Source organism: Hirundo rustica, chromosome 1 (assembly GCF_015227805.2).
Source record: "Hirundo rustica isolate bHirRus1 chromosome 1, bHirRus1.pri.v3, whole genome shotgun sequence".
NCBI lineage: Eukaryota > Metazoa > Chordata > Aves > Passeriformes > Hirundinidae > Hirundo > Hirundo rustica.
Genome location: NC_053450.1, coordinates 41,997,824 through 42,069,912, shown reverse-complemented (window position 1 = coordinate 42,069,912; position 72,089 = coordinate 41,997,824). Strand labels below are relative to the sequence as shown.

The window sequence follows — 72,089 nt, the reverse complement described above, 5'->3', positions numbered from 1 at the left end:
CAGGAAATATTTGGAGAGGGGACATTTATGGTAAAGATTTAAAGTCACACTTTGTTGTTGGGTAAGACTAGTGGCAGTGAAGTCAGTAGCCTGGTTTTATTCTCATGAGATTGAGATAATTTTACAGGATTCAGAGTTGATTACGACACTGAGCTAGGTATTGGGTTTCCCTGGCCAGGTTTTGGTGGTGGGGCGATGCCAGAAGCTTCCCCCATGTCCAACAGTGCCAATGGCAGCTGGCTTCAAGATGGACTTGCCACTGGCCAAGGGCAAACACAGCAGCAATAGTTGTAGTTGGGATAGCTCTGCTATCCTCTGGGATAGCAGGTTTAAGGAGGGGAAAAAGCCTCCAAACTTACAGCACGAGAGGAATGAGAACATGTGAGATAAACAGCCCTACAGACACAAGGAGAAGTAGGAAGAGGTCCTCCAAATCTGGAGCAGAGCTTCCCCTGCAGCCCATGGTGAAGAATGTTATGAGGGCAGCTGTCCCCTAGTGGCTCATGGAAGTCCATGAGGTAGCAGAGGTCCACTGGCAGTCCATGGAGGACCCCACGCTGGAGCAGGTGAATGCCTGAAGGAAGATATGACCCCATGGGAAGCCTACACTAGAACAGAGTACCTGTGGACCCATGGCCAGAACCCATGCTGGAGCAGGTTTGATGGCAGGACTTGTGATCTCCCAGGGGACCGACACTGGAGCAGTTTTTCCTGAAGGACTGCACCTTATGGAAAGGGCCCACTTTGGACTAGGTAGTGAGGAACTGCCTGAGGGAAGGACTCACATTAGAAAAGTCCATGAAGGATTGTCTCCTGTAGGAGGGATCCCTTGCTGAAGCAAGGGAAGAGTGTGAGCAGTCTTCCCCTGAGGAAAGAAGAAGCAGCAGAAATTAACTGTGTGAGTAATTGACCTCCACCTCCATTTTCCATCCCGCTGCACCCCTAGAAGAGAGGAGGTAGAGAAGATCAGTTGTGAAGTTCCCCTACCTGGGAAGAAGGTAGGGGTGGGAGAATGTGTTTTAAGATTTGGTTTTACTTCTCATTACCCAACTCTAATTTGATTTGCAATAAATCCATCTAATTTCTATGAGTCACGTCTGCTTTATCCATGATGGTAATTGGTGAGTGATCCCTCCTTGCCCTTATCTTGACCCATGCGCGTTTCATTCTATTTTCTCTTCCCTGTCCAGCTGAGATGGGGGGTGATAGAGCAGCTTTTGTGGGCACCTGGTGTTCAGCCAGGGTCAATCCACCACAGCTGGACTGAGATATACTGCAAAAAATCAGAATGGATTTACAGAAAGTACTACAGTTCAAGCATTGAAAGCACTGAACTAAGCTGATAGTTCAGTAGCTGTAAGAACCCCATCGTTCTCTCTGAAAGGAAAAAATAACACAGTTTTTGGTAACTGTGGTGGAACTGTAGACATTTTTAGACATTTCTGAAAGAGGCCGCTACAAAAAGGTCCCTCCAGATTGATTATCATTTCAGTTTAAACCTGTTCTGCTGTTATCTGGTCATTAGGTATAGGAATACCAATTCAATCTGAGAACAAACAAAATCCTTATTTCAAAATTTTCATAACATATATTTGAATCAGATTTATTGTAGCTACATTTTCTTAAAAGTTTATAGGTATTTATGTGATTCCAAGATAAAACTGAATATTCAACTGAAATTACATTAGTTTAAAAATTCTACCTGTTGAACCTCTTGCATAATTTATAAATGTTATAATCAAGGGAGAGCTCTTTTTAGAAAGTCTGACCTAACTAGAGTGAATAGCTGTAATTTCTTTTTAAATTAGTAATGTGTCAAACTCACCAATGGCTCACCTTTGTGCAAGAGGAAATTAAGGTGGACAATTCTATTTGCAAAAGCCTATTAGATTGTCCAGGCTCCAAAAGGCTACTCTTAATCATGGCTGTAAATAAATTCATCAAAAATAATGAAAAAGAAAGCCTAGCCAGGTCAAATAAGAAGTCTGGCTGTCTTTCAGTTAAGTTTTCCCAAGGACATAATAGAAATATATCCCATTTATGAAGTCTCAGTGAGAAGCAGCAGCAGAATATCAAGTGTTCATGACTGGAGGAAAATACCTCCTATGAGATGAGTAATGTTTCTGGCAGAAAACTATGTATTTGCTGAATTAGCTTCAATAAAGAATCATTTACATAAAATGATATAGATTTCAGGAGGTGTTTAACATTTCTGTGTTTGCTGGATCCATCTGACCAAAAAAAGGGGATGTGTAATGAAACTGTGTGTTGAAGTTGGTACTTCTGGAATCAAGGTAATATTAACAAAGTTTAACTCAAATATTTCAGTTTGTACATAGAACTTTGATGGAACTACAGTCTTGCTATGAACCATCAAGGGTAGAGTATTCCATATTTTTAACTGAAATGGCATAAAACTTATATCAGCATTAAAAAAAAAAAAAATAATAATAATAAAAAAAACCCACTCCAAACCAAACCAAAACAAAAAACCGAAAAAAAACCCAAACCCAAAACTTTGCTTTTCTAATGCCTACAGAGAGCTATATTTCACTATCTTTCCTACTCCCTAGGTACTGCTGTTGTCAGTGATAGGCATTTCTGAAGTGTAAAACGAACACAGGAACACTTTGTTCCTCTGTTTCACTCCCTGAGTAATTCCCAGATGACTCCAGTGCACCCTAAGGGGGACACATTGGATTGGTTTCAGAACTGGAGAACAGCCACATGACAATGTTTGAAACTGAAAACACTTCATTTCTATTGCTGTAATTCTGCCAGAGTATCTCTAATGTTGTGCTATATGTTTCCTAGAGATGTTTTTCAATTTTTTTTTTGAGGAAACTTTTGAAGTTACTTTGAACCTTGGCTTCATTTGTTAGAAAGTTCCTGCTAAAACACAACTGTTTGTAGGTAGAGATATCTGCAGAAACTGCGAGGAGGCAAACAACAAAGAAATCATAATTCCTATGCAAGTCTGATAGTACAGAAGGAATCAGAAATGCGTGGGTGTGCAAAAATCAACCCAAACCTCCTCAAATGGACCCTTTCTGCTCTCATCCATTTTCTCACATTTACAAAACATTAGTCAAACCTTCAGCCACAATTGAAGAATTGATCAGTAATATACAGGTGATAAGCAGATGGCTGAGAATACTCCACTTAAGGTTTTTTTCCTGATTTGAAACAGAGTTACTCAATAATCTTCTATTAATCACCACTTGTAAAATTTCACAACTATATCTGTGTTGCAGAAGGGCTCTGGATAAACTTTATATGGTTGGTCCTGGCTCCTAAACTGGTAGCTGACAGAAGTGTTGCATCCAAACTGTTGGACAGGATAGTTTTGGGTTACCCCCTGGACTTCTGGTTTCATGCCCTGGTTCAGGATAGGAGACTTGTCAGAGGACACTTGCTGCTGAATGCTTGTGTTTTCATCCAAAAGAAAACAGGACAATGGAGACAGACAAAAGATAAAGTGAATGGACCTCAGAGGAGGGATAATACCCTCCTGGGTCTCATCCCAAAATTTAATCAGGATTCATCTGGTGGTTATTTCCAAGACTGGAGGCTGGGGAATATTTTCAAGTTAAAAGGTTACCTACTGCATCAGTTTTTTCTGTCCTTTCTAAGGTGCCAGATAATTATCCTCTTTACAAAGGCACTACTATAGTAATGTGTGCCTGAGATGCAATGAAGGTACCCAGCACCAATGTCTATCCTTGTTTTTCCAGAGCAGAAACAGTTCATAAATCAAAGGCAATTGCCAGACATGTTCTAAGCAGTCTCATCTCTACAGAGACTTTTTATGGAATACTCATGAAGCAAAAATTCCTCAGCAGTGAGACTTTCATTCTAGTCTTTCTTCTGCTTTGAACTCTGAATCCTCCTTTCAGTATCGATGGTATTCCAGAATTTCAGAAACTGTTCAGCAATAGATTACCTTTGATGATGAAATACTACATATAATCCCTCTACTAAAAAGACAAAGTAAATCCAGTTCTGTAGACCTGAAGAAATTAGTTCTATGTTTCAGCAAAGTACTTGCATATTTTACACTGTTTCTGCAACCAAATGTTCCAAAATAATGCACAGACGGACATTCTCATAAGTTTAGCATTATTATTAGTGTCAGCCAAATTAACAGATTAAAATTTCTTCATGAAATGAAAGTAGAGGGTGTTGCTTTACACAATTTCCCTAAATATCAATAAAAATGGAGGCTGCATGAATGGCAAAGAAAAAAGAACAGACATAAATGGTCATCTAAATTCCAAATGCCTTGCCTATTAAGGGAAACATCCTGTAATTTTTATAATGATTTGGATTGGTTTTAAACTTCAGATAGTAACATGAAATAATTCAGTATGACATTGATGACTACTCTGATAAATTTCAATCAATTTAAACTTCTAAATTTAAAAGAAAGTCATCACAATCAAAAATAGGAATTCTGTGCTTTCTAGGGGGATTATCTTGCATTTACAAGGCCATCTGCTTAATACATGTTTCTGTATGTATGTAACTATGTATGTATATAATACTACTAATGAAACTTTAGTAGTACAGAGCTCCATGAAAATTCTAAGGAATGGTAATAATGACATCAAGCTACACAAGGGGCATATGTGTTCATATTTTTTTTCTAATTGTGATGAGTTTGATATATCCATCAACATAAACATCACCCTCTGCGATGAAATACAAAGAATTAAAACAAAACAAAACAAAACAAAAAAAACACTATAATTGTTGCATTTTCCTTTGCAGGTTGTTATGGTTTTATACCTCATGATGCTTCCTTGATGCAAAATACGAGTATAAGGTTTTGAGTCATTTTACTATTTAAGTAGTAGACATTCAAAATTCTGGTGGTTTGGGAAGCATAAAGACTCATTCATATTTAATTTCCCCTGTGCAGCATCTTTAGCTTCCTATTTTTCAAACAGTATATCCAGGGAAGTGGCAAAGGCAGTAGCTAAAAACTGCCATAGGAAAGAAAGAACTGGAAAAATCTTTCCAAACATGTCTGTTGCTTTCTTAAGGTCTTAGAGTTACAATGCAGGATTACTAATGAGTGGATAAATTACCAGCTTTTCAGCAAAATGTTATTTGTACAATTCCTTTTTCATCTTTATCCTTGTTGATTCTCCTGTGGAAGTAGTTAGCTTAAATCATAAAGTAATATCATCTGAGAAGACTTAATTTCTTCCTGCCAAGCAGTTTTAAACACCATACAGATATTATGATTCGAACAACCCAGAATGTAGGGTGCCAAGAAAGACTAAATAGCTTTATAGGTCAGCTTCCTCCTGACTTGTGGCTAAAGACTGTTCAAGCTCAGTTTCCTGGAGTCTTCCTTTGTGTTCTTGCACAACAGCAGCCACAAAAGAAACATTCATTTCCCTGTTAAAGTGCTGAAAAGATTTAAATGTCATTACATCAGTCATTACTACAAATGGAGTTTTTTATTGAGGATAGCCTGTCTCTCAGATGGCACACAGTACATAGAAATCATGCATTATATGCCTATACTTATCTTCATATACTTGTACTGAAAACCATTTGTAAGATTCAGATCATAAGACTGGCTAGTCTGTGAAGCAAAAGGCAGACTTTGACATTATGGCCCCTTAGTGCACAGCAGTACAACATTCCTGAGCAAGGTTACTAGTTTTTTCATGTATATTGGCTTGGGTTTTGCAGTTATGTTCTGATGTTTGATGATGTAAGGAAAAAAAAAAAAAAAAAAGAAGTATATTATAGAATCATAGAATGATTTGGATTGGAAGAGACCTTAAAGATCATCTAGTTCCAGCTTCCTGTCATACACAGGTTAAAAATAAACAATAAAGTGAATGTATACTTGTAATCACTGACCATTATCTAGAGACTTTTCCCTGCATCTTGTTTATCTGTGTGACTTGTTTAATTTATTCCCTAATGCCTGAAGAATTGAATCCTCTTTGTCTCTTGGGGTAGTTTTTCTTAAAAACTAGTCATAAATCACCTTCAGTGACACTGTAGTCTGATACTCAAATATTAATCCTTTGTTTTTTAAAGAGTGAATTCACAGATATTTTAAGTATAATAATTTTAGAGTAGGTTGATAAGACAAAAAGTCTTCATGAATAAATTTATTGCAAATTAAAAGATAAATGTAACTGACTGTCTCTTAACTACAAGTGTTTGTTTTCAAAGAAGAAAAGGTGTCTAGTTAAATTTATTTTTAGCTGCCTCCTTTTGAAAAGAAGAAAGGAAGACTAGAGGGCAGAAATGAAAAAAAGTCTTGGAAAAATATTTTATTTGGCAAATTAAACATTGGATTGGTATGGAGCAGATTGTAGAACAGAAAATGTTGGAATCAAGATGATCAAAGAATTGTCATATACATCAAGTAGTTGCATCACAGAGTATGACATTAGAAAAATTAGATTCATTGAGTCCCAAGGACAGATGGCACGAACAGATGAATACTGTACTTCCCTTTAAATGGAAATAGAAGAAAAATGCATATGACAAGACTGTATTTGAATAATGCCACTGACTTTAATAAAGTTACTCAGGTTAATAATTTAGGCCCTGGAGAACTATTAATGCCATATCAGAAAAAAAGTTAAGTATCTCAAAAAATAACTCAGGTACTTAGAGACTGAAGGCTGGCTAAGGAGATACCAGTAGCTGCTGAACATTTTGAAACAATAGAAACAGAAGAAAAAAATCAATAAAACCTCAAATGAAAAGTTAAGAAAGAAATGAGGAGGTTATAATCTGCTGCAATAACTCTGACATGGAGTTTTACACTTGTTCTGATCTTTTTCCCTAAGCTATTCCAAAGAAGGATTTTCCATCCGGGCAGAGAACAGCAGTGAACAGCTGGTCTACAAATTGCTTTCTAAAAAAATTCACTTTTTCTTTTCCTATACCTTTTCTGAGTGGCCTGCAGCTAGAAAGCTGCTCCTCTTATTTCAGTCCAACTTCTTACCAGAAGCCTGAGACATTGCCAGTCCTCTCAGTAGAGTTGTGGTAAACAGAGTTGGGCACCCCTTGAAGCTGCCCTGTTTCCTTCTGTTGGACAGTTTGGAACAGTTTGGAGGTCTGAACATGACCTCAGAGAACGGCTCTAGGAAAGTGTTTGGGAAAGATCATGGTTTTGCAAGAAGAGATCTGTCTTCCTTCTGGACAGGAATTTGCATTTTATCTCAATATTGTTCTTGATACCTGTATACATAGAGGAACTTACTGGATCTTTTCATAAAGATTACTGATAGAATTTGCTTTTACTTGCTTTTCTGAATTTGTGTTTTGTGGGTTTTTAGGCATCAAGACCTCTGAGGAGAAGATGGCCGAGACGGAAAGGTAAGAGAGGCATGAATCACTGTATGACCTGGGAGTCTACAGCTCATGCTTAAACAAACCGTGCAGTCAGGAGCAGAGGGACAGCTTTCAGCAGTGACTCAGATCTTCCCAGGGGCCAGAGGATACTGCAGTTCGCTCCAACTCAAAAAATTGCTGAGATGCCTTGAAGCAGCAACTCACCTTTGAACACACAGTGAGGAGAACAGCTGTGTACAAATCTTGGTTGTTTTTTTTTTTTTTTTTTTTTTTTCTGAGCCAGTTTTCTTTGAGAATTTCCAGGCTTTATTCAACACTATTAGGCGCCTTTTTTTTTTTTTTTTTTTTTTTTTTTTTTTTTTTTTTTTTTTTTTTGAACACTCTTTGAGAACGTTTTTGGAGGCATCACAGAGAGAAATAATTCTAGCTACAGCTGCTACAAAACTGTGGGGTTTTCAGGGTCCTGCTCCAAAAAGCTCAGGTGAGCTTTTGTCCAGTGAGAGAAAGGACTCTGTAGTTTGAAAACAGGTTAGAACTCTGGACCTCAGCAAAATGAATCTTGTGCAAAACTGCTCATGCCTTCAATGAAAGAGACAGCCAGAACTTTTTGAGTTTTCCCATCCTACAGAAAGTGTGAGATGTAAGGCAAGAGCTCGCAGCATTGGGGTTCTCTAAGTTGTTTGGCACTCCAAGTTTCATATGCTGCTGTACAGGTATCATTCAACCGTAATATCACTTACAGTTTTGAAGAACAAAATTAAATCCTTACGTTGTGCATGCAGTAGGCAATTTAAAGCTTTCTTTCAGTGTGCTTTTGTGTTCACAGGAATAGGAATACTGGTGATATAGCAAGTAAGAATATTCCTTTTCCAGAGGAATTCTTTTCAGGCTCTCTGGGCCTGTGTTATCATGTCAGCAGGAATGCCAAGGAGAACTGAAATCTCTGTTTTATGCAATAAATATTTTCATATTTATTCCTAGAATATTTCTGTATCAAATTTAATTTTAAGACTCTGACATTTTTTATACTTAAACAATTTGTCAAGCTTGTTACCTTAGGATTTTTAATCTTATTCCATGCACATTCAAATAATTTCATACCATTTCTGTAGCGGGATACTGATGAGTACAGTCATTTTGTCCTAGATTTTTATGATGCATTTCTTAAAGTGTAGTAATTACACATCATAGGAACTTTGAGAAATTTTCCTCATAACAATTGCATTCTGGATTCAAAGTTATGTTCTTTTATGTTAAAAATAAAATATAACCCTTTTTAGAAAATGTTAATCACAAGAGACAATAGTGAATTCCAAACTATCTTTATTTAAAATAATTTTTAAATAGGATGTTTTCTGTGATGCAGATATCACTACAGGTTATTCTTGACAAAATTTACTCTTCTAAACTTGCTGTAAGCACTGAAGGACACCTGAAGTAGCCAGAAATATCTTTCCAAACACTGCTTCTTTTCCTTCTTCCCATCTTATAGCTTGGTAGTCCTTTCTGTGGAAAACTGCAATTTTTCAGAGAAACCCAGGCTTTTCTATGCTTCTGACAGTTTCCCCTGTTATTTTTATCTACTAGATCTCTGTAATTTTTAATGGAGCTGAGCCATATAGATTTACTTATTATTCTAGTGATTTCTGCATTAGTAGGTCAATAAAAATTTCTGGTTCAAAAACACAGAAATATTCTAAATTGTACTTAATTTTTTTTCCCAGAAAGTTAAACTTCTATTTTCTGTGCATCCTATGTTGCCTGTGGTGGAATTAGGATTCTTTTTTATGCTCAGTGGAAACTATCTTTTTATGGGAATGCAAGTGGACAAACACCTCTTCATGAAATAAAAAATGTGGCCAAAAGTCTCTAAGAACCACAAAATATGATTTGGACAGAAATAAACACTGCTGTGCAACTACTTTTCCTTTTTTCCTTAAATAAAACAAGGAAACTAGTTTTGAAAATTTCCTATAAGAAATTGAACAGTGCATAATAGGGGCAGTGTTTCAGCTGCCATTCACCAATGCCATTGATTAGTTCACTCCCAACATTTCTACACAGGCACCTTAGTCTACTCATGTGCTCCAAAACACCAGAATTCCCCTGCTGCATGTCTTGTGAGGAGTTCTGAGTTATGCCACAGTCTGTGAAAGTCTTTGCAGATATTTCTTTCACTTAATGTTTTTCTGTTTATTTTATTAAATATTTTAGTGGGATCAAGCTCATCTACTTGTAAAAAGCATCTACTTAGATTTACCAGCAGTTTATACTGAGAGAGAAGAGAGATGGCAAATGTGTTCGTAACACAGAAATATCATGAGACACCTGTACAGGGACAAAATCCAATGTAACATCTGGACACAGATTTTTCTTGTACCGTGTCACTCCTCAATGGCATGAGGATGTATGGGTGAAGATGTAGCCGGTATTATCACGTTAGTAGACCAAAACAAATTTTGTCTTTGAGTATTTATTGCACCTCTTCTCTTTTGTTGGTAAAGAACACTCTGTGTCACATTTCTAGGTTTAAATATAGAAGTGAAATATTGACTCTTGCTGATTTAACTCTGCTGATAAAATAATCCACAAAAGTGGATAATCCACAGTTAATGTTTCCACACCAACAGACAGCTTTTTATCCCCTGTAAAATGCCAAAGCACAATTATATAAAAGAAGGAAACAAAACACTTCCATACTTAGTAGTCTGTTTCTTCCTCCTCCCCCTGCCCCTGCAAACCTGCAGACAGAAAATATGGGCAATCAGTTAAACATGAAACCTCCTCTGGTGTCACTATTTGCACTTTCTCACAGTAAGTGGTAAATGTAAAAAGGCTGCTATTCTCTTTTACAAGTTTCAGATTGCTTAGTCGTATCAAAAAGTAGAAGAAAGGAAATACTTGGAATGGAAAATGTTTTCTCGCTGCTGTTGCATAACATAAACTTTCTTTTGCAAATGGAAAATAAATTTAATGTGAACATGAAACTCCCTCATGTAGCAAGTTGCTAATTCTCAGCCTAGAAGTATTTTCTGATTGCTAGGCCTTAATTAAATACTTAAGTATGTATCTTTCTGGGCCATATTCATGGGATCTGGGATCCAAAGACTAAAGGGCTGTCTCTTTATACCACTATAACTGTAGCATGTTTCTGCTATTTTATTCTTACAAAAACATTCCTGTGTAATATTTTTAATCTTACTGACCTTTGATTCTTATTTTAAAATTAATTTTAGTAGCTTAATGCAAGTGTCATAGCAATGCAGGTATTTACATAGCTGTAGTGGTTCATATATTGCTATGTCCACTGGTGGTATCTGTGCCTGGTCTCTGAAACATTTTTTGTGGTTGTTTTGCTGTTTTTATTTGCTGATTTGCTTTTTCTTCTTTTTTCAATTAGTACTGTGGCTAGCTCTGTAGACACTGACTGTCCTCACAATTTTCAGTCTCTCTGTGGAAATGTGTTGGTTTCTTCTAAATCAAACCTTGCAGGATCCCTGTGGGAGATGCTCAGGGAAGGTAGTGGAGCTAGGAACGGGTTTTATATGACAGAATAAATTCTATTAGATCAAAAGTATATGTTCAGAAGAACTGAGACATAGCTTAGCTTTTCTTACTTGTTTTCCTAATGAATGTTGGGAATTGGATTTGGGAAACATTCACGGGTATGCTATATAGGAGACAGTGGCCTGGAAAGAAGCATAGGTACGTAATTTCTTTGCATAAGCAAATCTTAGTACTTTGCAGGAGAAATTTTCTGCATTTGTGCCCATTTGTCATGGAAAAACCAGAGGGCTGTGGTTAAAAATGCTAATTTTGATTAAAGAAGGCAGATCTTCCTGGATTTCTAATCACAGTGGAAAAGCTGCTTTTCAAAGTCTAAGCAAAAGCACCTGGAGCTGAGACCCTTAGGGGTGTCTCGGAAGATGCTGAGCCCTGCCTGCAGACTGCAGTCCACACATCCCTTCCCAAGAGAAAGGCAGTTTTTATGAGTATCCCTTTCAATGTTTAGTTATATGTTGTTCCTCTCACAGAGCAGAAAAGATCATGAAACAAGCTTCTGTCTGCACCAGACAGTAAATAACAATTCTGAAACTGATGCTTAACATGCCTGCCATTCCTGATAAGCTTTGTGCTAGCTATGGTAGCTAATGGTGCCAACACTTATGTCCTTCTCAGTTACACACAGCTACTCAGGCTGGAGCTTGTGGGTGAGTAGATTGTACATTTCCTTGGATGTAGGTTTGAGTTTAAGCCAGGAAAAAAGACTTAAGAAAACATGGTCTTCCGCTGACTGAATGGAAAGACAAAATACTTGAGAAGCTCTTGCTTATCAAGACCTGTTGTTATCTTCTGAACAAAGTAAGAAAAAATGGCAAAAAATCCAGTGAAGTTTTCAATATTTTCTTTGGTTTTGTTTCTCAAAATAGCAAACAATTAATGTTTTAAAATATATTTCAATCAAAGGTGCATGTAACAAAATGCATGACTATAATTTGGCAAATGATATTTCTCAAGCATAACAAAGTAGCGGAAAAATTAATCCTAAATTTGTTTTGAGTTAATGGTTTTACAAAACAAATAAGCGATTTAGCAATGAAACAAGATTATCCAAATATGCACTTCAAGAAAATAATTTTTATTGTCAGACTTATTTCCTCAAATTAAAACCTTTCTTAATTTCTGTAGCATTTCAACTGCTCTGGTAGACACAGAATTTTAATATGTCACAGTTAAGGTGATGAATTCTGGTCTTCATTCACATCATACATGAGCATATGCATTGTCTGAGATCTGATAGAGAATAAATTTGATTTTCTCAATTGCATTGCAGACAAGTGCTAATGAAATTAAAGTCTCTATGCAGATTAACTTTGTACAGTAGGAAAAGCCTTTCCTTTGTTTTAAACTGTGTCAATACGATTTGTGTTATGAAAGATGGAAAACAACTATTCATCACTGAATTTCTCTATGCCACAGAATGTTACTCTATATTTCCCCCACTTCTGTCTCTTCTCAGCTGAAACATGCTGCTTTGTTTCGTTGTTAGTATTATGAGAAGTATATAATAATCTCTGTTGCTAATCCTGAAAATTTACAATTCTTTATGGCAGTGAGGAAATCAGAAAAGCAGATACTGTTTGAAATATTTCTATGAATCGATTTATTCAGGTTGTTCTCAGGAAGAAATTATAGAATCATAGAATGGTTTCGGTTGGGACAGACCTTACAGATCATCTGCTTCAACTTTCTGCCATGGGCAGGAACACCTTCCACTAGATCAGGCTGCCTAAACCCCATCAAACTTGGCCTTGAACACTCAGAGGGACAGGGCACTCACAGCTCCTCTGGACAACCTGTTCCAAGGTCTCACAACCCTCACAGTAAATAATGTATTCCTAATAGCCAATCTAAACCTTCCCTTTTTTAGTTTGAAGCCATTTACAATAATTAGAGTTTTATCGAGTAAAACTAAATCCTTCCTTTGAGTCAGACTTCAAAGTGACTCCAGACTCAGAGGTGTAATTTAATAACATGTGGGTGTATTCAACTTAATTGTGCTCCTATATTGGACTGCTATTGTGTGGACAACTGGAACTTTGACAAAGAGCACAAGAATAAGTCTTTATTAATTTAGAAAGCATATGATATTCTTGTCCAATTGCCAAAATATTTTATAAAGAATTCCTTTGCCTGTTACTGCTGGATGAACTGAGAAGTTGAAGTTATTCAACTCTTCAAAATAAATTAATTTTGCTGCTCTTTATTGATGGCCATTGTAAAAAAAGTTTTTAATTAACTTGTGCTTCTATTGTTCCTCTTTCCTTTTCCATTTCAGAAACAGCTAGGCTGTCATCTGCATAAGACTTCTGATAAAAAAAAAAGTGGTTTTTTTTCTTTGGCTTAATAAGCAGAGCAGAGCTAACTTGACCCTGATAACAAATTTGGTTTGAATAAAGCCTATTTATTTGCAAACAGAAACTACTTCTGATAAATTCTTTCCAAGGGAGCAACAGAGAAGCCACTCCCTGTCATACCTGATGTACCAGCTTTCCTTCTGAATGCTGGTGATAGACTCTTAACTGGAGGTGGCCAGAAGTAGTAGCTTCTCTTCTCTACCCAAGACTAATTTATCCAGATGCGAATTCTTCCTATGCCTATATATTCTTTTAATCCACTTATAGCTTTTCTTCAATTTTTACAGAGTTCCTCTAGTGTTTTAAAATGTTTCTAGTGTTTACTGCCTTCTAATAAACCAGCGTGTGTTCCTCCGAACAGTGTAAACTGTTTCACACAAATCTTATAAAGGATGAACTACATTTTGTATTTAAACTTTTAAAATATTGTCCTTGGAAATATTAGTATTGCCAAAAGTCACTTAATTGGTTTACAAAATTCCAGGATCTCAACCATTTTCTCTATAATTGAACAGTAAAATGGAGGAGGGTTCAGCATCCTAAACACATTTTTCCTGATACTAGAAGGTATGTATGATAATAATTTTTGTTTCATATGTAGTGATTCCTGGTTCAAATATAATATGCATAAATCCTATTTTGCAAGCTAGAAGGTAAACAGATAAGTGCGTATATAAACACAATGGTATTTTATTCAGATTTTCTAATGTAAACCCGAGGCAAATTTATCACTTTTAGAAGGGGAACAGCAGCAGAAGGGAGGCATTTCTTAAAAAACACCCTGAAGGACTTTGGCCTTCAGTATAACGCTCTTTGTGTGAATCCAGACCCTTTGCTACAATGTCAGTGTACTTGTCAAATCTCAAATGACTACAATTTCCCTAAATGCTGATCCCTTCTCCATACAGGAAGTGAGAAAATTCCTTACGAGTGCAATTGATATGTCTTAGACATACTCATGAGATACTCATAGGTACTCAAGATACTCATCTTCACAAAAGGGACAAATATGTGTTCCTCATGAATTCCATGTTCTGTAGTACATGGCTCTTAATAGAGAAAGGATTCCATAGAGACAGCTCCTTGAAGACAATACCCATGAATAGTTCTTATAAATGCTCTGATGTAAATGTCTGATACACTTTTAACTTGCTGTTTGCCTCACTGATTTCTCATTAGTCTTTCTTAAAAGCTGAGTCGTGTTAATTCATTTTGTGATTATACTAGCATTGCTTTTTTTTTTTTTTTTTTTTTTTTTAAAGTTATTTTTTGGAATTAGTGAAAAACCCCAGATGATTGTTTTATTTAAATATTATTTAATTAAGGCTGGTATGATGTATAAAAAGTACCTAAGTGACATGTTGGTGAGAACTCTGCTGGTAACTGCATAAGCACCTAACTGAGTTTGAATCTTCTATGGCTTTTGGAGATATGCCAGGCTTGCAGAGTTTCAAAATAGTAGAGGAGTTCTCAAGCTTTTATCAAAAGCAAAACACTTTATTTCTATAGCAATTTCAGTACTATAAATTTAATGCCTCTTTTTATTTGCCAAAGTGTCTCCACCATGATTAGTAGGCTAGCACAGCATTATGAAATGCACACAATAAAGATGACATTGTACTTTACCTTCTTCCATTTATTGGAACAGCAGGGTGCTGATTTTAAAGTTTGAAGAAAAAAGATATTCTCAACCATATGGGCAGGATCATTTTTATGTTTAATATAAATGACTGTCTAAGGCTGAACCAGAAGTGTGGCTCTTGTTACATACACCATCTTCAGGAGAAGCTGTCTCTAAAGCACAAACCAGTCTTCACCTCCCCCATTTTGCATAAATATACTGTTCTGGCTGACCACAATGACTGTGTGGGATTAAGGTGTTCTGAGGTGTCTGCCCTTTTGCTGCTCTCCAGCTGGCTTTGGAAATAGCATTGGACTTTGTCCAAGCTGATGAAAATAAAGCTGTCTTCTCACTACTATGAGTTTAAGTCTAGAGCCAAGAATAAGGTCTATTGATGTTTAGCTTCAACTTCACAACCTTTAGAAGGGTCTGAGGCAGAAATCTGACATTTATGAAGTCTTTATATTATTTTGAAGACTGTTGAAACACTAAAAGATAAAAGTAGTGCTTCTGAAGCCATAATTTTTTGCTGAATTTCCAGGGCTTGTTTCACTCTCTTGGACAGTGTATGCCTATCCTCAGTGCTGGTGTTTTCATGTAGAAAAAAGGGCAATTTTGAAATATGCCTTGTGCTGAAATATATAATACAACAAAGTGCCCTTTAGGTGGAGGAAAAAAGCCCTCAGAGACTGTGATCCTAACATATGTCTGTATTTCTTTACCTGTTTCTACTCTTAGAATGTTTTAAACATTTGTTTTAAGCAGATATTATTCTGCTTAAAAATTGAGAGATTTTTAAAGATTCTTGAATGGTGAACAAAGAATCATTGTGAATTCATTGCTAGTTACTAGTAGGCACTAGAGTTTTCTATTCAGGGGGGTGGCATCTCAAGAATTATATTTGAATTTCTGTACTAAGAATGCCATATAATAGAATACAGACTAAGTCAAATTGAGCTAATTTCTCCCCTTTATATATGTGGTTGTTTAAAAATGTAATTAATAAAAATGGCTATTTAAGTGTGTGGTAAGGATCACACCCTTGTAGACTGTGGATACAACTTAGTGTGGTGAGTCTTCTCAAATTAAAAGTAAAATGTTCAAATATTGAAGAAATGCTGAAAAACTCATATAAAAATGACTTCTCTTGTTACTTTGAGTCAGAAGACATTGCAAATTTTATGAAAGTCTGTACTTAGGATTTTAGCCTGGTTATGTAAAAAGTTTAGGGAGTTCAAGTGGAAAAAAACATGCTGGATATCAAATGAAAAAATGATGGAAATCTCTAGTATTTTCTTATAAATCATTATATGAAGTCTGAATAGTCTGGAAATTTAGACCTTTGTACAGAGCTGACTTGAATCCAAACTCTGAATCTTGGGAAAAGCCCTAAGAAAGAATTTTATTTGAGAACCTGTGTGCTGGGAGACCTGGGAAGCATTTCTGGGAACCTAACAGAGACACTGATGAATTCAATTGCAAATATCTTTCCAGGAGGAAGGCTGATTTGACATGATGAATCCCAGAACCTACTAACTTGGACTTCTCTATATGATTTTAACTTTCTTGTTGTTCTCACAGCTGCAAATAACATATCTCATTTGTAAACACCATATTTGCTCTGCTTGTTTCTGTAAAAGAAAAAGAATACATTTAGTGTTTTCAGAAATTGTTTGTCAGTATATTCAAACCTATTCCTGCTGATAATGGAGCAATATCTCTTATTACAAAATCTCTGTTTCACACATGAACATTCTAAAGAATTTAGGGGTTAGGATTGCCTATTTCTAGCTGCTTTTCTTCTCTTGCCTTTTTAAATGTGATGGCCATTTTAAAAAGAAATTTGGTATTGTCTTAAAAAAAATGCAACAAACATACCAAACTTTAATTTTGAAATAGTTTTCAAATCAAATCTCTTTTATAGTATGATGCAGAGGAAGCAAAGAAACAACAGAGGACTTCAATGTTCCTGTGAACAGCAGTTTATGATTTTGAACAAGCACTTGTTAATTCAGGGAGGTGGAATGGAACATTAAAACTTAGGTATATTGGTGTAAGAAATACTATAAATGCCCAGAAAAGTAAATTTTGCTGCCATATAATTTTCCTATAAAGTTTAATTGGTCATTTTCAAATTCAGGAAACAATTCAGTGACTGCATTATCCAGTACAGTAACTTGGGAAGCTCGATTCAACTTTATGGATTTAGTATATTGCTCAAAATGGAATTCTAGAAGTCATTCAGTCTTAAATAATAGTAAAAAAAAAAAAAAAATTTATTATTTAAGTTGTTCATCTAAAAAAATTCATCCAACATTTTATGCTGAGTTTTATTTTCCATTTCTTGTGGCCTGTGAAGCGTGTCTGTATTGACTTCACGTGAACTCTCTTTACCTGCCGTTTGCAGCCATGCTTAGACAGCTGTAGTTACTAATGTGTAGCCTGAAGTATTGCTTTTGGAAATGTGCACAGATGAGTTAATGAAGATTGGAAAAGCCACCACTAAGGAATAAACCGCATGCATTTACCCCCACACACTTCCTGCATGTTTGCACACATATTTAGGATTTTGCACACATATGCCCAAATGCATGTTTATGTGTTCATGCAGATTTGCTTACCTACCTCTGTATTTATACACACACACACATTTATGCACACACATGTATGTTTATATGAATGCATGTAAATTTGTACACCCACACCTGAAGAGAAACCAGGAAGGAAGAAAAAAGATACTTATTGGGTAATCTGAGAGGTGAACAAGGAATTTCAACATGCAGAAAATCTTAGAAGCAAAAGATTAAAATTTGATGGCAAATATTAGGGGTAAAAGTGACACTGAGCCCTATTGAACTCCTAAGCTATGAGCTACCTGGAAGGGGAATCAGGGCAACATAGTCAAATCAACACATGAAGAAGACAGTCCTTAGAAGCATTTTAAAAATCTGTGGTGATGGAATGGAAGTGATGATTCAAGAAACAGAGTAAAATACAATGAAGATTTAGGCACCTGTTCTGGCTAAATAGGAATATAGAAAATGTTGTACTTAGTAGTCTTATGCAAAAAAGACCTCAGCAAGGTTTAGTCATATCCTGCAGCTGGAAATTTATCAGCATCAACAAAAGATGTCTGGAATTACATGCCTGACAGGTAATATAAGATTTAATAGGACCTGTAGTCTTACACTGTTCCACTGATAAATATGAGGGCTGGATTGGAGTGAGAAGGAAGGGATTAAGAGCTTTGTTTAGTCAAATTGTACATAAGCTAAGAACTAGACACCTAGGAGAAAGTATTGGAAAAATAATCCAGAATTTTGCTTAGGTTATTATTTGTACACTGAAGCTGACCTTCAGCTATGGAATCTGCACAGAAATTGGAAATAAATGAAATGAAATAAATGTTTCATATCTTATTATACCAGAGGGAAAATGCATGAAAAGATGAATGGGTGATCTCTTTGAGGTAAGGAAAATTAGGAAGGATTAAGAGAAAAGAAAAACCAAAGAGAGAAGTGAGATAGGAAAACAATTAAACTATGGGAGCAGAGGGGATATAAAATAAGTGGACTATGAAAATGTCAAATGAGTGATTCAATCAGCATTTTCCAGTGGTATATGAGTAACGCTGGTCTCATTCTGTAGAGAAATACTGAGGTAAAATAAAGCTTGAGGACCTGACGGATTTTGTGTAGCATGTAAATTGTGAAGTGAAAAACCACTTTTAGATCTTATTTCTCCCTGGGCTGCAATCTGCCTAAACAGTGTTATCATGTGAAAAACACTATAAAATACAGCAAGAATAAAAACCTGTAAAAAATATTTTTAAAGTCAAAGGCAGAAGAGATTGACACGTGAAAGACAAAAAGTGGAATATGAAAGTAAGAAAAAGTATAATTGTAGTAGTAGCATCAACAAATGCTACTTTTTTGATGATGTTTTTGTCATCAAACACTGAAGTATTAGGTTTCATGGTCTATAGCAGAGATATAATCTTACGGCTTAAGTGTTTCCCATAAATTTTTTCAATGTAGATGTCATGGGAAAAGAGGCAGGAAATTTAAAAATATATTCCTGGACCTACATGTGTGTGACAGTGGCCCAAATGGAAGTCATAGAGATGTGAGCCTGGGGAAGGGTGGAAAAGGTGGTTGAAGGTGACGATATTGTGGAAGCAGATGGGCTGTTAAGTGCAGGTAGAGGTAGAAGGTAGAAACTATCACTTGGTAGAGTTATGGCAGGTGAGAAAAAAATAGGCAAAGGTTAATAATAGAAAACTCAGCTGTAGGGGAACAGGCAGAGATGGTGCTGGGGGCACTCTTGCCCCTGATGTGTTGCAGCTGTGATAATTACCCAAGAGTGGGAACAGCCTTGCCCTCACAGCTATGGGTGGTGATAAAAGAGTTGGTGTCAGGTGGAGTCTGCTGGCTGTGCTGTGAGGAGGAGGGGACAGGAGGTTGTGTGAGGGGCAGAAAGGGTAAGATGCTGTACAAAGGATAGACAGGGTTAGGTGGCTGTGTGAGGGACAGGAAACAGCAAGCTGAAACTGCAGAAGAACACCTGTGTGGGGTTGTTCATAGGACTGCAACTTAGCAAAGGTATGGAAGAATTTTTAAATAACCTGGGACCGCAATGTAGAGAAGGTGTTTTAGGCAACGAGGTACAGATACTTGAGGCTCCCTGAAGTTTTTAAAGAAGCACTCTTGAGTGTTGTGGTTATCGTGATGATGGTGACACTCAGCATAATAACAAATAGTGAAAACTGGAATTAGGACGTTTAACAAATAAAATTAAGTAATAAAAAATTCAGAGAAAGGGATTGATATATGATACACCTTATAAATTCTTGCAGAACACTGAAGAGTTGCTTGGATGGGGCTATAAAAAGAAGAGAAAAAAAAGAATTAAAAAAAAAAGAAAAAAGAGGGGAGGGCAAAAAAAGCCTGTTTGCACAACTGAAAAGTTTTTCAGCTGTTTTTATGTGATTTAGTTCTACTCTACTAGAAACTTGAAATTACAATTTTCAGGGATTTTTTTCCAGATTAATTACTCTGTGATGTATGTGTTGTCAGTCTCTGAAAGTAGCGTCCCTTGGTAAGAAAAGAAATGCCAAAATTTCTATGATTATTGACTTGTGGTAGAGCTAGAGTCAGTTTCTATAGAAAGACAATGAACTCAGTTTTCAGGTGCACTGTGTTATGTGGTTGACAAGCTACTTCTATGTTCATGTTCATCTAATGGTTTTGCCTTCATTTACTTTCAAGCAAGAAATAGTCATATGTTTGTATACATATAAGTAACTTTAAAAATAGTTTAAAAGTTTACCAGGCTGGATATACCTATTGCTGAGGACTACATGTAATGTTAATAGGTGGAAAGTGAATGGTTTTTATATCTTTTGTCTATGGAGAGATTTTGAAAGTGTCTAAGGAGTGGATTTCTAAAAGTATGTGTATCGAACCTCTTTTCTTTTGGGGGATTACAGGACTATTCAGAATGTCCTATACTTGAAATAAGCGCAAATTTCATTGTAATAAAGCCAAAGCCAAATGAAGCTTTGAATCTCATTGAAACAACAGATTATTTTTCTCCCTTTTAAATTTTATGTTGGCCACACTAACTATTGACAAATAATTACAGAACAACCTTCTCACTATTTATAAAAAGGAGTTGACTTTTTAATTACTTTTCTGTTGATAAACTGAACACAGAGGAGAGATTAAATTAAACCAATTGATTAAAACTGTAGTAAATGTAGCCTTTTAGGTAGCCTCCTATTTAGGCTCTTTCTGTTGATTGCCTTGATAATCTTGTTTCTTTTCAATGTCAGAGGATTTAAGTGGCACTCGACAAGAAAAAGTATTGGAAACGGGATAGCTAAAAACCGGAGAGAGCACCAAGATGGAGATTGTTTGAGGATAAAATGTGTTGAAGAGGATCAGAGAGTTGTAAGGACAATAAGGTTACCTGAAGCGACTACTAACAAGGTATCTCCAGGGGCTTTCCTGTTATTACTGTAATTTATTCTTTTGATGGATGTCCTCTAAAACCCATCTTTAAATAAATTGTATTTAGTCTGTAGCTTAATGAATGATGTTGATGTTTGTCTTTTAATAATTTTCTCTCTCTCAGTATCAAGGTATGATCAGCAGTTTGGTGTGAGAAGCCACTATTAACTCTTATTAATGAGGTTCATTGACTAACAAGGTACTAGACTAGTCTGTCTGCTCACTCAAGAGACTTACATATTTCAAAGGCACCTATGCCTATCCAGGGTGGATTATTGCTGCAGCAAACAGCCTCTCATTACCAGGAAAGCTACAAGTCAGTACTGCTTAAGAGAGGTAGCCAAAGCAGAATTTGTTTAGTAGTTTCCAGTGAATATGTAGAGGAAATCAATTCTAGACATGTTCCAAGCTTTCAGAAATTTGAGAGGAAAATCCCTAATTGAAAGGGCTACAGAATTACCCTGTCAACTGGTTCTATTTCTCTGCCAGCTGAATGAATTACAAAGAATATTGTTTGGCTAAGAAAAAATTACCAGGTATTAAAAAAATATTGTTTCTATGTATGTTCACATGTAATGAATGGATTTTGTTAGAATACAGTAATGATCTTTAGCTTCAGAATTATGCTTGAGTGAATTCTTCTTATGGTGCCTCTATGTCAGAGTAGAAGCCAAGATAAAGTGTGCACAGATGTAAGAAGTCTTTTAGTAATTCTTACTATTCTTTCCTCTTTACTTTTTGCATGACTCTGGGACAATCTCAGAGCACACAAATTAGATTAATTTTCAGATGGTTGTCAGATGTGCTCCAGAACCGCACCTAGTGCAGCTGGAATTATTAATGGATGTTCAGCTTCCCAAACTAGCTTAGAAAACTTCAGGAAAAATTGCTGGAGATGTGTATAATATGAATATTGGGTGTACTTAACTACTGTTTAAATCTATGAAGTGACAACTTTGTGAAGAGACATCTCCATTAGTTGTGATGTGCTGGAAGGTGCCCTAGCACACAGCAGATAAACGTGGAATTCAGGTGTTTTCATAGTGTAGTCGGGAGGATCATTCCTGTCAGAGTGATAGCAGACTGATCTTGTTGATCTGTTGCTGCAGTGGAGGAAAAGATTGCATTCCCATGAGCTCTCCACCCTCCACTGCTCTGAATATCAGTCTTCCTACTAGCTTATGCCTGGAGCTGGGATTTAGCTACACTTATGACTTGGACAATTTCAGAATGACTCTTACATAAGTATTCCTATATTTAATTCCATGAACAAACTAACAGGACTGAAAATAATATTCAGTCCTGTTATAACAGAAGTCTTCTAGACACCTCGACTAGAAATGAGTGAGTTGTGACAAACAACACATTTTTCCTTTAAACTTTGACTGAACTGTTGGAGCCTTGAATGAGATGCACTGGATTTTGATTTAGATATGGAAAAAGCTGGTAACTGAATTTTTACAGACAGTGTTCTAGTTCTACTAATCCTAAAAGGAGACTGTGTAAAGTATACCCTTGATTTAAATTGGTATTGATTTTACTATCTTGTTAATGAAGGATGACGAGGAATCCAAAGCTAGTTATATTTGTAAGCTTCTCAACCCTAAATGTTTTATCAGCTTGTTTGCAAGCTTTCTCCAGCCGCTGCAAGTTGATCATCCTGCTTAATTTCTCATACTCTGCTGAAAGCAATTTATCTCTAGCTCTTTGTCCTCTAGGGACAGGCTGTGTTTTTGAGGCAAAATAAAATTTATGCACATGATTCATCTGTATTGAAATCTGATGATTTAAATCTTCAGGTTTTCTAATTCACTTCTTGTGCTTATTAAGAGCAAAATTACTGGTTATCCAAGCATCCTTTTCAGAGGATATGACAATTTGCTCTAAAAAAATAATGAGTAACAGTATGATTTTGTAATGTTGTCCATTTCTAAAAATACAGTGTGAGTGCCTCTTTGACCTCTGTAGAATGGATAATCAGGCTGTTCTGAGTTGTGTAGTCATGTATCTTGATAACTTCTTGCATTCCTTCTGCCTGTGATAAGGTTTTTATCCATACCATAAGCAGCTTGGTATGTACAACAATTGACGTGTATTTGTCCTGCTTTTTTTACAGTGCAACAGTAATTTTTTAAAACTTTCTTGGGAAGCCAATACTTGTCTTTTCTTTATAACAAGAAGGCATTGGTAGGAAGAGAACTCCGAGTGAACTCAGGGAGGCATGGGGAATGGGTACAGTCTGCAAGTATAACCATGTCAGTGTTGGTGGAAGCAAGCTGCTGAGGCCATCTGAAGCTCCAGATTTTCATGTGTAACTGGAGTGCAGTGAACCTTCCGTAGATGCCCAAGGGCTCTGCGCCTCTCTCGAAAATTATCTATAATTTTATTGAAGCAGCTCCCCACATTTTGAAGTGCATGGCCAGAGGCCTAACTGTGACACCTGTACGACTGCACTGTCCAAGGTATTCCTCATAGTCAGTGGAGATGAGTAAGTACATGAATCACTTAAGACATGTTTATCCTTAATTAAGAGTCTAAACCAAAAATGGAAAACTATGACTGTAAAAGACTGGGGTGAGTAACTCAAGCTTTGATGATTGATTCTTAGATGTATAGGGCAGTCTCCAAGGGATAGTTTTAGATACTGAATTTTCCTTTTATTTAGTGTGTAATAACAATTTTGGTTTGCTCAACAGTCTCTATTCTTTTACAATTCTCTTATAAATTCTGTCCACAGAGACACAAACTAATAATTGGATAACTTTTAAAAAATATTACATGAAAAAAAATGTTTCTTTTTGAAATCTGTAATATTTAAGCTTAATAGGGTACAGAAAAGAGACATTTTTCAGCTGGATTTTACTACAGAATAAATGGCAAATCTGAAGAATAGCAAAGGAGATTGAGCAATGAAAAAAAAAAAAAACAAACTGGAGGTGCTTTTACTTTTCCAAAGAAGGGAGGCAAAGGCTAAAAAAATCCATGTCAGCAGAACCATAGCGAGTTGGCAGGGCTTCTTCAAGTGTTGTTCCTTAAAAGAGTCTTAAATATATATTTTCCCTTGAAACAAAATAGAGCCTAATATAATAGAAATATGTTGTTAATTTCTATTCAGCAAAAACTAACCTAAGCAGTACCCAACACTTTGTGACTTCCAAACACCTTTCAATATTTGCTTTGGCAGAGAAAAAAGAATTGATTGTGCTAAAGGATTTTCTTCTACCTGACTAAATGTAGGCTTGCATGAAATCATAATAGTGTTTAAAACATCAGCTTTCCTTCCTGCTCTTACTTTCAGGACATTACTTTGCCTTATGAACACTTCTAGAGTCAGTTTGGTCTGTGCTTGTTTAATGGAACTTGGGAAATACTGTAATGATGTGTTATCCACCTGTCTTCCACTTGAATAATTGTCCTTGCTGCTTGTAAATGCTTTGTGAGCCCATGAGATAATAAAACCAAGATAAATATAAATGGTAACTACCCACACTGCTACCATTTCTCCTCCTCCGTAGGTAGGAACATTTTCAGCAAGTGAAGAAAATTAAAAAGTAAAAGAAAAGTAGTTGTACTGACAGTAAGCTTGAAAGTTAGTAACAACTCCACGGACTTGAACTTTGTATGCCCATATAAGGAGTGCCCAGAGTAGATGGAAATGCTTCTTTAGAGGTACATAATGTGGAAATGGTGAAGAGGAGCTGCCACATTATTTCATGCAGATGGAATCTAGGAAATAAGTGCTTAATACTTGGGCTTTATGTATACCCCCCTTGTGTAGGGACACACTTTCATTTACATCTTTCTGTCTGGAGCAGATTACTTGTATATTAAATTGTTTTCTGAACATGTCAGTAGGTTTGAATGAGGTAAATTAAACAGACTTTCCTTCCATAATGGTACATGCTGTAAACCATAGCTCAGGTTTGCATGTTTGACTTCTGGAGATCTGTGTTAGTGAGATAAATCACATCAGGAGACGGGGGTCTTAGGCTGAAAGCACTGCCCCTTGTGATGCCTGGAGCTTCACAGAGTTTTCCACAGGGCTTGAACTTCCTGTCCCCAATTGATTTATACAATACTCACCAGTTCTGTGATTTAGACCAATTTCAGGGACTAAATTTCAAATGCATGTGCACTGATTTGGACAAAACAAGAGCTCCTTGGCTTCTAGGTTAAATTTGTAGTTGAGCAAACATCCTCAAGGTATTCGTTCAAGCACAGGCTGTAATTGAGAATCTCTTTAACTGGTCCCTACACTATTTTCAAGGTATACTTTTGGGATACATTTGAAGAGAGGAAAGACATTCTTCGATCGAAGCACAGAACTGGGAAATCTGATTTATCATCTGTTCTGTCCTGGCATTCCTGCATGATCTTGAGCAAGGTGCTTGGAATATACTTCTGTTCTGAATAATACTTATATTTAAAACTAGAATTTTGTTCAAGAGGGTGAAAGCCTTTGGATATTCAAAATGTTATGTGCTGACTCTACGATCACACACTCAAAAAACCCCAAACCAAACCCCAGTATTTTCCTTCCCCAACAGAAAAAGAAGCAACCACTTTTAATGATGTTTTAATGATTATTTCTGTTTACCCTGAAGAACTATTTTTCAGAAAAAGAAGCTGGTGTTCTGTCTTGTGCATCAAGTAAATGGGAACCACAGGGCTCCCCTGCCTTCTGTTATACATCCAGCCTCATTGCCAAAGGCTATCACACTATTTTTTCAATTATCTGTGCACAGAAAACGTCTCCCTTTATTACCAGTATTTTTTCACTTCTTTCTGGCCTTTAATATTGGTTCTAATGGCCTGCTTCTAATGAGTAAGAGGTGGGCCCAATTAAAAATATTCCCAAATTGCACAGCAAAGGAAGACTTAATCAAGAAAACAATGTTGTATACAGATTCTAAATTAACTTAACTAAGCACCTGCAAAACATAGTTTTTTAAACACAAATGTTGTGGATGTCTGAAAACATAATGTTCTGGTTTCATAAAATATAAATAATAATGACCTGTTTTCAAAACTGTTTTGATTGATTGTTTGGTTGATTGATTGATTTGGGGTTTTTTATGATTTCTATTTTCTATCCCAGTAACATCAGAGAAGAAGCAAAACCAGGGATCAGAAAAAACCTACCTGCAACAGATGCCCAGAGCCTGGAGAGGTCAACAAGAGAGTGCCTTAAGTGTGGCATAAAGGGATTTCAGCCACTCCAGATGGTAAGCTGTCTTCACCGAGGACCTAGTTTAAGTCTGAATATACGAGATATATTCAGTGGGGAATAAAATAGACGATTCAGAGATGTGCAAATGCCTGCAGGGCTAGAATGTTATCAGCATAATGGAGAGATGATGAGATGGCTCCTATGACTGGAATGTTGGAATGGAGTGATACAGGCTCTTTAAGAAAGGCAAAGATGAAGAGGGGTGTTTCCCTCTGTGTCAATGACCAGCTCTACTTTGAAATGGATGAGAAGCCAACTGTGAATTTATGGGTCAGGACTAAAGGCAGGATGGGGATAGGTAGCATTACAGTGGGGGTCTGCTACAGACTCCAACCAGGTCAACTGAGTGAATAAGGCCCTCTATACAGAGAAAGGAGCAGACTTCCAACTACTGAGGCATAAAGTCAATTCCTTCAATGACTTCATCAATGTTGAAGAAAATAGTAAGAGTACTTTTAAAGGTCAAGCTTTTCTGAATGGACATTTTAGATCAGACTACAGATCTGTGCACATAGAAAAAATAGGATTGCTGGAAAATAATATTTTATGATTTGATGCAATAAGAAACTTTTTTGGTTTTGCTATGTTTTTTTTACAGATTTTTGGAGTTAATGAAATTGAATTCAGATCCAAGAAGTGACACATAAGAAAAAGAATGCAGCACAAGATGTACTTTTCCTAGTCTCAAAAGTACGCTTTCAAACTTTTCTTGCCATCTGTTTGCAGAAATACTTTTTCATCAACTTACTCATACTGGTCCTCCTTGCCCTCTGTCCCTCTCTCTCAAACACACATAGCAGGTCTTGCATTACTTGGCAGGCCTGGCATTGGTTGCTTCTCTTAGCTACACAACTAAATGAAATAAAGTAACAGCACTGGTTATAACATATAAGAGGAAAAATGATTTATTGCTTTGGATAAAGCAATAAAGAATAGCCAAGAAGAATTCAGAAAGATTTTAATGACAAGGCTCTTAAAGAAACAATACAACCAAGTGTTTTCCTAGAGGTATAATACAATTCAGAGATAATATACTGCAGGTAGGATGTTTAAATGAATTCAGAAATTTTAAGAGGCTTATTATCTCTAAACTTTCTCAATAATTCCAGAAACTGCATTTTTAATAACTTGATTTGATTGCCCAGTAGCTTAGCTTGATTATATTAAAAAAAAAAAAAAAAATGCTATATTACCTGTTGAATAAAGTCCTTTATTTCTGACAATTAATCAAGTATATAATCTAAAGCAGTGATAATTGTTTGAATTCATTCAGTCTTATATGTAATATCTTCTAATAAGAACAAAATATGCTTTATGGTAAACAGAAACTTTAGTTTCTAAAAGTAGAAACTTTTAGTCTTCTCTGATATAACCAATTCTATCTTAGACGCTTTCTTTGGATTTTCTCTTGATTTCTGTCTGTTTATTTCTGCACAAAAATGTGAACTCAGATAAATGCTTAAACAAATGTTGTTTTAAGCACTGGAACCTCTGTGAATCTGCAAAACTGAACAAAGAGCTGAAAGGACCATAGTCCTTTCTGCTATTTACACTAGTCAAGTGGAAGACATAAACAAATACCAAAAGACAACCAGGGTCAGTGTAGTGAAACATGGCTAGTATAAATCATTTAAGAGAAAAAGTATTCTGCAAGAATGCAGAGAATAGGCCAGGCTAAAAAGAAACAGGAAACTTCTTTCAGCCGTTTCAAAACAAGTAATTAATCTCAATGCACAGTGCTGGTTTTCCCCCTTTATTACTAAAAAGCAAGACAAGTAGCAAGTCTATGTGCATATCCTTTTTATATTAAGTGATTAAGCGTTTCAAGGCTTTTTTCCAGCATACTTAATGCTTCTGCTTCTAATCCGGGTGGACACTGCACATCTTATTCTTTTCGATATAATATGAAAAACAGAATTAGAACATCAAAAACAGAACAACAACTAAATAAATTAGAAAATATCAGAATCTTCTGCTTGAATTCACTTACACAAACTTCTGATCCTTGTGGTAAAATGAGGTAAATATTTTTTTTTTATTTTTGGTGGGGAGAAGCAGCTCTGTTGATGTAAGCTGATTTTCTACCTAGCTGATAACTACCTAAGGAAAATATTGTCCAGTTGGAAGTACTTGAACTTAGTGCAGTATTTAAACAAAACAATTCACCAGATTTTGAGTTCCTGAGATACCAATTAAAATACACACAAGAATGGGACTTTGGCATTGAAATTGTATCTCATACTGAAATATATCCCATAACATTCTGAGCTGACTGTCCTGATATGCAGTATATAATTTGTCTCCCTGGAGTTTCTACATCAGCAAACCTTAAAAGTTTAAGGATCCTTACAACCCAGGCCATTCTATGATTCTATAATTGATAGCTTCCATTTTTAAAACAGTATTCTGTATCACTACCTTAGGCCACAATAAAATGGAACCTATTCACCATTTAGTTAAGCTATTTCTAAGAAGTATTATCCACAATTATTATTGTCTTTTCTATTACTGTGATGCAGTCCAAATAAGAAAAACAATGCAAATGTTTTTGAAATAACTATTTAGCCTTTTATTGCTTAGTTTAGAAAGGGTTTTTTTTAACACAGACTTTGATGTGAAAGCACATTGAATATTTTGTATATTTTGTCCTAATTGTAGGAACATACTGCAAATGTTGAATTGGTGATTATTCATGGACTTGTTCTTGAGTAACTGTTTCATAGGTTCAACTAAGAGCTCTTATATGAACAAAATTGTCTAGTGGAAAAGGAAGGAGAATGTCAAATGGAAGTCTGGATAGTTTTCTGATTTGTACCAAAGCACAGGTGGGTGCCTGTCTGAATTAATACAAAATGATTGTGATGTTTTAACTGCTTTGTGTGTTTTCAGCATGCATTAACTTTAAAGTGTAATTTTGCAAACGATGCACGATGTGCTTGCTCAGTAGTCTTGCATAGCCTACTTTTCTCAAATGGAATTGTTCATACATATTAAAGTTAATTAAAAGCCTTTTACAAGATTAGGGTGACATGAAATACAGTAGACATTTCAGTAAGTCAGCTTCTGAGAACTTTTTTTTTTAGTATTTTAGAGCCACCACACTGTCAGTTATTTTAAACAGATTTCTTTTTCATGTATTTTAAAGCAAACATAAGATACAGATGTAAGGTTTTTTTATACACAGCACTGTGACTTTGTGTGACTCATCCTTTTGAATTTAATGAGACTCTTTATAGCTAAAGTTATTAATGTTATGGGGCTTTTTTTCTGTTGTATTGGAGTCTATGGCATATAATGGTTATATAAAGTATTAATGTAGCCAAGTAAGTACTTTTACACTGTTGTATAAAAATGCAGAGCATAATTCAATGTTGTTATTGGAAATTAGCTAGTCACCTTGTGACACTGTCTCATTCAAGCATCAGTGCCCGTGTAGATGTTTTAGAGGACAAATGATTTATCTAGGGTCATGCAACAGTTTTAGCACTCCAGATGCAAAATTAGGTGTATTAATGGTGCTTGTCTTTCTGTACTGTTGTCATGTATATCTAGCCTTCTTACTAATAGGAGTGAACAAGTTCTATAAAAGTGTTTGGCCTTTAGGCAGAGCCCAGCTACTCAGATCTAATTGCAATTCTCTTCCTTTGATATGGCATTCCTGGTTCATCATATGAGGTGGAAAGGTATTGTGTTAATCATGCAGGGTTTTCCTTTTTTTTGAATCGTGTCAAAGAAATGAGTCAAAAATTAATCATGTACATGACTAATAGTGTGTCTAATACCTAAACTAGAGGGAAAGCCAGGTATACTGTAGTATGTATACAAGGATTCAAATTTAGTAACCTAATTTTCTGTCATTAAGTTTTTGTTTTAGCATGGTTTCCTTCCACAATAGTGGAACTGCGCTCTCTCCGACTTTGAAAAGAAAATTTACTATTCCTTATTGGCAATGTATTTTGAAAGCGGATTTTTTTTTTTTTTTTAAATCTTTTTCTAAGCACTGGAAACTTGTAGAGAATCTCACAGGAAGAGGGTTTTTTTTTTTTATCTAACAAAAGAAATGGCACCTTGGCAGAGCATAACACTCCTGACAGGAAACCAGTCTCTTGAATGAAATGATTCTTTTCTGTTTAGTTGCAGGAGCCTCCGTTGCAAGTACCCCTTCAGCAGTGTGTTCACCTGGATCAGATTAAGACTACTTGTGATGTTATTTCACTTATTTCCTGTAATTCAGTTGGCCTTCAGTCCCCCATGACTGCTCCAGCATCACATAGATATGTTTATATTGAGTGTTTTAAATGATACACATAATGTCTCCTTCATTAATTATGTACAAAAGACTATCATATATGAACATCTCTGTCAAACACACAAAAAACTCCTTCTGCTGGCTGTTTGCAGCTATCTGTGTATTTTGGTGATTCTTGCATCAGGAACTGCCTGAAGCAGTCAATGAGCCTGCCTGATTATTTATCCAAGGTAGCTGCATTTTTAATAAATGCATATTGATAAATTATGCTTGAATAGCATATGTATAGAAGTATACAGATGGTGGCTATCACAGAGCCTAGACACAGCAAGACCTGCTTAGGAAAGTCACAGGGCTGTCTATAATTCACACCTGGAGAGCTCCTGTCACAGAATTTTTGTTGTGAAGCTGGTTGAAGGTTTAGTCATTGATTTTGTCTCACGTGCTGTTTCCTCAAAGCTGAGTACTTCGGAAGCTCTTGCATCTCCCAGGAATTCATTGAAAGATGGTGTTGGGTGTGCATGCAGCCAAAGCACTGGTATCCAGCTAGGCCACAGTTGGAATTATTGGATGCACTTGGATTTTATGCTTATATTCCAATTGTAACTTTGATTTTACAGCTTTTACCAGAAAATAAATTGAGTCCTGTTGAAATTCTTGAAGACTGATGTATATACTCATATCTGAATTGATTTTGCCTAAGGTCTTTTACCTGAATATTTTAAAAAAGTAAGAAACATCTTTGTGGTTTGGCTTGGGGTTTTGTCTGTTTCTTTTGTTCTTCTAACAATTATAGTAGAAGTATAGCTGAATCAAGTTTGTAAAGATATTAGTGAGGTCAACAGTGTTTTCCCCTTTGTGATACAGAAATGAGCAGTCACAGACTGCTGGAAAAGGTAAATGAAAAAGCAACAAGGCGAGTCATTGAACTTCTCAAGAAAGCAGTTTTCACTATTCAGTCATAGGGATTGAAGAGGCATTTTACTTTACAAAATGTATATAGGAGGCAGAACTGTAACACAGATAGGGTTGCCAAATTGTAAATAATTTCAGTGCTTAATCATTTTGTATAAGCTCATGGTCCAAACGTATATTTTTTTAATTGGCTCACTTTTATTAATCTGCAGGAAATTTTGCAGTTGATCATAAAAAGGTAGGTAGTCAACATATGTATAATTATTTAGGAATGATTCTTTATTGGTGATACTCCAAGAATTTATCCATTAGATTATAAATAGGATAGAAGTAGACTAGACAAGACTAGAATTATTAGTTTATAAGAGACCCACAATGATCATTACTCCTATGCACCTCTACACCAAAGCCTACGCACCATTTAAAATTAAATCTCATATCATCTCTATGTTACACAGTTAAGTTACACAGTAACAAAAAGAGAGAGTGCTGAAGGGCAGAAATTATGGGCCTTATGAATTTTTCAGATTTTTAGAATCTATAGTTATTTATTCCAAATGGCAGCTGAGCATGGAAAATATTTCATGTGATTTCACTGCATGCCTTGTTTGAATATTTAAGTTTGTTGTTTAAATATCATATTTAAGTATAAACTTCTGGAGAAAAATACCCAGATAGACATTGAGTTATTCAAAACAATACCTAATATTTTCCCTTACATTTGGCCCTATATATTGCTGTCATCAGGGTTAATGAATTATAAGATTAAATTTTTTAAGTAGCACCTGCAAATAACTGTTCAGGAACTCAGTTCTCATGGAAACCAAAATGAAAGATAAAGGGTGCCTTGAATAAGAATATGAAAATAATTTCTTTGGACCCGGTTGCTGTAACTGCATTCTTTCGTGTTTGCATTTCTCTCAAAGGTAAGAGTCCAAAAATATTATCATACTACTTTTAACTTTTACATGTTTACTTTGGTGCACTATATCACATTGCATTCTGTATTTCATGTCAAAAGAAATGATGCATAGCGATATATGGTAATATATGTGCTTGTTAATGAAAATATAAACTGTACTTACTGGTACATAAATTAATAATTTGTAAATAGACAGTAGAAGCAAAAGACATGAAGAGTAGGAACCCTTATTTATTGCTGCCTAAATATACCCCAAACATGTTATTAAACCACTCATTTTTCTTATATAAGATCATTCTATAGAATTTCCAATACGATGCCACAAGAATTTTCGAATTCCCTACTGAGAATCTACAATCAATTTTTTTTTTTTTTTACTGTTTTCAATTTCTCTGCAGCTATTGTAAGGTACTAAGTGTTCTGGTTATTCATGACTGAAAGGTCATTAAATTACAGTGTCCCAGTTGAAAATACTGCAATTTACATGGCATTTATCAAGGAGATTATGTGAATCTACTTTTGTTCTGTGAGTTTAAAGGTGAGACTTCTTGCTCTTTTCAGTAGAGTAAATTAAATAAGTGAAACTCAATTCCACTGCTTTTTTTTTTATTATTTGAGAGAAAGCATTTTCTTAGGTGATTGTGAAGACATTAGTGTTAATAGAAATCTTCTAAAGAATTCTCATCATGTAAGTAAAACCCCTTAAGTTAACCCAACGCTACCATTAATTTTTGTTAACACTCTATTTTTTTGTCTAACTGGTATCTTTTATCAATGTACATGTTGCATTATTGTTCAAAGTTCTATTGATCCAAAGAAGCTCTATGCTATAAATTAATCAATTTGCTGCAGGGTGTGAAGCAAAGGTTGCTTTGGTTTACACAAAAGTTTGCTATGTATATTCAGCATATGGTCTCTTTGGTACCTTAATTTGGGCAGAGGCATGCATCTAAATATTTTAATAATTGGATCATAATGCATATGGATTAGAAATCAAACCCTCAGGCATATGATGGGATAATTCAGAACATATAATGATGGTAATGTAAGACATAATGCCTGTTTGTGCAAGATACTATTGCTCATCTTGGTGAAGAGTTGCTAAAAAAGAAAAGGAATTGCTTATTATATCTATGCCCTTTGAGGATAGTGGTAGGGTGGTTAAAGTACAGCTTGAGAGACAGAACCTAAGATGACTGCCCATGGATTACCCACATGCAAATATGGTTACTTAGGAAGGTTAGGGTCATTATGGTGCAAATTCAAGCCGTGTCACTTGACAGTGTGCTGCTTGTAACAGAAATTGGTATTTGGAGGGCTCATATTTGCTGGAGTTTTCAATAGGTTTTTAAAGCAAATCTGAAATCTGAAGATAATCTCCATGAATTCACCTTCTCCCACTCTGCTCTGAACTGATGTGGCCCCCCCTTGAATATTGTGTTTTAAGCACCACAATATAAGAAAGATATCAAACTATTAGAGAGTGTCCAAATGAGGACAAGGAAGATGTTGACAGGTGTTGAGGGGAAGCTGCACGGGGAGTGAGATCACTTGGTCTGTTCAGCCTGGAGGAGACTAAAGGGAGACCCCATCACAGATTGTAACCTCCTCATAAGGGGAAAAAGAAGGGCAGACAATGATCTCTCCTTTCTGGTGACCAGTGACAGGGCCTGAGGGAATGACCTAAAGTTGTGCCAGGGGAGGTTTAAGTTGGAAAATAGCAAAAGAGTCTTCACCCAGGGAGTGGTCGGGCACTGGAACAGGCTCCTAGGGAAGTGGTCACAGCACCAAGCCTGACAGAGTTCAAGAAGTGTTTGGACAATACTTTTGGCCATCTGGTGTGACTCTTGGGGAGTGTCCTGTGCAGGGCTGAGAGCTGGTCTTGATGATCCTGATGGGTCCCTTCCAACTCAGCTGGTCGTGTGACTCTAACCCAAGGGACTAAACTACAGGCAGACCCAAACTAAACTTGTTTAATGCAGGAAGTTCTTGCTAGGAAGTGCTTTGCTCTGCTGAACCATTCCATTATAATTCACAACCTCCAATGAGGCTATATTGTTCATCTGACAGGTTCAGGTGGCTTGCAACACACAATAATTGTCAACTCTTAGTGTTCCTTTTTTTTTCATCAAAATAATGATCACAAAATTGAGTCAAAATTCATGACTGTTACTAATGTCTAGTTTAAATTTGTGTACCAGCTGACTTAAATTATTAAACATTTTCTTGTGTTGTTTTTGTTTGTTTGGTGCCTTTTTTTTTTTTTTTTTTTTCTTAGGTAAAGTTAAACCTGAGGAATTGTGACAAATGGATGCAATTTTCTTCAAGATAAGTGAATAGCCAAAAAAAATCTTGTGGAAAGCATGAGCTGATATTTCACTATGATGTGTTAAAATTTTGAATTAATCAAATTGCTCATCAGTGCTTTTAAAAGAAGGATAGGAATTTGCACTACTCAGATATACAGATACTTGAGTCAGGATGTCGTGTTCCCACATTTTCAAAGTGAATCTTAGAGTTTTTCCTCTTCTGTGTTGGTGTTGCAGTGACCCCTACGTGTTTATGGTGGCTGTGGTAGTTACAGGGAAACAGTTTTTAGGTTTTTCTTACAAATGCTGTTGTATCTTGGATAGCTGGGGAGTTTGCCATTTGTTCTAACTACTGTTGATAGTTTTAGTCAAATTATTGGCAGTCAGTCCTTGTCCTCTTAGCAGCATCTAAGCATGTGAGATACAGATCGATTGAACTGAAAAGTTAATTTTACCACAATTTCTTCAGCATCAGAAGGAATTATCACAACCTTGCTGTTGCTACTCTGCCATCTTTGTAACTCTCTCTGTACTGAACTTCAGCACCTAAGGCTGATGAGGCAAATCTCATTGGTCTGAAATTCACATACAATTAAAATTAGACATCTAACTAGTCTTAAAATTAGACATTAGACTTAAAACTAAAGACTGCAGTCTGCTCTACATCATGAGAACTAAAAGCAAAATACTTGGTTTTAATACCACATATTTTTTCTGAGTCTTTCCACCCTTAAGAGTTAACAGTAGTAGCAGATTGTAATTGCCCTCTGTTACAAAGCTCTAAAATACTGTGTTGTAGGATACTAGTACAAAACTTGGTAAAAAAATCTTGATTGTTTTTTCCCCATGCTGTTCCCAGAACTACTTTTAATTCCTCTCTTAAGGGAAAAACAGGCTGGTGTTTGGAAGACACGTTGCAGATCTAAGCCACTAGTTTCTGTCAGTAAATTGCTGCTGTAGCAGAGCTACTTTGGCATTCTTTCAGAGAAAAGATTTTTTATCTCAGCTGTTTCCAAAGAAAATACTTTTTTTCCTCAAAGAAATATATTCTCTACTGTTAGAAATAATACAATAAGTTGTGATGTTCTATTATAATTTGTATTATAATAATACAATAAGTCATTAAAGTTACTGTGGTTTTCTCCAGTCTATTTTAGAAGTTATTATGAGAATAAAAATGGTGTTCAGGGGCCCAGCCTCTATAACAAAGACTCCTGACCTGATTGCATTTCCTAGTTTTCTCCAGAACAAGAAATTTCTGCCTAAAATTTGAATAAAATTAAATTGAAGGGCAACATATCATCTCAATATATATTATACAGCTATTAAGAAAAAAGCATCAAAACACACACTGTTTATGATCAGAAACCAAAATACCAAAGGCATTTCAAAAATTTATACATCAGAAGCAAATAGAATTTGCACTCTATAATCACTACTGGTTCCACACAACTATAGGTACAGCTATTTTCTGCTCTGGGGGACAATCATCTAGCAAACTCTTCCCCTGACAACTACACAGTTGAAACCTTCTGTGACTTACAGTTACTAACTTCATTATTTCATCAGTCACTGAGGTTCCATTGCTTGAGACAGAAGAAGTGAATATAATTGAAAACCCCACAAAACAACTGGAGAGAAAAAAATACATGATGAAAGCAGTACATAAGATAGGAAGAAATGTACTGCTACATATTGTGAAATAGACAACGTATTTTTCTCTCTGCTAGAGGAAACACTCAAAGAAAAAATCTTAATTATAAAACCTGAGTAGTAAGGTGAAATTTAAGGGCAAATAGAAAGGAGATGATCGGTAATGTTGAGATTTTTAACTAGAGTACAGGAGTATTCTGTCTCTGTTTAGGAATCTAACATGAGCCAGTCAGCCGTCTTTGATTATGGAATTAGGGGTGAAAGCAATCAGCTTGTTCTTGTAAATTGTTTCCATTACTCACCTGCCTAAGACACTTCCCCCTATTATCTTTCTGCCATCCCAGCTCTGGCATGTCAGTCTTGATGCTTTTTTCTCTCTCGTTTCAGGTATTCACCTCACTCCTCACGGTTTTAATGAGGATTTTGGTGTACTTCACTTTGGAGAACTGGCTGAAATCCAGCCAGAAGGCTGGAGGGTTAAAACCTGCTTAAAAGCTTGAGCAGGGAGAAACTGCTGGCTTGCTCAATCAAGTGGATAGCTTTGGGTTTTGCTAGTCTGTAAGGAAAGAACTTCTAGAGGCCTGCTGAGTGTGACTATTCAATGGTACTGGTTGCTTTCAGGGATAGTGTAGCACCTTCTCAACCTGCTCTGCAATGTAATTGCTGTCAGAGGACAAGCAAGGCTTTCCCCTCTCTACCAGCTGTGCTAAGGCAGTGGAATTGTGAAACGGGCTTAACAGCAGGTACTTCATAGCTAACTGGAATAGGTTCTACCTAGTACCTGATTTTCTTATGTAGGGAAACAGGAGAGCACTGTAAGTGCTCCTGAAATCTCAGGAGCTAACCTGAAGGGAGAATGCTGAGCCGGAAGCTGCCAGCCCTGCAGGAGTGCTGAGGAGAAGGTATCTTCAATGTAGACTGCACTCAGCTGCCTTTGATGCTGTGGAGCCACTGCTGAGGATTTATGCACCAAAAAGACCCTTAGAAAAGTAGTCCCTATGACATGTCTTTCAAAAGAATTATGTATTAACAAAAAACTGCTTTTCCCTTTTTTTCTATAATTGCTGTGGTTTTTTTTTTGGTTTTTTTTTTTTTTTTTTTTTTGTTAGTTTACTTGTACAATGTGGAAATTCTGATTTTTTTTTTTTTTTTTTTTTTTTTCTCTTTCCCTAGTATTATTCAGCTCAGGATCCCAGGAAAATATTTCAGATATCAGAATATGCATGTCGCTTTTAAGAAAGTGTGCCAGATTGGGATTTGTTTGTAGGTTTTGTACAGTTGCTTCTCAATTACTTAAGACTGACAAGGAGGAGAGGAGAAAGAAGGAATAACAGGCCGTTTTCTATGTTGCTCTTCTTTTTGGGGTAAAGCGTATATATTTCACCCTTGTTTTAGAGATAATTTTCAGTATATGCAAGCTTATTACTTTGACTGCATACTGATACATTTTAATGAAAATCTATTCATTAATTTTGCAGTGAAGTTTTCTTTTTACACCATGCCCTGCAGGTTTTTCCCACCCCTTTATATTCCTCGGAGTTTCTGTGGTGGTTTAGCATCCTAATGTACCTAGAAGGGCTGCTTGATGTTGTATTCATAGTAACATCTGCAAACAAAATGCAGCCTACAAGTTTCTGTACAAGTAAGCACTTTTAGGGCAGATATATATGTGCCTTTCTCTGTCCTTAAAGTGTACATCACTTCAAATTGCTCATAGAGGTAGTTTCAGCAAACTAACTTTTATCTGTGTAATCAAATGCTTGCACAGGAGGAGACCCCCTTGCAAACACAAGTGGGAGCAAAGCGCTCTTCCCCTTCTGGTATTTCCTAAAGATTGCTTTAGATCGGTTTCTGAACTGTCTAAAGGCTTCTAAGTTTTCTATGATACATGGAACTTTGATATCCTGTTAAGATACCTAAGGACAACTAAGAGGCAATTTTCTTGCTTGATTATTTGAATTTAAATTGATAAGCTGAATTTTGGCTCAGCTGTCAGAGACAAATGTTTCAAGCCAACTGTAATCATACTGCATGCACACAGGACTTAATTTGGGCATACCTCATCTCAAATAATTTGCAAAATAAACTGGTTTATGCTGAAGAGCAGAAAACCATAGGCTAAGACTATGAGCAAGCTGTTCCATACACATAACTGGGGAGAAAACAACTCCTTGAAAGAGCTGACACTCAGTGCCAGAGCTGCAGTATCAGGGTGCAGCCTTCACTATGTCTCTATCCAGTAAATCACTTCTGCAAGTTTGTCTTCCTCAACCTCTATCCAAAAACTCTTGTGCATGAAGACAAGCTGTTTGAGTGATGTTGTCAGCTGTCATAATACAGGTGTGCAGTGCCATCAGGATCACGATGTCTTACAATGGCAAGCACTGCAGGTGTGTTGAGGGTTAAGTTTTCCTGTAGAAATTTTCCCCCCCCATAAGTTGCTAGGAGGCTAAATACTAATAGTTAAAGGGTGCTCAACTTGGACAAAGGAAGTTGATCACTTAGTTTTGGGGGAGGGAGGGGGCTCCCGAGAGCTGAGGGTGGTGGACTCATTCTGCTCTCGGTTTTCCGGGGAGGACGGATGGGCGACTGGAAGCAGCGTGGAGTCCACGGTTAACGGAGGAGTCTGGTCCTGGGAATTCTATCATCTGTTGGAGCGCCCAGGAATTCGGAGTTTGTTCGCTGCCCTGCTGGATTTTGGGTCAGCCCGGGTCCAGCCTCTGCGAGTTTTCCCCAGCACTGCTCACTTCGCCTGCCAGGACACCCCCCTGCCTGCCGAGGACAATCCACCGCTTCCAGCCATCAGCGCCGGAGCTTCCACCGTTTGCCCCTCGGGGTTCTTGGTTCTGTTTTACTATTATTATAATTGCTGTTGTTGTTTGTCTGTCCTGTTATATTTACTAGTAAAGGACTGTTATTCCTTTCCCCATAGCTCTGACTGAAAAGTTTTTTTTTTTAATCTTCCAAATTATAATAACACGGAGGGAAGGATTTGAATTCCTCATTCCTAGGGAGGCCTGCCTCTCCCTAGCAGACACCTGTCTTTTCAAACCGGGACAAGGTGTTACTTAGAGCTTTGTCCAGTGTTTTCCTTCAAAATATGCAGGGGTTGTATACTGGAACATGAATACCATCTGTTGCACTCTTGAGGTGTCGACTCTACAAATAACTTGAGAAAGGACTGCCATTCTGCTGCTGTAATTTAATATATTTTATCTGCCCATAAGACTTCTGTATCTTAGTGAGTTTGGGGGGTTTTGACCTAGGTTAAGCCGGCTTTCTGTTCACTTCTGCAGACAGGAATCTTCACTGATCCCTAGAAGCCACCTGACTGTGTAAGCAGTGCTGATTACATTCTGCTATTATATGCCTCTGCTCAAGGCTGGCTGTAAAGAGTCTGTGTTAGTTAACAGTGCAGCACAATTAGTTAAACAGATTTGTAGCACTAATGGGTACCAAGAATGTTTCTTCTTTTCAAGGGTTCCACTGCACCTGTACCACAGTGCACATCAAGGTGCAGTGGAACCTTGATGTGCTAATAGCTAAATGGCTGTGGAGCTATGCTCTGAAAGTGCATTTCAGCTCCAGACTACAATTCTAGTGCATGTACCCATCTGCTCTTCAGTTAAGATATATCTGACAAAAAAATGTCTTGCTACTTGAGATGCACTGAATAAGCAAAACACTGATTTTTTTTTTCTGATCTTCACAGTGGTTCTCTAATTTCATCAGTGCATGGGCAACTATGAACTGAGCATTACACAGCTGCTTTATCCCATAGAATCCTTTAAGCTGGAGAAGACCTTTAAGATCATCAAGTCTGACTGTAAGTTCAGCACTGCCAAGTCCAATACTAATTTGTTTCTCTAAGTGCCACATCCAGAGGTTTTTCCATGCCTTCAGGGATGATGACTCATTTACTTCCAGTGCTTGACAATGTTTTTGGTGAAGAAAATTTTCCTAATGATCAACCTAAACCTCCTCTGGTGTAGCTTGAGGCCATATCCTCTCATCCAATCACTTGTTACCTGAGAGAGGAGACCTACATTCAGCTCTTTTTACAACATCCTTTCAAGAAGTTGTAGAGAATGATAAGGTCCCAGCTGCAGCTCCCTCAGCCACTTCTCATCAGACTTGTCCTCCAGACCCTTTGCCATGTTTGTTGCCCTTTTCTGGGCCCACTCCAGTACCTCAATATCTTGTGGTATGAGGCCAAAAACTGAACACAATATTCAATGTATTTTGCCTTCTACCTGTGTAATTGAAGAAACTGTGATTCCCTAAGTGTCCTTATAGAATACACCTGTTCTTCCTCTTCCTTTGCATCTTCAAGATAGCATTCATGTGATTTTAAGAATTCCAAAATTTGTCTTGTTTTATAGAAATCTACTGGTTTCTGGGATGAATATTTCCTTTCACACAGAAGCTGATGGCCCCTCTTTCCTGTATAGTTATGCACTCTTTGTTTCAATCCTGCTGTAGATGCATTTCTGGGTATCTTTCCTGGGTTAATCTGGGGAAAGCTTAACTCAGAAGAAGGTATGTGGCACTTTCAATAAGGCAAGTATGATTATTGACCGCTGAGGTTCATGTTCAGACTTGATAGTGCCAGCAATAATGAAAATTCATAACAAATTTTTCAATTCAACATTGAAAAATGTTTTCAATCTGTGGTCTTTCCTAGCTGAATATTCACATGACATGTAGTGCCTCGTGGGATTTTAGATGGTAAATCCTGCCTATGTCAACTGGTTGCTGTCTCTGTAATCCAGTTTGAGTGAACCAGTTGGTAATCAGTATAAGTGTCCTGGACTAGGGCAAATCTGGCAGAAAACCTCCAAAGGGGCTCTTCCAGATAGCAAATTTAAGCAGCCCATCCCCTAACTGGTTCACGACAAAGATGTCCTCAGAGAGAAGTGAAAAAATCCCATTTATTCAACAGGCAAAGGACTCCCCAGCACAAAAAAATGAACAATATTGTGATATATGTCCTAAACTTAATTCATGTTAAAAAGATGTAAGATGTAATTCAACCCCTATAAATATAAGTTTTGTTTCTAATCCAGTATACCAAGAGTTAACTAAGATGAAAGCTGCACAGAGAGGGGTGCAGGAATTTCTTTTGCCAGAAAAGACACAGGAGGAACACAAGAAAACTATGACAGGAATTACCCGAACAAAGGACACGGGGATACCTCTGCCGGGAATCGTTAAAGGAGGAACAAAGACAATGGAAAAGGGAGATGGAAGCCCGGAGAACCAGGTGATTACATCACATTGATATCTCATCCGTCTCCTCCTGAAATTAACATCTCCACACCACACCTGGACACAACAATTAAAGGCATTATCTTCTCGAGCAACTCTATTCAGAACCCCAGAACTGGAACATGAATGTCTAATAAGGCTGCCTTGGAAGGAGGAACCTCGGAGTCCCGAGTTTCTCTCAGCGATCCAGTGTATAAAAAGAGACTGCTCCAAGCCAGAAATGTGAACTTGGGGGGTAACATACTAGCTGAGTGTGTTGCCGCGTTCACCCAGCGCCAATCCCGGGCTCGACGCTGTCCTTTTTAATTGTGGCTGTCCGAGACTGTCATTTTGTCTCTCAATAAAATTCCAAAATTTTGATTTATTGAATTTGGTGGATCGTATTTATTACAATACTAAACAACAAAACCTCTAACTTCTCCGAAGAGGTGACAAATTCAGAAAGTCCCTTTGGTGGGGTGTAGCTCAGCTCACTCAGTCTGTTACTAGTCCCTCTGACACTGGAAAATGCCAGGGCCTGGTGGGCCACAGCAGTGAGCTCTCAGCGCTCTTCTGGTTTTTCAGTCCAGAGCAGGTTCAAAACAGTTCCAAGAAAAAGAAAAAAAACCCTGGTTCAGGGAACGTCTCTGCCTCAGCTAGCTAAAATCTAATTAAAAAACAAAGGAGAGCTCTCTCCCACTGTAGACTGTCCACTACAGACAACACAGTCCTGGAGAAGGATGCAGGGGAGCAAGTGCAGTCTCTGATAACAGACTCTGTGCTTTTTCTCTTCCTCTTTGTGAAAAATGCCAATCACTTGTTTTAAAATTTTGAAAGTTTAATAGTAAATAAGATGGTTATAAAAATAGAATTAGAGTTAAAAAATTGAACAATTAGGGTTAGGACAATACGAGACAATAAAAACAAAGTTACAGACGTCTGGGTGCCTCCCTGAGCAAAAAAGCTCCAGAGAAGGACCCCTATTAACAAAGGATTATCTCTTAAAAGCAATAGCCTGTTGAATATTCATACATTTTATACATGATGCATAAATTTCATGTATAAATCCTTCAAACAACGAATTGTCTCTGGTTAGTATCACTTTTTTCCGTTAACCTCTATGGCGTCTTCAGGGCTGAGCAAGGCAGAAGTTGGTCTCTTCTGATAAGGAAATAGTAAATTCTTTTTTCTCCGAAAGAGTCACATTTTCCTGTGGTTGATACATAAAAACTACATTTTAACTACAAAACTACATTTACCATACTATCAAAATATTAATACAACATTAATAATCAATACAACATAATACATATAGTAAATATCTTGCATAGAGCCATATAATATGCACTTTTCACACTCTTCACTCTCAGAATCAGTCTTAAAGTTGCAGAACTCAGTATCCAGCAGAAACAGACAATTGGGGATACAGGCATCATATAGCCACCCTAGGACAAAAAGAAAGTATAAAAGAGTGTTCTTGCATATGTGCATCATATAGCCACCCTAGGACAAAAAGAAAGTATAAAAGAGTGTTCTTGCATATGTGTCTTGTTTTCAGCCATGGACAGGGTTAATTTTTCAAAGCAGTAGTGAGAGTTCAGAGCCTGGAACCCTGTGCAATGGCCAGGAGCCTAATGTTATTCCACACCATTTTAGGTCATTGCCATGGGTGGGGGAGTCTCTCTTTTGCTTCCTGGAAGAAATGGCTTTCCTTTTGAGAGCTGTAAAAGTGTGGTGGGTGGAGAGTCTGTCTGCCATTGTTTCATTGTCCCAGGCCTGGTGAGTATTTTGCATGTGAAACACACCCTCTTTGTGTACTTTTGATATTAGCACTGGTGCTGTTATTTTCTTATTTCATTGCCTTTTCCAGTAAATTGGTTTTATCTCAACCCATGATCTCTGCCCTTTGTGATTTTAGCTGGAGGAGAAGGGAAAGAGAGTGGCAGTGGGAGCACAAAATTGGGGAATACCACGCCTAAACCACAACAATAAACTGAAACTGATTTGCTAAAATCCCTGTGGATCCAGCTGTCTGTCACAATAGAAACTGAAGCGTTGTCACTAACATCCAATCTGACAATGACAGGAGGAGTTACTCAAAATCTATCCTAATTGACCTCTGTCACTTAGCTACAGTTTTTGTAGGAAGAGAAAATATGATTGCTTGACTGCTTTCTGTAAATAGACCCATTGGGAGAAAAAAAAAAAAAAAAAAAAAAAAAAAAAATCTTTGCTATCTTACGAACACCAGTCATGTGAATTGGAGGTTAAAGACTAAAGTAAAAATGTCAATTGCATCTTTTTGACTGTTACTGTTTTGCCAGCAAATAATGATAGTATTCCAACCAAATGACAAAAAACGTTAATCCTCGTTGAATGGTGTACATTTTTTAAATTAGTGCACAGATCATAAGAAATTAAGGATTACTGTCAGAATGTCTGATTTATGGCTAGTCAGTAAAAAAAAAGACAAGTTAAGAGACAGAAAAATTAATACATTGTAGTAAAAGACACAGCAACCCTGAACAAAAGTTGATAATGGTGACAATTGCAGTGACCAGAAGTTTTAGGGTACTGATTGATGGATGGACCATTGGAGAAACCACTCAGGCATATCTTTGCAGAGGTTGAATCAGAAATTTGTAGTTGAAAAAAGGGAGAGGAATAGGACACACAAGACTTCTCATATGCTTCATGGGAAAGATTTAATTTAGTGGAGAAGGATTGTGGCATTACAACTGCAGAAGACAAACTTTTTTTTTCTTTACATCTTTTGGGCAGCAAATATTTTTGCTGTCTTGAAGTTTAGTTGTTTTATTATAGATTGACTTACACAAACAACTCCTGATCAAGGTTTTTATCTGTTGTGATGTGTTCATTGCTGTTCTATTTGGAGTAAAAAGCATCCTGTTTTAAGATATACAGTCCTTGCACTGTATAAGCACTGTTCAGCAGTAATTAAAATTTTACTATCAACACTATTTTCAGCACAAATGCAGAACATAGTGTGAAATATGACCTAAAGTTAATTCGTGTTAAGAAATGCAATATGCAATTAATCCACGATAAAATGTAATAATATGCAATATAACATTGATCTGCATTCAGTCTAAGTTGAGATCAGTAAACCTAAAAGTATGTTTAGGGTTAACTAAGACTAAAACTGCACAGGGGGACATGAGGGTTGGGGGATAGAAGGAATTCCTGCTGGGAACCGCTTCAGGACAACCCTACAGAAAGGCACAAAGAACTGAAAATGGGAGATGGGCGCACTAACGATGGAATGATTAGATCAGATCGATATCTTATCTGTTCTGGCCCGATTTAACATTTCCAAACCTCCTCTGGACACGGCAATCACGGCATTGTTCCACTTTGAGAATCCATTCAACTGACCCCGGACCTGAACATGAATACCTAATGAAGCTACCACAGAGGGGGTGTCCTACGGTCTCGGTCCACTCTCAGTGAAAGACTGTATAAAAACCAGCAGTATTGGACCCAGTTTGTGAACAGAGGGGGTGACAGGCTGACAGAGTCTGTTACCGCGTTCACTCAGTGCCAAAGCCCCAGGGTTCGATGATGTTCCTTTCAATTGTGGCTGTGGGAGACTAAATTTAAGTCTCAAAATAAAATTCTAAATTTTGATTTACTGAATTTGGCTTGTCGATTTATTACAATAGCCTCATACAAGCTACTGTGAAGAAAACCAGCTCTATCACAGCCAAAACCAGTACACTGGGGTATAAAAAGGAACAGATTTCTGAGAAAAGCTTTATTGAACCAGATCCTTATCATGGTTAAGAGACAATTTAAGACTGTACTATCCCTCCAGAGAAACCAAAAGAAGGAATCACAGCTGGGGCCTCTTTCCATAATGAGGTATGAGTCCTCTTACTGCAAAGGCATTTGACCTGCTATCATAGTTTTTTCTGGGTATTATGCACTGTAAAAATGTTTGTATGATATTCAGTAAAGTGCCCATTTTTCAGGCTTAGATGTTGTTATGGGTTAGTACAGTTTGGTTTTTTAGTTATAGAAGAATGTAGAATAGTTCTCCAGGTCAGGACCTGGGAATTGCTTTAGAAAAGACAGGGACCTATCGGAGGGTTAGTTGGAATATTGGCATCTGTTCTGGCTACTGAAAATTGTTTGCTACGACTTTGGGAAGTACCATAAAAAACCCCTTGATTTCCTGTAGGTGTGTCTTTTCCTTATTTCCTTTGGCCAGAGAGAGACAGGTAACATCGAGCTGGGCCTGCTGCTCCCCCCTTTTTGGGGTGAGCTGGCCTGAGGCATGGCCGGATTCCATCGGCTCCCGGGTGAAAGCGGGGGGAGGAGAGGTTGCTGTTTTACAACTACTTTCTCTAAACTTCCCTGGAGCAGGAAGAGATCTCTGCTGGGCCCCTGATAAGAGCTATGGGCACGATTTAGGCTGAGGCTGCCCCAATTTACACCGAGGGGTGGGCTGAGAAGGCATTTGTGATCCTGCCTGGGGTTCTTCTGTGATTCCAGACTGCTCGGGTGCTCTGATCTCTGATGTTTCTGCTTGAGTTTTTCCTCCCTCACCAGCTCAGTCTTGAACATCTAACACCATGAGCTACAGAGGGAGAGACAAAGATGCCGAGCAGATTTTACCCTTTCCTGGCAACATGAAGCTTCCAGAGCTTGGCCCTTCTCTGAGAGAGTAAGAAAGGACAGAGTGAACATAAAGAAAAAAAACAGCATGAAGTCAGTAGAGCAAGAGTGAAAAGACTATTGAGACAGAGAGTTGAAGAGTTGGTTGTTCCATTCCTACTTAAGCCATGGAAATGAACTCTATATTTAGATCATTCCTTTAAATCATGGAAAAGATATGCATTTGGGGAGATGATTTTTTTGATTTGTGTGTAGATTTGAGCAAAGGTGTTTGTGATGGACTAAGTAATATTAATCCTATAAGATGCTTGAACAGAGATAAAGATGAGAAGCTCTCTGTTCCAGTGAAGAAGTGAGAAGACATCTCTATAACTCGAGATGAAGAATCCTTTGCTTTAGAGTTATTCATCTTTAAAACGTGACACCCCAGTATGCAAAAGTCTAAGACCCATGACCCATAAACAGCTTGGGAACCTGCTCCTGGGAAGGTCACAAAGGCAGATTTTCTCTGGGCGGTTGTTTTTGTGACAGTTTAAAACCCACAAGAGAACTGTTCTAAGTTGTCAGTAGGATCCATGACTCTAAGAGAGACTCTTCCCCTAAAGAATTGATAAAAGACTATTGTCAGATAGTGAAACTGACTGAAAATTACAAGTTTTGTCTCTTTATGTTGTTTTGTTAGAAAGTGAACAGTTTGTAAGGGGAGGGAAGAGTGTTTTTGAAGTTTCAATCTGTTTTAGTTTTTTCTTCCAACTTTCTTTTTTCTATTCTTTTAGTGTGTGTTAATTAAACTATTTATTAATTTTAAGGTTGCGCCTGTTTGTTTTTCTCCTAGTCTCTCTGCCACAGAACAAGTAAGTATTAAGACCAGAATTTAGTGAACATGAAACCACTACATTAATTAGTGTTTCTGCCTGGTTTTGAAATTAAAACTATTACAGATGTGTTCCTCAAATTCATGCATTTGGAGGACAAAAGAGTCAGCTAATCTTCCAGCATCAGTTACTTAATTCTCTGTCTATTCCCTCTTGTTGGACTGACTAAAATGCGGATGGATTTTTCTGAACTCAGGAGCACTGGCTATCTTCTGTTCTGATGAAACTTTACCAGGCTTTAATGTGGGATCACTTCTGCAAGTGGCCTAATAAGCAGCATCTTTGTACATGTTGCCCTGTGCTAATAGAAGCAGTTTACTCTGCCTTTCTCTTGAGTGAGGCCTGCCTGATCATTGTCTCCTGAACATCTGTTTTAAGCAAAGCAGGCCTTGACCAAGCCAGCCAATGAAAAGTACAATGCTAGCAGGAGGTCAACCAGTTGAGATGATGATATGCATTATTTTCTGCAACTTTCTGGTTCTGAAAAATACCATTTATTTTACATTTGCCTACCTTTCCTTCCTCCAGCTACTTGCAGAAAAACTCAGGCTTCTTGATTATTTCAGTTCTGAAAATCCTTTAAGTCAACGCAGTTGTACAACAGCATAGAACAGAGTAAAGAGGAAATTATATAATGGAAGAGTATCAGTAAAATTGAAGTGAGTATTGATTATGAAGCTTATCTGCACTTGAATCCTTAAGTATTGATGAAGGTAGTGTGTGAAGCTGTATTCCTTGTTTTGGACACATTCCCAGAATGACCACTGTAAAGTGAGACAATTCAAGCCTTTCGGGGTTTTTATGGGCTTTGCATTTTCTGTGTCGATGGAATCAGTTTAAGGCTTTTCCATTATATGAACTGGGTCTTTCGAAATTGGTGTTATATTTTCTACCTCTCCCCTTGCCACACCCAAGTACCATTTCCATGTGTGAGCTCATTACACTTCTGCCATGTAGAGTGCAGAAGCCTCTGATGGGAAAATAATTAGCAGTACTGTCCGACAAGCCCCATAAATTTAAATGAGTAAGGTTGCAAAAATGCAAAAACCACCAGCATTTTTTCAAAAGAACAGATATTTTATTACAAGGTCTTTTTCACTTCTCAACTAAGTTTCAAGTGCTGCAAAATACAATAAATTTTTTTTCTTCTCCTTCTAAAAGCTCCATAATGATCTATATACACATTCTTTGCCCCAGTGTTTGTTTTATGAAGTCTTACAGGCTTCTACAAACCTATTTATGTCACCAGGCCCTAACTGAAGTGTGACTAGGTTGTATAAATGGAGTATAAGAGAGCTCCTGGTTTCAGCTTCATAGATGACAGCCTGATGAGAGGAAATAAAATTCACATTTAATGACTGACTTCCAGTGGTAACTTTGAGACTTTCTCTTCTTTTTAAAAAGTCTGTTGTTATAGTTAAGTGTCAAGAGAGTCTTGAGGAGAGCTGTAAAAGAAAAAAGGTAATCACCAACACTACAAAAATTTAGGTTTGAAAATAACCTTTATGCCTATGGGACTGACGGACTGAGAGTAAAATGTGTTTCTGGGCCTGAAGCTCGTGTTATGTGGTTTTTCTATGTTTTTGTTAAAAAAAATTTCCTTCACAAGTAACTGTTAAAACAGAATAATAACCCAAGGCTCGTTTTACTTGGGAACTTGAAGCTGAGTGCTCTTAAGGTGTCTGGAAGCCTGAAATGAAACCAAAAAAGATAAATCCTAGCTATCAGTATTAACAAGGTACAGCATGAACAATATATTATACTTTTTCTTAAATGCTTGCCTCTTTTTTTCAAAAAAAAGTATTTTTACTATCTTGTTTTCACCATGATTTGGAGGTGTTACTTGGTAAACTACATAACTTCTCAATTAGATACAGTCAAAATGTATCCTTAAAATCAGATTTCATGGGTATTCAAGAAAATTAGTGTAAAGCTGTACTTTTTAGTCAAAAATATTGGTCCACATTTGAAGCTCTGAAAACATCTGTCAGACAGTTTTGGTGTTATCTTAACTTCGACTTTTTGTTTATCTGCCCTATGAGTTTTTCCCTTATATATCATTAGTTGCACTACTCCATACTCTTGAATTGGATGAGAGAACTCTGTTTGCCCTTTGGACTAATTGGTCTGCCCTTCAGTGAGGCCTTCACAGAATCACATAATTGTTAGGGTTGAAAGGAACCTCTGTAGATCATCTAATCCAAGACCCCTGCCAAGACAGGGTCACCCAGTGCAGGTTACAGAGGAACATGCTGTAAATTCCCAGTTATTGCACGGCGAGTTTATTTAAAAGTGGCTTAAGGTACTACTTTTCCCTGAAGCGGCACAAAAGAGAACTTGCCAAAAGTTCTTCAGAGGTCAAAAACCAGGCTTCACTGGCAAACATTAGAAGATTGGGAACTGGCAACATTTCAAGAAAAATATCAATCAAAATCAAGCATTTCGCAATGAATTAATTTAGCGTACTTTAACCTAATCTTGTGATTTCAATGAGGATTAATTGGGCAAGCTTTAGTCCCTTTCCCTGCACTTCTTGTCATCCCAATCACTTTTATTGTTTTCACTTGGTTTAGGAATTTTCAATTTTTTTTTTAGCATTTCATTTCTTCAAATTCTTTTACTGTCTCTATGTGTACGTTTCTTTCCTGTTTTCAGGATTTTAATTGGAGAATCTTTTGCCTATTTTGGTCCTTTCCACTGCACCTTGTATCATCTCAGTCCATTTGGTTGTAGTCACTCTATTTCAAAATTGTCTTTTTTTTTTTTTTTTTTTTTTTTAATATCACTGTTTTTAACTTTATCTCCTTTCCAGAGTGTTTGTTCGACTTTGTTCTCTGATTTCAATATTTCATTCCCTTTCCTGAAAGGAAGAATTTCCTTTCATTGAGCTTACTGGCTAGAATAAAACAACCCATGCTCCAAGCATTTAACCACTGGAATGAGAGAAATATGACTGTAGTGTAACCATGGCAAAATGCCAGCGGAAATTGAGGTACTATACTGTATTTGAGTATATACTGCTGGAAGGCCACCAGTTGGTTAGAAGACTGGTAGCAGTTAAAGTCACAGAATAATGTGTTTGTATCACTTCAGCATATCCATAACTAAGGATTATTAAAATCAAATAAGAATTAATACCTCAGCTGAGATTGTGATGGAGATTCAAACAAAATATTTATTGAACTAATTACATATTCCTCTAAAATTTCCTGACTTTAGTGTTTTCAAGCCTATGACTGAAATAGCAAAATGTTCATGTACTTCCATGTATGAGGAAAAAAGAAAGCAGCAATGTTTAAAAAGATCTTTCAGATGGATTATGTGACTTTTTTTGTTTCCACTGACATGTAGGAGAATTCCTATGGATTTTGTTTTCAAATGATATTTTATCAAACTCACAGTTGTAACTTAAAAGAACTGGCTAGTTCTAACCAGCTTTTCAATATTTATTTCAGCAATGTTTGGAGCAATCTCTTGAATATTGAGATATAGTGGTTTCTATAGTTTTATGTAAGCATGATTCTTCTTACAAACCTGACTGGAACATCAGAAAGTGGAATCCATTGACATGAATTATCAAATGTCTGAATTCTTTGTAGTTCTCTGCAGTTCTTTGCATCCTTAAAGGTTATTCAAAATAGCAAATTGATAATGACAGCAATGGTTAATATATCAATCATGGTCTATTAGCAATTTATCTTTTTTTTTTTCTCAAACACACCATTTAGAAGGGCATGTGCACAGTTTAGAAAACTAATTCTGTCTACTGAAACATGAGATTTTGTGATACCCCTCCAAATCATAATCAAACTACCATTTTGCCCCTAATTAAGTAATAAACTTCTGTAATTTATTACATTTCTATCTGTTTAATAAGATTTAACATGTAAGGGGCTTTGATCACGTTCATAGAATATATGTCAGGGATGGAACACCTCCATATAGGCAAACAACATTCTGGCAGTAATCTAAAGCCTATATGAAATGCTTTTGGTGTGATTTTTGAGGTGTCTTGTGCAGGGCCAGAAGATGGACTTAATGGTCCTGATGGATCCCTTCTGACCCAGCATATCCTATGTTCCTATAGTACTAAGCAATTACACCACAATTCAAATTTCTATAGGCCTTGTTCTTAATTTTCATTCATCCACTTAAAATGTGACCTGAATTACTTCTTGGTATGGTCACTGAAAAATCTGAACGTAAAATTTGCAATTAAAATCCCAAATAGTCAGTAAAATTGCCCTAGAAAAACCAAACCAAACCAAACCAAACCAAACCAAACCAAACCAAACCAAACCAAACCACAACAACATCATCATCAACAACAACAACAAAAACACCCACCACAAACAAAAAATAAACAACAAAAAAACCCACAACCCCCCCCCCCCAAACACCAAAAAACCCCCCAACAAAACAACAACAACAAAACAGCAACAACAAACAAAATCCCAAACAAAACCCAACCAACCCTCCCCTGCATTTGATTCTTGTAGGTCATGTGAGTGTTTCAGCTTAGTGATTTTTTTTTTAATCAAAAGGCAAATAAAACTCACCACCCACTCCTTCAACTGACTTTATACTCAGAATTATTTAGAGAATGCAGGAAATATCAGTTTGTCTTTTCTGGGAGGAGTCTGAAAACCAAAATAATTTCTACCATATAGAGTCTGGGAAGTATATGCAGCAACTGTACATACTGGGTGGAAATAAAATCGATTTTGTTTTGTCCAAAAAATTTGACATGTTCTCTAAATTTGCATCATTAATATTCTAATTAGGCTGATCAGAACAAGCTAGCTTATACACTGTAGAAATGGAATATTTAGTCTAAATCCTATTCAAGGTTATAATGCATTAATGTGCCTTTAATATAAAGTTATTCAGCTGCTTCACAAGGCTATGCACGTGATGGACAAATATCCTCTTGTCCCTAAGCACTTACCTGGCACCAAATCCTTTCCTTTTTCTGGGGAAGACTAAATTTCTCGAGGTGGTAGAGTTTGCAGCAGAAGATTCCTAGGGGTGCCTTTTCTTGGCATGTACAGCACTCTTGACAGAATTGGTGAGCTCCATCAGCCTGGTTATCCAAGGGGCTTACGAGCAGAGATAAGTCTCACACAGGCGAGCGCTCTTGGCCTGCCCATCCTGCATGGCCATGCTTGCCCCTTGCAATCCAAAAGTCATCTAGGTATTAATGCAGCTCTGCTGAGGCAAGATGTTTTAGTCTGGGCACAAAGCCATGCTAAATTGGATCTATAGCTTCCAGGCCACCACTGGCCTGTGTCTACGAGCTTGGAATGCTGGCAGAGGAACTCTCAGAAGTCTTGAGGAAATGTGTTGGATGGATTTATGTTTCTTTGGACCCCACAGAGAAGAGAGGCATTCTGTTAGATAAGCATATAATACTATCCCCCAATAAAGTACAGCAGGGGAGAAAAATACGGCCTCTTAGGTCAGTCCTGATTACCTTAACGTCCAGTCCAAAATCCTTCAATTTCTTGGGATGTTTCACAGTCATTGCCAAATTCATACTCCTCGTTGCTGAATTAGAGGAAGAAGTTGAAATGTGGGACAGGGTTTCCCAGCTCTTTGTCTTGAACCATGTCCATTTAGAGGTGGACTGGTTCCACAGAGAAAAACCAAGCTCATTTAGTGATGTAACATTCAGGGATGCTGGTGGTGGGTGTTGGGTGTTTCACATCAAGTGGGAAAGCTTCACTTAGAGATTATGAATAAGCCCCAACCTGAAACACCTTGTGGTTTTAATAGCTTGCACACTTCTTCATATGATATGGCAGAGTTGCAAACAGGAATTAAAAAAAAAAAAAAAAAGATGCTAGAAACACACTTGTAGTTTTCTGTGTTGATGTACAGGATACTCAGTATTCTTTTCATTTTAATGAAACAAAAGAATAGCCGATGATATTAAAGAAAGAATTAGGAAGAAGAGAAGTGTAGCAGTTATTTCCCTGCAACAGGTTTCTATAGTTGAGTGGTAAATCTGTTCCTTTCCATTATGCTAAGTCTAGTTAATTACCCAGGGAGAAATTCTGCAACAGATGTTTTAATTTATATCAACTTAGCACATTGCTGCAAGGTTTTCATGCAAATTTTCAGTGTTTTGAGAACGTTACAGGGCTTGACTAAAAGCTCAATGTGGCCTTTCTGAAAGAATTTAATAGCAAATACTGACAAGAATGTTTGCCTTAAAATAGTTCAATACAAAAAGCTCTGCAGCAGCCCATGTGACGGGCCCAGTTCTTTGACGTCATTAAACTCGGTAACCATGTCATTCCTTTCACCTTTAATAACGTAAAGACAGCACCATCAACTCCTTTGTGAAATTGTCCATGAATATAAAGTACCTGACACTTCTGACATGCTCAAAATCTCCTATGGAGCTTAACACCCTGCAGCACCACTTAAATCTTGGGAGCTGCCATTCATTTAAACTCTTTCCCACCATCAGGAAACTGTCCTTCACATGGTAGCATGGCTAATTCACAAGTTTCAAATGCAGCTTTGAAACACGCAGCAGATTGGACCTAAATAGAACACTGAACATTGAAAGTAGTTGGAGGAAAATAAATATATCTGTTTGTCTCAGTGTTGAAAAAGAAAAAAATTTGAACCATGGTTTTACATGCAAAAATGCTCTCAAATGCTATTTGATCACAGACCTAAGGCACTATTGCAAAGTGGTGTAGTATCTCAGGCAAAATGATTTATCTGTCTCTAGCTACACACTTAACATCTGAAGGAAGGGGAAATGTCATTAAAACAAAAAATTATATTGTTTCCTGTTATGCTGCTTGACTCAAAATTCTTTTGTCACTATTGTGAATGCATGCAGTTCTTTTCTCCTGTGAGAAATATTTTTAGACATGAGACAGTAATCTATTTATACTAAGCAGACATGACTCTGCAAAACCCATCTTATAAGGTTTATACAATTTATTGGGCATAAAACATGTGTTAAAGCAAGATATCTGTAAGAACTTGAAGAATCCTGATTAAAAGAAAGTGAGTTTTTCTTTTCTTTTATAGAGCCTGGTGGCTGTCTGCTCTTGAAGTAGCATAGATCTGGCCAACACATTTCAATAACATGTTTTTTTTTAAAAAAAATAATTTCTGGAAGCCCTAAAACATTTTAAACTTCTTGTAAGGCAAGAGCTGTAATGAACTCTGGCAAGTTGATGGCAGAGGAAAAATAAAAAACTATCTGGTTCAAGCTTGATATCTGCAGCCCTCAGTAACACAACTGGCACTAAGTCATCCATGGAAATAAAGACTTCATGTTTATTTATATAGGATTGAGATGTGATATCCCTTGATATCCCTTGACCTGGGATATGAGCATCCCACGTTTCAGTGCTGCAGCTTATAACTGATTCTTATAAAAAGCTGAAGATATGGTTCAGGGAAAATGGATGTGCATACAGGTGAAATTGGCTCAGTAGTCCCAGATAGTACAATCATACTATGAAATAAAAATTTAGATGGAAGTTCAGATTTAGAAAGTATAGACAGTTAATAAATGTATTTTTAATGACAGGAAAAAATCCAGAATATTTACTGTAGAGTAGAATTTTTTTTATTTTCTCAAAGCATGAAGCTGCATGTAATTTTGGACAACCTTTTTTAAATGAGCCTACAGTTTGGCTGCACAATTGTTACACGGGAAAGGTTCTATGAGGAAAAGAGCACCATGCTTCACACTGTGAAAAGTTTTTGTCAAAGGGCCAAATGCAGCTACACACTTATGGTTGCAAATTCTATTTAAAAAGGAAATGTGTAGTTACATTTTCTTAGGGATGGAAGAGTAAGCTGGTTTGATTCAGTTATGATCCACCTTTGAATTTCTGTTTCCTTGGGCAAATAAAATGGAGAGGAGATATAGGTGAGATTTTGGACAACCTATGTATGTACGAATGAAATAAGCCACCCCTTGGTGGATAGGGTACCATTCAAACAAAATGTTACCAGACTTTTAGTAGTCAGGATTTTAGTTTCAACTACTTCTGTGTTACAGAAGTAATACAATGACTTGTTAAATATGTAATTTTTCCATATTTTAGAATTTAATAAAATTAATATAAGCAATTTTTTTTCCAAGGTGTGAAATTTATTGATGTTTTCAGGGCACCTGAAGTTGAAAGGGACTTTTGGCGTCACCTAGTCCAGCTCATGGCTCTTCATTAATTAACTGATTATGAAGACAGAAGGGCAAGCATGAAGAAATTATCCAGGTAAGGAAAGCATAGTAGGAATATTAGGCACATTGGGGAGTGGAAGCAGAGTTTGAGGGCTAGACAAGCACAGCTCTCTGTCCCTCATATAGGTTGCACACTAAGAAGAGGATAATTCATCTCTTAATATCAGGCAGAGAAAACTTTTTGTGTCATGAGAGAAGAGAAGAAAGGTTAGATGGCCAGCCTCACTTTTAGCCAAAATGTTGATGATATTAAAAGAACTCTGAACTGATAAGCATAGTCTGCAATTTTGTTTTCTTGTCCGTTTTCTTTTTCTTTTTTTTTTTTTCTGTTTTTTAACAAGTATTATCTGTCACAGTGTCCCTCACACCTGGCAGGCGTTGACCACAGGCTAGCTCAGTTCTGCACTGCGGCCACGTGGATCGGTCGGGGTTACAGCCCGAACTGAGTAACCTCCTCCCGGTGGGTTTTTGGTTCCCCACAAGGGTGAGTGGACCTGATGGCGTCACGACTGCAGCGACAGAAAAAGGCAGGGTAAAAGGTAGTTTATTAAGGGGAGTCCGGCAAGGAGCTCTGCCTTAGACCACTGCTGGCCAGAGAGAGCACAGATCAAAGCCTTGCGGCCACTTATAAACGGGGGAGGATCCAGAGGTGGTGACAACGGGTCGGCCAACCAGGGAACAAGGGGGTGTAACAGGGAGTGTCAACTTCTGAACAACGAACAAATCACAAGAGGGGAGGAGGGGATTCCCCGGGCACCAGCCTATCACTCGACGCCTCTCCTGGATCTTTCCAGAATCCAGGGAAGGGTCTCGAAGTGACAGACAGGGCGACCACGAGGAGAGAGGGGGGATTGACAGGGACAGGTGCCGGGGGGAATGATTGACATAAAACGTCTGGTTATATAACTAACTCATAGGGGGGGAAACTATTACAGAACACAGGGGGGTACAGTGGAATGAACCATTACAAAAATAACTTATAAATCTTACAAAAATAACTTAATAACTTAATAAAACAACTCTTACACCACTACAATTATCTTAGTGCTTGAAAGCATGAAAATAAAGGATTTATAAAATGATAATTAAGTACAACCTGATTAAAGATTGTGTGATACCCATTACAGAGTTAACATCATCAAGAAGTTAGAAGCAATCAAATGTTTACAAGAAAAATCAATTCCTCTCACTATGGGTTACCAAAAGGCTGGATCTCTGTGTATAGGCTGTGGGTAAAAATTGCATGCCAACCTCCCTGCTGTTTCATATGGTGAGAAGCAGCACACCAGAGCATAGGCAGAGGCTGGTGGGAGAGGCAAGCCCTGGTAAAAGCAGCTGTATTTTTATTGCCTGTGATTCAGAGGCGTTGATGGGTTGAGGAACTTTGCCTCTTTGGAACAGGTAACAATTTAGCACAACCTTACAACCAGACACATGAAAAAGGGGTGGGAAAATGCAAATATGTTTTTGAAAACTCTGATGTCGTCTTTCCTCATACTAATAATTTGAAGTAGGATATGAGGTAACTAAGTGTGATCTTGGACCCTGATTTTTAGCATCTAAGACTAGGTTTGCAGTCATGGAGAAATAAAGGGACGTGTAACACATTGATAGCATTAGCAAGTACACTAGGCTGCTCTTACGTACAGCAGTGTCCTCTCATGCCCGGCAGGTGCGCATGCTAGCTCAGTTCTGCACTGCCACAGCGAGGATCAGTAGGGGTTACAGGCAGGGCGAGTAACCTCCTCTTGGTGAGTTCTTGGTTCCCCACACCAGCGAGTGGACCTGATGGAGTTGTGACTGCGGCGACGGAAAAAGAGTCATCTCTCTTTAGGCAGGGCAGAAGGTAATTTATTAAGGGGGGTCCAGCAAAGAGCTCCGCCGCAGCCTACTGCTGCCCAGAGAGAGCAGAGATCAAAGCTTGACAGCCACTTATAAATGGGGGAGGGCTGACAACGGGTCAGCCAACCAGGGAACACGGGGGTGGTAACGGGGGTGTCAACTTCTGAACCACTGACAAATTGCAGGAGGGTAGGAGGGGATTCCCTGGGCACCAGCCTACCACTCGACACCTCTCCTGGATCTTTCCAGAATCCAGTGAAGGGTCTTGAAGTGACAGGCAGGGCGACCACGAGGAGAGGGGGGGATTGACAGGGACAGGTGCAGGGAAGGAATGATTGACAGAAAACGTCTGGTTAAACAATCAACTTATAAGGGGGGAAAACTATTACAAAACACAGGGGGGTACAGTGAACTGAACCATTACAAAAATAACTCAAAAATCTTATAAAAATAACTTAATAACTCAATAAAACAACTCTCACACCACTACACTTATGGGTTTCAACAGTAGCTCATCATTTTCTTACCTGTAGATAAAAATGCATCTAATGCTCATGATTTGCTCTGTCATGTGAAATATAGGTGAAACTTGACATCCTGCTGTGGTTGTTCACCTTGTAATGTCATTCTCATGGAAACTTTGCAAGGATTTTTACCTGTTTCCTGGAAGCCAGAACATAAAAAAAGATCCATTATTGATTATGCAACTGATTATTGCATAACTGGGGCAAAATATAGAGTAGTGTTTGAAATTTCTACTAAGATATAAATGTATATAAAACTTTCTGTTCAAGAGTGACAAATGCAGGAATGTTTGGGGATCATAAGTCTAAAGACACAGAAGCTGGGCACCTGCCAAAATATGTTTGACATACGTAAATATTCTGTACGACTGCATCTTATTGCCACTTTTATTTAAACTAAATACACAAACTTATACAGAATTAAGAAAATACGTAAGTAAGAGCTACAGCAATTTATAGAAGTATTTTTGTCCTCCACATTATGCTAATACATATTTCTTAAACAGTACATCTTTTCAAAGGAGCAAAAATGCTTAAAGGTTTTACTGCTTAAAATATTGTTATACTGTTTTACATTAATCTAAAAATTAGTCAGGTAAATTTTCTATAATCTCCCTTTCTGAACTGACCTATGTTTTGGTTGGCAAATAGAGAGGAACAGGTGAAGAGCTCCTTCCCATTACGCACTGTATGCAAGAGTGTCTAAATGAAGTCTTCAAACTAGGAGCTAATAACTTTCTCGTACAGTTTCACTGTCATTTTTGAATATGTAGAAGCTTAGGAAGAACAGTTTAAATAAATCAGGATTTGTGTCAAAATGGTAGAAACACCCGACAGTTGTAGTCAGAACTGTTTTCAAGGTGTCTTTTCATGAATCAGGTGTTTTTATTCAATTTTTTTTTCGGCACAGTGTTTTCAAAGATCAGTTATAAATTTATTTATTCTTAAACATTAAAAATTGACTCTTAAAAATTAATTCAGAAACGAAAAAAAAAAAAGACTTTCAGTACTTGTCATGTCACTGAGCTGGATTCATTACTGTGATTTTTACAGTCCATTTTTATATCAGTGCATGTTCCATTGAGATTTCCATTCTAAAACTGGAGCAGTAAGTCAGAGCAGTAGCTCATGTTTCTTGTAGGAAAATAATAAATGTCCAACCACAAATCTCTGGAGAGTTTAAGTTGAATGATCTTTAAAAAATCCTTCCCTGGTAAGTCATATAGAACACATTTATAGCCAAGGACTTAAGGGGTTTCCTTTCTCCTTACTTGACCTAGGTTTTTTTTAGGTAAAATATGTTACTGTAATCATCAGTTCATTGAACAACTAAATGCTGAGGTGAAATTTATGACCTTTTGTATAGAACCTACATGTTTTGCTCACCAAAGTGGATTTTTCTGGCAATGACTTTGTGGCAGGTTTCCTTGAGATCTCTTCAGACAAAAAAAACATGTGAAGCTTAGCTGGTTTCCATCTGCTCACCAGACCTTATTTTGTTCCTTTTGTCAAAAATTTCTAATTACCAAAATGCCTCTTTCCTCCCCAGAACACCTTTCCCCTCCTCTATTTTTTTTTTGTAAAGCTTTTTGTTCCTTTAAAAGACTGTAATGCATGCCAGCTACAGTAACAGGCTGTGAGAAAAAAAAAGGTATGTGAAAAACTGATGTTATGACAAAACCTGTCCTCCAAGATACATCTTGGCCTTGTTTACAAGGTGATGTTATTGCCAGTTGGGTGTAGGCAGCAACTCTATAAACAACTCCAAGTGTGTAACTTTGCAGTGAAAAAATAGGGAGGGAAAGAAAAGGGGTGTTCCATGAGAAAAACATCCCCTTCTCTTTACTACTTTGTCTCAAGTTCTGCTAATTTCCCAAAGCAATGTCTTAGTCTCCCAAAAAACATGAAGAGTAACAAGAAACTGGAACCACTGGAGAGCAGATGAATGTAATAAGGAGGCCAACGGTTTTCAACAGAGCTGTCATTGATCTCTAGCTCAGCCTGGGCAAATAAGAATGGGCCCTACTCCTGCTGTGTAGACCCATTCCAGTCCTCCCTCTCCCTCTCATAGTGTCTTAATTCCCATGGGAATGGCACTCACCCCCAAGTTTACCTTTAGAATATTGCAACTAAAAGCTGTTTCCCTTTTTTTTTTTTTTTTTTTTTTTTTTTTTTTTTTGGGTCTGAAAGACACTATTTTGATTTGCCAAGGGGCCACTGGACCAGGTTGTTCAGTGTCCCTTAAACACTTCCAGGGATGAGGCATCCACAGTTTCTCTGGCAGCTTGTTCCAGTGCCTCATGATGGCCACAGTTAATAATTTCTTCCATATGTCTATCCTAAATTTCCTCTCCTTCTATTCGTACCCATTAGTCCTTGTCCTGTCACTACAGTTCCTGTTGAACAGCTCCTCTCCAGCTTCCCTATAGGCCCCCTTCAGATAGTGGAAGGTAGCTATGAGGTCTCCACACAACTTTCTCTTCTCCAGGCTGAAGATCCCTAACTTCCTCTGCCTGTCAGTTGCTAAGTATTATTATGGTAGTTATACTTGGGGGAGGAAAAGAGGCTCAGTCTAGTCTCAACAAGATTTCATCAGAGGTTATAGATGAATAAAATAATTGCACTTTAGAATTCAAATGCAGATGGCAAACAACCCAGATCCATCCACTGTACAGAAATACACTCAACAGATCTAATGTATATATATGGTTAGCTGCAGATGGAGGACCCTATGTGTGACAATAGCATGGGAGTATTCAAAATCCCCAGGTATGTACATTTTTCTTAACTATAGCTAATTAGTAAATTAGTGTGGAAAAGTATTTCAGAAGGGATAAGAAGAATAAAATAAGTAAAAAAATCACATGGCTAGAGGATATGTTTTGGACCAACAACTTTAAAGGTCATGTTCTTCATTTAGTCTTTTTGAAAATGTTAAATAAATACCTGAGCTACCTTGCCTATATTGTGTTTGTATTAATTTGGTATTTAGAAATGTTGGACTATGAAACTCTTTAGAATAAAGATTCTATTAGTTCTTTTGTCTATATTTACTCATTGCATGTTCTGTAGCTAACCAAATACAAACACTTAAATTCAGTGTTCTAGAGTAATTAATGCTTCAGGGTTTATTGGTTCTGGCATCTAACAAAATGAATAGCATGACTTTCTATCAGACTGGTCTAAATAGAGTCCATCTTTACTTTAACCTGTAATTTTTGGGGGTGTGTCTGTAAAACATCAGAGGTTGTAGATCAACAACCATGAAAAGTGAAATCCTTTGACTATTAAATTGCCTTGGTATTACCTACACAGACTTTAACAAAAACAGGTTGCTAACTCATTCACTGGTCTCTAGGTTGCAAGCAGTCATTTAGATTTCCAACAGTGCAATCACCTTTCGTTCTATCTCCCTTTTATCCCACATCATTTATGGAGCATACCTGCCTGTTTTAAAGCTTTTGATTTGACAAGTCAGAAATCTACTTCCTATGGTTGAATTCATCTATGAATTGCTAATATAAAAGATTCAAGACTGCTTCTCTCAGTTTTCCTAAATTCAGTCCTTGGACATAACCAAGGCAGTAGTCATCCTTTTGTCCATGATTTTACTTAGAAATATAGGGAAATATAGAGAGTAAATTTCTGTTGTCATACACAACAGTGATAATTCATGATATATAGACTCCAAAAATTAATATATATTCTCTTTATATATAAATTCTAATATAAATTCTCCTTACAGAATGGAAACATCAGTGACTATTTTTTTCCCTGTTATTGTGTTTGAAGTTATGCTCTTTCCTTCTGACATATTCAGAAGGCTGTGGAAAATTGCGAAAACTTCTCTGCAAATCCTCTTTCCTCTTTTCTCTTCTTTGTCTTCTTTAACTGCACATCTTTAATCCAAACAAAACTTTGATTTTTAAACTACATTTCCTTTTCCCTCAGGAATTTGGGTGACTTCTATTTGTGGGTAACACTAAATGCAGAGAACAAAAAGTATAAAAATACTGATGTACTACAAGAAGAATTGATGGAACAGGGAGCATAATATCCTTCCAACTGAGGTCTTCTGGGTTAAGGCACTCTAACAACTTGAATTAAGAGTGCATCTCTATTTCCTGCTCCTGTTGCTCACCCTCTAATTATACAGCATTTTAGAAAACAAAGAAACAAATGAAACCCAAACCAAAACATTTTTTCTCTTTTCTGTGACAATGTTATGCTTCACATAAGCAAAAATTCACTGGAACAATGAATAGCACTGAAGCCTTCAGTTTTGAAGAATTACACTGTCTTCCAGGCATACTCGTTAATTTTACAGACATGGACAGCTTCAACAGAGCAAACATCTCATGCATGTCTCATCCTTAGCTGGTCTCATTTTAGGATGCTCACCTGAAGATGAGACCTCAGACTCCAAATTTAGATTGGTCTGAGGAATAGAGAAACATTTAAAGCTCAGGAGGAACATAATCTCTCTAATATGTCTGTAAACCCCTACTTCAGATAGTTATCTTGCTTTTGTATATGTTGCATGTTCTTTTCATTTAAATTGTCATTATTAAAATACACCAGAGCGCCAGAACACTGGGACAAGCTGTTTGAAATGTATTTTGTGAGGCAAGGCAAGACAGTTATAACTTTGTTTGAAACAGGAGTCAGAGGAAATGTTTATAACACGGAATAATGTACATGGGAGAATGTAACTAAGCAAGCATTTACTGCAGTAACTTAATTAACAAGTAAATTAATATAAAAAGACAGTGCTCTTCAATGATTTTATTTCTTCATTTTCTGGGAATGTAATGGTGTGGTGAAATACAAAGATCTGAAACTGAAATTAAATCCTTGTTGGATCATGTGTATCCTGAATGTCACAAGTAAGATAATTTATTCTCCAGCACCTAGTGTGTAAGCACAATATATTCTTTGTAAGTATTGCTCAATTAGTTATTTGTCATAAAGTGACCTGGAATGAGCAAACTCTATAGCTCTTCAGTGTTTATTGCCATAAAATGAAATAGAAAGGTCTGGTTTGGAAAGGATCTTGAAAGTCACCTAATTCCAACCCAGCTGCCATGGGCAGGGGCACCTTCTACTGGAATAGGGTGCTCGGACTCCCATCCAGCCTGGTCTTGAACACTTCCAGAGATGAGGCAACCACAACCTCCCTGGGATAGCTCTTTCACTGTTTTGCCATAACAATGAAAAATACTTCTTCCTAATATTTAATCTAAACCTATCCTCTCTGAGTTTGAAGCAATTTCCCCTTGTTCTAGTTCTACATGTCCTTGTAAAAAGTTCTCCTGCTCTCTTGTAGCCCTGTTAGGTACTGGAAAGCTGCTCTAAGGTTGCCCTGGAGTTTTTTCTTCTTCAGGCTGAACAACTCCAATTCTCTCTGTCTGTCTTCATAGCAGAGGTGCTCCAACCCTCTGATCATCTTTCCGGCCCTCCTCTGGACTTGTTCATGTCTTCTTATGTTAGCAGATATTATTATTATTTTTAAGTCACTGCTGATTTATTGAAAGGGAAGTAAAAATTTGAGTTACAGTGGCATCTCAAAACCCAAGTAAAGCAAGATAATTTCTCATTCCGGTAATATCAAACCTCTGTCCTTAGGCAATGTAACTTGATTTGATAATTTCAAATTAACCTACTCTGCCCTGGACATAGATTGTGAGTATGTTGCTTTTAAAAATTAATAATGAGTTTGATGTTACACAGGAAGGGTGAGAATAAAATTTTGAGCCATCACTGCATCAATAATTCTCCCAGGGTCACACTGGGCATAACAGATGAGGACTTTTAACTATATAATATGTTGCACCACAGTCCAAAAAGTTGCCAGTGGCTAAGAACAGGAACATTTGTTCACACAGCGTGGAATGAAAAATTGCCTTTTGAAGTGTTGAAGTGAAGGGCTGTTACTTCCCAAAAATGATGTTTGATGAAATGCAAGTACTTAAAATTTTGTGATTGAATGTGCTCATGATGTCACCATCAAGCATATTTAATGAGTAACATGATCTCTATCTGACCTGCAACAGCATGCTTCTCTATGGAAAGCTAAATTATGATGTGTTAAAAGTGGAAAATGTTCCTTTCAAAACGGAAATGAAATATTTTATGAGGAGGCTAAAGGTGGTTATGCAGCTGGTTTGAGGTTTTCCTATAGCAGTTACAGTGTCTTAGAAATTTACTGGGAGTTTTGTTCATAGTTAAATATATTTGCTCATCTTTCTAGATTTAGAAATTTACCCTAAAACAAGTCAAGTGAATTATTTCATAACTTCTGATTTGGTCTTAATACATCCCGGTGTTACACGGGTTCAATCTAGATACCAGATGCTGAGGCTGGTAGATGTGGAAATATGGCATATAGACATTCTCTTGTATTTCTGCTTTTTAAGTTAATAGTATTTTTGGAAAGATAGTGTAACTTAGCTTTAATGTAGCAAAGAAAGAAAAAACCCAACCCTCTTTCATTGGTGTTTCATAAATTTTAAATGGTCCCTTGCATAACTCTTTTGGAGTACATTCTAATACTTGCTTTAACATTCTAAGTAAAATATCTTCTTTTTTTTTCCTTTCTTGGGCTACGTCTACTGGTTTCAATAACATTACTTGTGAATGGATTGTTGGTAAGAGTCACAAAGAAATCCATGTTGAGCCTCTGCTTCACTTGCCAAAAATCACCAGGGAAATTAATAAATGAAAATTCCACATAGAACAAGAATTCAAACTATAATGTATAATTCAAAAGTCTAAAAATTTTTTCATAGTTTTCCATAATTTAGATGTGCCTGTCTAGGGAGTAGAAAATAAATAGAGTTATGGGAACAAGGTATGTTGTGCAGTATCACATTACTTCAGTGAACAGTGAACATAACCTAGCCAAACAAACTTCTTTTCCTCCTTTTTATACCACTCAAACCAAACGAAACTAGAATCAGTAACGGGAATGTAAATAAATTAGAGAAACCTCTTAAAAGAAAATTCAGAGCATGAGATTCTTCTAAGAGAACTAACTCGGCATGTTGCCTACCTGCCCCCATTTGGGATGCAGGACTAAATTTTGTTCTTGAGTCTGTGTATAAGTCAGATTAATTGCCCTTCTCAAGTGCAACAGGAGAAAGTTCCTGACATTATTCACAGCTAATTCCTGTGACGTCTGGGATGTAAAGGGAAAGATTTGGGCTTGAATTCTTTCCTAAGACAATCAAACCCTCAGTTGTTAATATCATCACCTTAGCTACAGGGCTGTAGAGCATTTTGGCATAGATTTCCCATTCTCATCTTGCAATAGTTATTTGTGTAGTGATTGGATTATCTTCAATTATTTCTGATATTAGGAGGTGTCTTACTAGTTTTCTTTTTCATGTGGCTGCTACAGTCAGGGAGTGGCAGCACCTCTTACAGCCAGATAAATTCTTTGTTTTGAAAAATAAAAATATGTCAGCAGGGAAAAATAAAAGCCTTAAGTTATAGTATGTTATACCTGTTGCTGGAGCTGGTTTATGTTAATGTCTTGAATTAATGTCTTGAAAGTCCCCAGTCTCCTACAGGCCAGGTGCATGTTAGATGAAATTTGGCAGCCTGCTCTTTGCTAACCTTTCAGTTGAACTAAAACTAGCTCCATAATGTCCTCTCAGTTTCATCCCTTAAAAATGAGTGAAGAAGGAAAGCAGTTCTTTCATGGATATAATTAAAGATTAGCCAGAAGATCAGAAGATAAAATTAATTATGATTCATTAAAGCCATAGTGCAGCAGAAACTGCCAGCACACTTTCCTACTGGAAACAGGTTTCAGTCTTAAACATCTGAAAAAATAGTAAATCTTATCAAGCAGATGTGATGAGGAAATAAAGTAGATGATAGGAAGCTAGTGATAAAGAAATAAAATAGATTGATAGGAAGCAAGTAAGAATGTGCAGGAAGTACTGCACGTATATCTCAGATGAGATGAATATGACATTTTATATAATTTTTACAGAGTTTTTTGTAAATAAAAAATCCAGAGCATGAAGGAGTAACATCTATTTCTTTCATCAATACTATAGCTCTATGTTCTTTGTATTATTATGTTTTTATTCCTTGAAAAAATGGTTAATTATTTTGAAGAAATTTTGTGAACAGGATTGTTGCTGTTAATTTTTTGCCCAGTACACTAAATCTCAAACCCTGGATCTACACTTGACATAGCCAAGTTTTTAAATGTGAAAAATAATCAACAACCTTCAATGTAAAAAAAAAATGTAATAAAAAATTAAATTTATTTATAAATTCAGGTATTTTTAGAATGCCTTTCAGTTGCTTAAGGCACATCTTCAGATAATTTCAGATATGATTTTATTACAACTTTTGATTTATATCTCCAAGGTCTTTGTTAAAGGGAGGTATATGAATATTTAAATTTTCAAAAACCAGGTAAACTTTTAGTTTTCATTAAAATAGGTCCCTCACTCTTTGAATCATCAAATTACATTGAATCTATCTAGATATTCTAAGAACTAAAGAGAACCCATAACTGAGTTATTTAGCCAGATTTCAGGATTCAAGGCTCTTTTTATGTTTAAATAGAAATATTTCTACTCTAAAAGCTATTTGCCACGAATTATGTTTTTTTCTTACAGATTATCTACGCAATAAACTTTGCGGCTCTTGGGGTCTCTGAACTCAAGCGCGCAAACCACAAAAATTGAGATTACGTGGTTAAATGGTGATGTGGCACTGCTTATTAATTGAGAAGGATTCCAGAGCTATAGCAACACAGAAAGCACAGACTTTGAACAGAAGAATACTTAGCACTTTTCTCTGTCTTGATTTGCTGTATCATCAAAAGTCCTTTTAACAAAACTGAAGTGCTAAACCAGCTGGGCTAATCTGTATTCTTTAAAATCAGGACATATATAGAACTGAAATTGGCTTAAAATGCAGCACTCCATTCTGGTTTTCTCTGAATGAAAGGTCAGGCTGCAGGGTAGCAGGTCAGTTTTCTGTCTTTTCCCTTTATTCTGGTAGCTCAAGGGTAGCTGGTAGATTGTGTTAGAAAATATCTTGTCTAATCAAAATGCTTAGAGCCAATTTGTTCACACTGCTTGGAGGGAAAATGAATAACTACTGCTATTCTAGCCCCCTTTCATAAAATCATTAATTAAATCATATTTTCTTGGAACTTTTATGAGTTTTATTCATTTCACAGCCCAGCTGCAGCTTGCACTGACTTAATAAGATAGGTGTGTACGTGTGTATGTGTGTATATATATATGTATGTATATTTGTATGCATATATGTATGTATACACACTTATAGGTATTTGTTAAGAAGGAAATATTTGTTAATTTGTTAAGAAGGAGAACTCAAGCCCAGAAGAATCAAACCAGAAATTGCAAGTGGGGTAGCTGGGAGTCAAAAGAGGGGTCCCTGAATACCGCTGCGCTCTTGTAACTGTATGCGGCAGCATCAGAACACCATCTACGCATCAGGAAAGTAAAGTATAAGCATAAGCAAAAGTAAGCACCTAATGGCCACATGGTTCATTTGTCCACTTTGCAATGTCAACCTCAAGCGTGAATATTCTGCCATGGATCATCTGTTCCTAATTCCTGCAGATGGCTTTCCTGCCTTTACAGAGCATTTGAGAAAGCTCTGTTAAGAACAGCACCAATAGTACATCATCTGGGAGTGCAGCTGTTATCCAGAGAGAAGTCAGAGAGGAAGATGAAGGGAGAGGAGGAATAAATCAAAACCAGCCTGCTTGTGGCACTTATCACATCATGCTCATTTCTTTTTGCTGCAAATTTTATCATCTATAGGAATGGAGAGGATTATTGGAAGTACAAAGATTCCTTATGGACGTTACCACAAGGACATACATGCAGGAGTATTTGAGCTCTCTTTTTCAGTCCCGTCATTTAATACAACCCATATTGCAGCTGAGAGTGCAATGTTTACAGGATCAAAAGAAAACTCTTGTGTTTAGCATGTGGATACACTTATAAAGTCCTATTAGGCAAATAATGCTTATGACTAACTGCTTTAATGCAAATAAATTCTCATTCTTTCAATTTCTCAGTCTAACTGCTTACGGGAAGGCAAACTCTTGCCTGTATCTGCACCTAAACTGTGAAATGATCTGAAGGTTCATTTGGATATGGACTGAGGTGGGCTGGTTGAAAAGCTTCTCTTAGAAAGTTTGGAGGCTGTTATCAGTAATAAGACTATTGACAAAGCTTTGATAAGAATGACCTTTAGAATGATTTATAGTGTAAATGAACAGGATGAATTTTTCACAGAACTTTTCTTTAGCTTAGTTTTCTAGATTTATTCTGTCATAGAGCAACTTCTGGGCTGTGTTCAGCTGGTTGTGGTAAAGAGAGAGCCCCAGTTAGTCACACTTTTGACTACCCAGAACAGTCTGGAGTAGCAGTAGATGTATCCACATATAAACTGGATGTCAAGCCCCATGTAACCACAGATAAAGTACTTCCTGTAGCAGCTATTTTTCAAGTTGCTATTTAGGACGTCCATAACAGTTTTAGAACTGTCTAGGTTGGGAGAGACCTCTAGAGGTTATCCAGTGCAACCACCTGCTCCAAAGAAATCTAGTTAAAGAAGGTAACCTTCATGTGCAAGAATTCTTTGACTCCTCTGAGCAGCCTGTTCCTGTCTGTGCCCTCTGTGAATTGAGTGGTGCTGGTGAAGACCAATAGAAAAAAGTAATTGAATACCTCAGCCTTCTTCATGTCCTCCAATTTCTTACTGAAAAGGACTCACATTTTCCCTGGTCTTCCTTTTATCATCCCCATACCTATAGAAGCTTTTCTTATTGTTTCTTTTTCATGGTATGTGCCTTTTCACAGAGAAATTTAAGTTGGGTTTCTGATGAAGCCATCTTACTCTCTGGAGTGGCTGGGTTTCTTTTGTGCTGTTCTTCTGCAGTAGGTGCCCTCCTGCTGATTCTGTGATCCTTCTCCAGGCTCTGGCCATCTACTGCTATCACTGGCATCAAACTGCCAGGAGTGAGTTGCCTTTTTTTGGCAACTTTATTTTAAATCCCTCTTCACAACTTGGCAAGCCTATGACCAAAGATACCCTTCCTCTTCTCTGGCAAATGATGATTCAGTGAAAGCCACACTTGCTTTATCTCCACAGCATGTTAAGTAATACCTAATCAAGTAATAGGGTCATTATTTCTTCAGTATATTTCTTAGGATACTTTGGCTGCAAGTGGAAAAATCCAGGTTATATAACCAATTTTATTTTCCTCCCTTTGATGTGATAACATGAGTCAGAGAAAGTCTTCAAGAGAAATGAATCTATCCATTTCATGAGCAGCTGCAAGTTTGACATTTTGACTGAGATTCCCAAAATGCTATTTTCTGCCATTTACTGTATAGAATAATTACAGTTTTAAATGGTTGAAATATATGATCAGCTAATAGAGATAGAGCGTATTACTGCAAAGAGCTAAATATTAGTAAAATGTAGACTAATTGCATAGTGCTATAATTACTTTTTATTTCAGTCCAGGAGTGATGGGAAGGACACATTTCTTGGATGTGACATTTCTTCATATATTTAGAAATTGTCATGTATCTCCAAATCAATGTCATTGCATAAAAGTGTGCATTAAATACTCACAGAAATATAAATTTAAATAGGTTCTGTTTTGTCTAAAAAGTTTGAGAGTCAGTCATCTCAGTTATCTAAACAGGAGAAAAGTTAGAAGAGGAAAAAGATGTAAATTAATTACATGAAACATGTTACATTGTAGGTGTTCTTGCCTGTGAGTTCCACAAACATGCTACATGCATGATGTAGACTACATCATGCATGTAGTATATTGTAGTAGTAGTGGCGTATTGTGTGTGAAATCTATAGTGCTTATTATAGGGAAATGATGCCAATACTTTTTCCTTTTTGTTTCTAAAATGCAAATTGCTATAAGCCAGAGGAAAGGAACACATATATCAAATTATTTGGCTGTCTTTTAAAACTCATTTGGAAATGTACTGTAAGCAAGCATTATAAGCAAGTAAACTGCCTTAAATTTCCTGGGGGTTTTGTGTGTTTTCAGGAAGAGCAATGCTGTGCACTGTTTTAACAGAAATAGAGCTTCACAGATGTCTGACACCATCACCAGCTTTTCTGTGGTGACAGAAAAAATCAGCTCACCATTAAGTTCTGGCTCAGAGCCTAGGTTAGAAAAGGGAAGCTTCCTTTTATTTGGCGCCCCTAGATAAGAAATATGAGCTTCAAGATACACCTTGGAATCACAACAGACTTGGACTCTAATGGATTATTATGGAAAGAGATCTAAAATCATCAAAGCATTCAAACACTGCCAACAGCAACGTTGCACTTGGGCTGACTGAGCTCCAGCTTTGGTATCTCTGGTGATCAGAACTGTGTCATGTAAGTGCAAGCCAAGGAGGTGATGATTCCCCCTAATATTCAGATGAAAAAAATGCTTTATGCTTTATTTACTGAAAGCAGCAGTCCACTTTGCATCTGTAAGTGCACAGATTCAGGTTAGATAGCCTACTGCTTTATTCAATATGTGAAGGGAGAAGTATCTAGAGCCAAAATTTTTAAAATATGGATACGTGTGTAGTTAAATTCTAGCTCTTTCCTTCTGCTGGACGATATTTTGTTTAATATGACAGGAATCAAACAAAGAACAAACCTTTCAGTTCATAACATTACAACCAGTCCAAATCTTTTGTAATTGCAGACATTAAGCTACATAAAGATAAATGTGTTTTCTTTCAGATCTATTCTCTATTATATAAGCAGGAAAAGCAGTGTAGAGGGAAACAGGGCAATCAGGCAAAACAAGCACCCTGGTATTTTCAAAGAATTAAAAATCAGTAGAATTGAGTTTTGAAAAACTAAAATTTGACTTTTTCTACCTAAATTCTCATTCTTAGCTATGGATATTTGAACAATTTAATAAATGTGGTGACCAAAGGACAGATCTATGTCCTCCTTGTCTACATCAAGGGTCTGTTTGTGTGTCTTTGGAGGTGTTATCTGTCTGTTAATCTGGATCTTCAATTATTTACCATTGGAGCTATGGAAAGTAATTTTAATCCTGTTTATTAACTGAAGGTTAACAGAACTGTGATGGAAATAACATCTTCCTTAGTCATTATTGCTCCCACTGTGTAATTAACACAGGAGATACGCACACTGCTGCACCTGTGGAATCACACTGAAAGAAAGGTGGAACAGCTCACAGTGTTTACTAAATAATCTATATGATTCTGCTCTTACTGCATGTCACCTGTATGAATGTTTTCACATAGCTGCCTTTCAGTCTTCATTTTCACTCTTAACAGATTTTTTTTTCTCATTTTATCCATGTTAACCTTCTAAAATTGTACCTTCATGAGGTTCTAGTAGAAATACATCTATTTCAGCTCTTTCCAGCTCTTTTAATTGACTGAGTGTTGTCAGCATCATAAATACCATTAAAAAAAAAAATCCCTTTTTTGTCATTATAACTAGATTTAGAAGTGCTGACCAGTTAGTTAAATTTAATAGCAACAGGAGTTATCCCATTTACTGTTCATTATAAGACCTTCCATTATAACTCTTTTTATCATTACTGGTGACTAACTTAGGTTAATCAAACTCAAATATCCTCTGTTGTATTTCTTGTTGAGCATGATGTTTTTATTAAAATTTCTGGAGGGATGAAAAAGAAAGGAAATGTGATAAAGTAGTGGTGGAGTCACCATCCCTGGATGTGTTTAAAAAAGGACTGCATGTGGCACTTGGTGCTATCGTTAGTTGATGTGTTAGGGGTGGGTTGGACTTGATGATCTTGAAGGTCTCTCTCCACCTAGTAATTCTGTGATGTTGGTCCCTGTATGAAAGTATTGTGATTATGTTGTTGGGTTGGTCCATGACCTATATTCAAGAGAAAAGTAGCTATGTTAGGTCTGGTTATGACAAAGCATTTGTTTTTAAAGTTTTTGTTATGTTCTGTTAAAAAATATGTTTTCAATGGACTGTAGGTCACTTCTGTATTTAATTTATCAGGAGTCATCTGGTTCTCCTCTTTTGAGTTTGGTTGATAAACTGGGATCAGCCTACATATATAGAATTGTTTGTGGAAGGAAATGAGTAATACTGCAGATAGCACATGTGTATGGTCAAAATATATGAATAATGATTTAAGAAGCAAAAGTTCTGTATCCTATCTCTCATGATGCAAGCATGAGTAGCAGTATCAAACTTCAAAGTAAAGAGAAGATGAAAATTAGGAACAAGATTGCAGTGTAAATACAGAAGGTTAGAATAGTGATTAGAATGGGGAATATAGCTGTGATTAATAGTCAAACATGTGATATGACATGCCCAGTAGCCACACCATTTTCCCCAGAGAGCTGGTTGACAGTTCCGATGAAATGAAGTCAAAACAAGATTTGAAGTCTGCATCATAACATTTTTGACATTCTGAAGCTGATCTAAATGTTTTGTCTTTACCACACAAAGAGATTTAGTGGGGGCTGAGAAATAAAGGTTAGGTCTCTTACAGTTCAGGTGAAGAACTCTACAGTTCA

The 72,089-nt window shown here is 37.0% G+C and overlaps 1 long non-coding RNA gene across 3 annotated transcripts; it reads left to right on the top strand.

Moving 5' to 3' along the window:
• Positions 1-19,292: 19,292 nt before the first annotated feature.
• On the top strand, positions 19,293-31,018 carry LOC120755679 (uncharacterized). Of its 3 annotated transcripts, none has more exons than XR_005701860.1 (9): positions 19,293-19,475; positions 20,708-20,864; positions 23,002-23,373; positions 25,153-25,269; positions 25,984-26,110; positions 26,714-26,805; positions 27,956-28,135; positions 28,774-28,940; positions 30,250-31,018. It is a non-coding gene; the product is annotated as an uncharacterized LOC120755679 (long non-coding RNA). The 3 variants fall into 3 exon arrangements; XR_005701862.1 differs by lacking the exon at positions 27,956-28,135 and adding an exon at positions 19,919-19,971; XR_005701863.1 differs by lacking the exons at positions 23,002-23,373; positions 27,956-28,135 and having other exon boundaries at positions 28,839-28,940.
• Positions 31,019-72,089: the final 41,071 nt, after the last annotated feature.